This window comes from Charadrius vociferus, unplaced genomic scaffold, assembly GCF_000708025.1.
Source record: "Charadrius vociferus isolate BGI_N301 unplaced genomic scaffold, ASM70802v2 scaffold368, whole genome shotgun sequence".
Lineage (NCBI taxonomy): Eukaryota > Metazoa > Chordata > Aves > Charadriiformes > Charadriidae > Charadrius > Charadrius vociferus.
This window is the reverse complement of record NW_009649714.1, coordinates 1-53,476: the sequence shown is the minus strand read 5'-3', so window position 1 is coordinate 53,476 and position 53,476 is coordinate 1. Positions and strand designations below refer to the sequence as shown.

Genomic DNA, 53,476 nt, shown 5'->3' with positions numbered 1-53,476 from the left:
TCCCCCCGGCCCGGTCAGCGCGGCGGGAGAGCGGCCGGGTCCTGACTGAGAAGGGCGTTGGGCGAGTTAGTTTGGGCCCGGGCAAGTTTGGGCCTGGGCAACTTGAGGCTGAACGTGTCCCTGCGTTGCGGTCGCGTTTCAGTGGCCGCTGTGTGTGTGTGTGTGTGTACGGTGCGTTCCGGCATTTCTCCGTCTCTGTGTGGCCAAGCGTTAAAAAACAATGGCTCTGAGCAGGTGCTAAACGTTTGTATAGAGAATAGCTTAACGCTGACACCTAATTTTGCCGTTATGTAGGGGAAGGAAATCGGAATTGGAATTCTTTCTGTCAGCTGTGGAAGGCTGTGACACGTTCCGGTGAATGAGTTGGGGTTTTTTTTTTTTGTTACAACTAACGACCTGAGTACATATCTCAAATTGAAGGAATCCAGCTTTCGGTAATTCACATGTATTTTTCAAAGTGAGGGAAGGAAGTGTATTTCCAAGATTGAGTGAATTAACTTTATGAAAACTCTCAGGTAGCTATTGTTTCTGTTCGATAATAACCTTTCTTCTTCCCCCTGCCCGGAGTACTGCTGTTTATGAGTAGCTTTTCATTATCACCTGCCTTGATTAGTTTTCCCTGACAGGCAGAATTCTGTCATGGGCTACAGCCAAGATCATAGTACTTAGTAGGTGATATCAGCAGGACTGAAATAGTAAATTTTGGGGGGTTTTACTTTGGAAACTTGTGCAAGACAAGAAGCTCAGAGTTGAAGCTGATGAAGGCCAAATATTTTTCCTGTGTATTTGGGTGCGTTAAAATATATCTGGGTACTCGGTATTGTCTGGTGTTCCTGAAAACTGATTTCAAATGTTAGTGAATAAACAACAATGTTAGCATGGTGATGTATAGAGGTATTAATTGTTATCCTGTTTTCCTTTTGAATGTTTTCATTTTCCTGTGAGAAATGCCCATCCTTACTGATAAGTTTTAATTGCTACATGTTGCTAAAGGTTGATTTGCAGTAGATTTTCTGAACTGAAAAGCTAACGCTGTGTCTGTAGTACGTATAGGTGTTCATCTCTTTGGCTTTTTAGTTTCTGGGCATTGCTGTGTTAGAAAGTGGTCAATTACGCTTTTCTTTTTTTACAGTCTGGTGATTAATTTTTACTTCATTTCTGCATCAAGCTCTATTGGGATAAAAATTAGAATTCATTAAATGCACGAGCAGGATCTTAAATGAAAACAAATTTAAATAAATGAAAATAAAACTCAAATTTAGTGTTCTGGAGGGTTTGGTTATAATGTCCTTCAAAATTTTGGGACTAGTTGATGTGATTATTTTTTTTAACGTTTAATTCAGTGTGCTGACAGAGGAAGATGCGCTGTACTGTGCTTTCAGTTGTTTTTTTTTCTTCTCATTTTTCAGCTAGTTCAAGAAATGTGCTTGCGCCAACAGAAGTGACTGTCAGAAGTTGGCTAAGCACTTCAGCAGGTTGTATTTCAGAGTGATTAGCCATTTATTTTTATAAATTAGGTAATTCGCCGTTTAAAAAATCTTCTGGGAGCAAGTATGTGCATCCTATTTTAGTTTCAGTTATTTAATTATTTTGCTATGTTTATGCATTAATGAGGACTGTAAAAATTTTAAACGAGCTTATTCTGAAACTTTTTTTATATATTAAAGAATTGAAGAAATACACTTGGTTTTGCATTTAAAACAACTTAAGCTTGTTTGCCGTGGTCTTAAGCTGCATGCTTCATGGTCATCTGGGAATAAGGTTTAATGAAAGTAGTGTTTTATAGTGTGTGTTCTTGTGAAAGCCTCCAGGCTGCTGTGTGATGGTACATCTTAGTATATATACTGTAGCGTGTGGGAAAGCTCTTATATTACCTTCATTGTTATATTCTAGGTATCAAATATGGGTTAGATTTTGCACTAGCTTGTTGAATATAGCCGGGGCAGCAGACGTGAAATAAATGCCCGTGATCCAGCCTCTTCGTCTCACACAGGATGGTGGACTGGCAGGACCCAACCACTTGTGAAATCCTGGTAGTTGGCTTTAATGGCATGTCTTCCCCAAAGCCTTCCTAAACAGTAAGGGCCTTCCCGAGAGCGTGCACCTAATGTGACACGGTGCGAATGTGAATTCTCACTGCTGTAGTAAAATCAACTGTATGACCACATTTCTGCTTTTATTGTGTCAGTCAAGAGTTGTGCCTTTCACAGCTCAGACTGGTAAAAAGAATAGGCGTAGCTTAACTTGTGAGAAAAAAATGTGATTGAAGGAAGGAAAAAGCTCTGGTGAAACATGACTGTAAAAGCAAAGCTGCTAACCATTCGTTTTGAAAAAGGTGATTTCAAACACTCGCTCATCATCCTTCTCCTCTACTGTGCATCCGTGCAGTACTTGATCCCCCTGTCTTCATCGTGTCATATCGGTGGTAAGCATTTTTTAAGCTTACAATTAATTGTAAGCTTAATCGTATTATAATAAAATATGTTCATTTTCTGTGGCACTTAGTACGATGAGATTCCAATATAGTAGAGTAGTTTGGGTGCTGTTGCGTTACAGATCCATGTCTGTCTTCCCTCACGCATTTTTCAGTAGTTTTTATTAGAGTCTTGCTTTTCTGAGTAATAAGGCATGTAACATTTGTATCCTGGAGAGGAAAATAGCTAAATTTATGGAGGGGAAAAACAGGTGTCATGAATATTGTGGAACTGTGATCAGACACCTTTTCTTGATATCTGTTTGTATTTCCATAAATGTAGCTCCTTTGGTTCAGCCTCCTGTGGCTGGAGTAGGCAGGGTTCATCTTGTCAGAACTCATGTTTTCAATTTAGGAGTAGTAACAGGCAGAATGGACGTGTTGGATGTGGCCTCCTTGGTAAACTTTTCAAAGTAACCGAATAAAGGCTGTATTTTATTTTTTTTTTCTAGGAAGCTGAGGGTTGTTTTTTTTTTTTAGAACAGTTTGCCCGCATGCAAAATAAAAGCAATGACGAATTCTATTTCATCTAAAACTTAAATGGAAAGAAAATAGCATTTGACTGAAAAGGTCCAACAGCCTTTAACTAAGGATAATTATTTTACTAGGAATCTGTGCAAGTCAAGAAATACACTGAGGGCTTTCTTTAAGAGAGGACTTTGGCGGTCGTAGAAAGCAGGGCTTTGTAAATTATTGTATGTATAACAGTAAAAAATAGAAGAGACTTTTTTTTCCCCTCTTGCATTATCTTGCCTTTCCAGCCGCCACATGACATGTGATAAACAGCATGTTCTTCTGCATAATTTAATAATATCCCTTGCTCTGGAAATGGTTGTAAGAGAAGTTTCATGTGTTTTTCAGGTATTTTCTTTTTTTTTTTTTAACCTGAAGCCTGTTCCGTTCTGTAAAATTATACTGATGTTTATTGTCCAGACATCATTTCACATGTCCGTGTGCATTGCTGAATTCTCCTCTAGACTTCGATGCTGTAGTTGAACAGCTTGATGCATGGGAACTATTAATCAGCAGTCTCTGTTAGTCAACGGTCTTTACTGACAGATATATGCTTTGTAATGGAGTATTTGAAATTCCTTGAATTTTCAAAATCACTTTATAGAGGAAGTATTGCTGCTGAACGGATTAGCAATCCCATATGTCTGTCTATGAAAATGGGCTTCTAATAATACTGAAAATTGTTGCGAGGAAGGATATATAATGAAGTAGAACAGATGGAAATATGGGAACTTGATCAGAAAGTCATTTGGGGAGTACGAGGGGGGCACAGGGTAAGCAACACTCCTGTAGCAGGGGGTGCTGCGGTGTACATTGGCATGCCTGCTGTTGATGCTGTGTGGGCTTTCTGTTCTGCTGTTGAGATGTGTTTTACCAAAACAAGCCGAATGTGAGGGTGTATTAGTAAGATGTTATGGGGGAAACTTAAGGTATCTTTTTGCTAACCTTCTTGGTTTCATTTGCTCTGGGAATGTGTAAAGAGCAATTGCATGTTGGCCACTGTTAAAGTAACTCCAGTTAAATTTATGTTGTTCACATTAGTATTTAGTCTATGTTTATGCCAGAAGATTTTCACCTTTTCTCTCATCTTCCTTTACTCTTTCCTTTTCATATTTTCTTTTCTTGCTTTGCAAACTCAGCAAAATTAACAGTGGGACTTGAATACTGCACAGGTACTTGCTTCCTACCTTCAGTTATCTTTTCTGTTACAGTTAGTTTAAAAAAACCATCCCCGTTAGATTAGTGCAGTGCGTCTGGAACAGTACGTAGCATACTCCAGAGAGAAGCTTCTAACTGTGGATTTGACCTTCTGCAAATGTGTTTAATCCCTGTTGTTTGTTTGCATTTATAGTATTCAAACTATTACCAATAGTCATGACACTTCAGCAATATGACTTTTATGTGCAATCAGTACTAGACATCTGTTTCATCCTTTACAGTATATAGAATCATATCCAAAAATGCATTAAAAGAACATGATGGTGCGGAGTCAGGCATTCGAAAGTTAGGAAATGCCAGAATTAAAGTTCCCTGCGCAATTTCTTAAATTCAGAAATAAGCAGGACTTTCTCCTGCTCCTTTAAAGCAATAACCTGCTACTTTGATCTATTGCAATAAGGTTCAAGTATGCCTTTCCTTTGCGGTCTTAAATCTATTGCGAAAGAGTTGTAGTGAGGGAAAGCGGAGTCCTAAATCTGCCTGCAGGATGTACAGAGTGACAGGGTAAGCTTCTGTCCCACTCGTTTGCGCAGTTTGGCTAATAATGCTGTGATGGCCGGAGGACTTATCAGGTACATTGTTCACCTTGTTTAATTCTTTATTTCTTTGCTGAGACTTGGTTTTTAGCAGGAGCTTGGGAGAGGATTGAAAGCTCCAGTCTTCCAGTCTCAAGGCTGAAAATAAGAACTTAAGTTTTCCTGTGTACACTGCGCAAATCTATTCTTTTTTTTTGCTGTATATATCTCTTAATCCAGTGACAGTTTATAACTTCAGTCAAGTAAGTAGGCTATCTAATGCAGTAATTGAGACCAGATCTTTTCTTGCAAGGCCAAGCAGGGGAGAATGGTACTGCTCAGGAGAGGTTCCAGCTGTGTTGTCTTAAGAGAAGCCGAAGTGTAGTTGTGAGCAGTGGTTCATCAGCCCCTAAACTTCTTTGGCACGATGTCTTAACAGGCTTTTGTCAGCATCATGTGTTTAAAGAAGTATAAATGCTGGCATAAAGATGCTGAGGCTTTCAATATGCTGACTGCACTCTAGGCTGTAGGACACAGGAGCTCGGTCTCAGTGGTGTGAATGTAGGACTCGATGGTATTAAGCCTCTCACCCTGGATCATGTCTCTGCTATGAATTCTAAATTGTCATAGTTTAATCCATGCTTCTGAACGGCCTCTGACTGGTGAAGCGGGTGGAGTTGTATTGATGTAACTGCCTTTGCTGAATTAGGGAACACTGCTTTTGTATTGGTTGTACACTTAATTTGGTGTTCGATTCTAGGTACTTCCAGATAGTGGTTACTGCTAGGAGTGCTTACTCCTCCTCTTGCATGTTGGTGGGAATTTTTATCCAAAATAACCATGCCTTTGTAATGATTACGTTAATTTGCAGTAACTTGAGTTGTGCTGAGGCATCTTGAAGTCCTCTCTTTTTCAATTATATTTTCTGTTTATGACACTGCCACTGTTCATATTGAGAGCATATTAGTTTAGATGGAATCCTTTGTGCTGACATGAAACTGTAAAGTTACGAGTGTATCTGCAATGAAGTGCTTTATAAATGCAGCTCCTTCATTTAACCCAGGTCTTGGGAACATCAGGACAGATCACCCAGGCCAGTTAGCTCTAAGTGCAAAATATACAATTGTAATATTTAATCTTTCTCTGTACGTAATGTCATATAATGGAAATGTTTGAAATAAGCAGGTCCCATGTAGTGACTTGTGGGGGAATGATCTTCATTTTCTTAAAAATGACTGACTAAACGATAACTTATGGGATGTGTCTTAGGACAAGAGCAAAGGAATGTTTAGGGCAAGGTATAAAATATGTAACGGTGCTGCTGTTTGTCAAGGTTAAAAATATCCTTTTTTATGATCAAGTTGGTTGTTTTTTTTGCTTTTTGACATTTGTCCTTTGCCTTGGGCTGATAAGCTGTTCTTTCACTATTTTGCTCTGTGGTAGTGATTTTTATACAGTGTGAGGTGTATAGTTAATATTGCAACAGAGCAGTAAAAGATTTAATAGTGAATGTGTCAAAGATGATGTGGCACCATCGTTGCTAACCAAAAGAGAGCTCCCTGTTTTGCCACTGGGGAAGCACTGCCAGCTGGTCCATCTAGGGAAAATAAACGGTCCTTTGAAACTCTTATGGAAAATGAATTGCTTTCAGTGTAAGACATAAAACATGCTACAGTTGGTGCCTAGCAGTGTCTCTATTAAAGATGCATTGACAGTATGTGAATATTGGGTATCTTGTGTCCTGCCTACCTAAAACTTGTAGTCAGCCATGCTCTAATTTCCAATAGTCCCAGTGCTTCCCATTCAAGAGCTGTAGCTTTGATTAGCCTTGAGGTCTAGGAGACAAGCATGGCATGAGCTGAGCTAAGAGGAATTGGAAACAGCAGAACCTATAAGCATAAGAATAACAATTCATAATGAAAAACAGAACAAAAGAATATTTGAAAAGTCAGAAGACAACCTGGGAGAAAATTAAAGTGAGAGGAAAGGGAAAATTTTGGGCTTTCATGGTACAAAAGAAACGAAGTCTGATGGGAATGGGGATTCAGGGAAGGGAAAGGTTCATTGTCACTCAGCATTTGTAAGGGTTGAATGTAATTTATTTTACTGCTCCCCACCAGTTTACTTTTTCTGTGGTCAGTTGTTAAAAAACAAAGCTATCTGCCTTGTTTGCATGTTGTGCTTGTTTGCATAAACTAGATGAATGTTCTCTGAAGGTGAAGTTCACGTTCTGCATGACTGTTTTCACTTCTCCCCCTCCCTTTCTATTCTGTAGATTCTACCAGTCTGCAAGCAAAGATCATGGCACATTCTGGGGGGAGATTATTCAAGGCCTTTATTAGAGACTTCAGAGGTAGGTATAAACTGTTTTTCTTCCTACTTGCAGGTCAGAGGGAACTGAAGCCCTTGGAGCATCTTTCAGTTTAGTCTGCTGGGTTTATTAATTTCACTATTTACAGTTTTGAACTGCAGCAAGTTAAATAGCAAGTTATGTTTCTGCCTTTAGAAAATGAGATAACTTTGCTTAGAAGCTTCAGAGTGCTGCACTCTCCTCAAGAAGTCTTTTTGAATCTCTAGAAACTAATGATAATACAGTAAGTTACAAAGAAGAGCTCTTAAAAATGTAGGTTTTGTGTGTTGATACTTAGATTCATATTGTCAGGCATAGAAAATACCAATGCATAGAAAGCTGTGAGTTTTCCTTGACTATGTAGGGCTTTATTACTTCAAAATTCTGCTTAGGTTGTGGAATATCAAGAAACCGTGGAAATTTATTCTCATCATTCTGAGTGCCAGGATGTCAGGCTCTTATTCCTACGAGGTCTGCTTGCCTTAACACTAATGAAAACATAAGGAAGATGCAATTTTTACTGGTCATGGAATAATTATGACACTTTTCTAGGTAACACGCTTTGCTTGAATGAAGCTAGGAAATTTATTTGTCTTATTTTTGTGGGTTTTTTTTATTATAAAGAAATAACTGCTTATAGAACTGACGAGCAGCTAAAATCTTTTGAGGGTCATTGGGACTTCAAAGCATGGAATCTACTTAGATTTTTTTTTAATATAATATTTTTCTTTAAAGTATGAAAAGTGAAATTCTGATTTGGGAAACCCTTAGGTCTACTATCAAGCCATATACATAAAATGAGATTCCTAAAGAGCTTTTATGTAATTTGAACCTGTAAATTGTCAACATGTAGCAAATATTTTAAACAAAATGCAAGCTCTTTTTGAAAAGCTCTAACACATCCATTGTTCATGTCAGGCACTTTGAAATTGAACTTGCAGAAATGCCTAGGGGTAGTGAACTATTATTTTTTAGTACATCTCCATGTGTTAATAAATTCAGAAATTTTCTCTATTTATTTAGCAGGGAGTCTTGGCCATATGCTAAGATAAGTGAGCATTTGTTTTTAAAAAGCAGGTTCTTTTCCTAACTGCACCTGTATATGCTGTACATGAATTGCAGCAGGGGCTCTGAACCAGATTAACTTGTACCTGTCATGGCACCAGTATGCTGTTTTCATCCTGATGGGAAAGAGAACTGTGAAGCGGATTTATCTATTTATTTTGCCCCCAAGTAAAGTTACTCTTTACATACGTGGAAAGAGTATTATCGCTTAAGTGTGTTCCACTTTCTATATTAATGTTCCTGAGTACGGTTATCCTCTAAAACCTCGATTTCTTTCTTATGTTCTTTAGTCCACATTTTGGTTTTGAGGTGTACTTTTAACTGAAATATTTAAGGCTCTGTTATTTTTACCTCCTGGCTGCTTGGAACGTGATTTTTACTATACTGCTAGATTTATAGTCCCTTTCTTACTACTGTTTCCTTAAGGAAAGCAAGGTTTATAGAGAGAGGTAATATCTTTTATTAAAGCAAGAGGATACAGTCAGAGGATGAGGGAGGGAAAACAGACCAGTAGTTCTTTCTCTGGCTTTTACATGCATGTTTCCTGAGGTTTTTGCAAATTGACTTTTCATTTTCACACAGATCCTCCCGAGGTGGCAGCTGATGGAAAAGAGAATGTGTTGGCATGGTCATGCAGGTGGAGGGCTTCACACAGATCCAAAGGAAGGGGTAAAAAAATTGCTTAATTAGTATTGCTTTTTAAATGAAAACTGTGATCAGCTTCCCCCTCCCCTCCCAAAAAGGAAAACGCTGAAGACCCCAAGCAACAATTTGTGAAAAACTGTATTCGTAGATATGTGAATGCTATAGTGGAGTAGATACTGTTTAATTGTTGATGTAGGCTTATTAACCCTTAAATCCCCAGATGTTTGTCGTAACTATGTTGAAATGCTTCAGTTATTTTATAAAAAATACAATCTTAGTGTCAGACACTCCTTTGAAATTGGCCTGCGCTATGTTAGGCTTTTTTCAGGGAAAATATGTTCCATTGTAATTTATTGTGGTTTGTTAGTCTTGTTTGTGACTGATATTTCCCTGTGACTTGACATTCAGGATAGTAGAAATCAGCTTGTGGATACAAATTAGTACATCAGTTGGTAAAATTGCACTTGAAGCCGGGGGTGGTGTGTGGAGAGAAGTAATTAAACTGCATGTATTTTTACTTGGATTTAATGTTAATGCAACTGATATATTTTGACTGTATTTATATGCAGGAAGCGCATGTTAAAATAATTATGATAGGTATGTAAGGAGAAGCAGTATCTTTTATTAGACCAAATGATTACAATTAGAAAATGAGGTAAACTTTTGGTTAAAACAACACAATATAAACTTCGCATGCTTAAAATTGCAAAATCAAAGCTCTTGAGTTTATGTAACTTTCATTTTCTCACTTCCTGTGCAAACTTACTTCTGATGCTCTGTGTATTTGCAGAATGATTCTGTGTGATGATTATAGCTTGCTCAAACTTGGGGGGGATCTTTCTAAAACTAGTGAAGACCATGTTGATGACAAACTGAAATTTCAGTGCAGAATCCAAGTCTTTCAGGGCTGGTTTGCTCATACTTAACTGTTTTGACGATGTCTTTCCTACAGCCTTACTTGTAAAGAATCTGAAGAGTTAAATCTAGGATTTCCTCTTAAATTTTGACCTGAGAGTTGTCCCTTCATTGAATCCAAACCTGTTTGTGCTACAGAGTCAGGAGAGGTATTACCAAAATTTATGCTTTGGTGGTAAGAGGGAATTTCATAACCTAAAGTGTAGCCAGCTTGTTTTAGCAAACATCTGTGATCTTTTCTGCATAAGGCACAGGGGAAACAGAATAACATGACCTTTTTAGGCAGTAGTACTGACTGGGTCTGCACGTAACATTAACTTTAGACTAATTTTAAGATCCTTCTTCCAACACATATAGGCTCTATCAAAGATTTCCTAGGCAAAACAGACTTTCAAGCTAGCAGACTATCCTTTTCCATGTTTTCCATCATTATATATGTTATGGAATATAATTGTTATGGATTGTATTTCTCCTGTAAATGGGAGAATAATATTATCCCCTGTGTTGTCACTGTGGTGGTCACGCATCTGTTGGGCTTAATAATTTGTTCTTGGGGATTTTTTTTTCCTGCTAGAATTTCTGTTTGCCTGGATATGTTGGTCAGCTGAATGTTTCCTGTTCGCTGTCATAACTTCATTTTTCACTATTCCATGGAAAAGATTTTTTTGTATGTACATAGAATGAATTCACCCTTATGTGATTCAGTTGCAAATCCATTTCACAGACTTGGCTTCATAACTGACCTATCTTCAAAAATACCACAAGTGGCTGTTTATTCTTTCTTTAAAAAGCTATTTCCTGAAATGCAGACATTTTTAACTGAATCTCTTCGTGTGTGATGGGCAACTTGCAGGACAAATCTATTTAGTTGTTGTAGGTATTAAATGTTTAATCATCGTGCATTTTCTTTAGAGTTACTATTTTCAAAGGTCTACAGTTTGGCATCATTCAGAAACTCAAATTTCAGGATTTTCTCTGGTCAGAAAGGAAAAGGAAGGTTGTGTTTACCAAACCACTAGTAATGTGATGGAATGGTGGATGTTTCTTAAATTTAAAGCTCACCAGAAATATGTCAGCCAAAAATTTTGATGCCAGCTAGTATTTTTTGGGTCTGCTAGGTGGTGTAAATATTCCAGTGGCCCACTCCCATTTCTTGCAGTTATTTCTGTATAAACCAGTCCCCTGACTTTTTTATTCCAATAAATGCAGCTTTAATATAGTTAATATAGGATGTTGTCAGTTACTACTGTTGTCTAACTAAACAAATGTCAGCTGCTAAGGATTGTCCAGGAGAAAGCAGTGAGAAATAGCTGTAGATGAGGTGAAATGTGTGAAGAGTGGAAAAAACAAAGAGAAACCTTGGGTGCAAAAGCTAAGAGATTCTCAGCAAAAAGGAAGGGAAGGAAATCTGATGTTACAAGTGCAGTTCTTGCACTTGTGTGTAGACACACTTGTATTCAGTGCATAAAAGTACTAGCACCCAATTTACCACATGGGATTTTTTTTTTCCCGTAGGATTATGCATTCAGCAAAACTGCGGGTGACATACGTCAGCTATATTACACCTTTCTTTCTTCCGAAATTTTTTTGACAAACCAGGCCGTTCATTCTGGAAACAGACTTTGGGACTGACGTTTTAAATTGCCCCTTTTATAGCAGCTTCAGGGGGTACAGAAATGAATGCTAAGGATAAACACAGAGTATGAAGGGTGTGTTACCTTCATCTGACACGTAACTAGGAGAGAAGCTTATACATCTGTTCTGTTACAAAATAAATTTTACTTGCAGCAGTGGCTGATGTGCTGAATACTGAAACTGAAATCAGTTTTTCTTTAACACCTTTGGGGTTTTTTTTTTGTGTTAAGTCTTTTGTACACAGAATAGACAGGAATAAAACCTGTGGTGCCTGACTCGTTGCTAAGCAGACATATATTACTTTCTAATGGAAGGACTGATAGTCACAACGGAGCCCTGATAATTAACCATGTCACTCATTACTGTTTAATTTGCTAGTCATTGCTTACCTTCTGGGGAGGGATGGATAGTACGAAGGCAGAAGACTTAGGTACTTTTCCCAAAGTTCGGAAGGAAAATTGAGGCCCTAGTTGGCATTTACTTAAGCTGATAAATGAAAAAAAGAATCCTGCTTCCTTCCTCACCTTGGTGTTTTGCTACATAAGATTAGAAATGAGGATTTAGATGAGATATTAGGAAGAAATTCTCTCCTGTGCGGGTGGTGATCCCCTGGGGCAGGTTGCCCCGAGAAGCTGTGGCTGCCCCATCCCTGGAGGTGTTCAAGGCCAGGTTGGACGTGGCGTGGAGCAACCTGGGCTGGGGGGAGGTGGCCCTGCCCAGGGCCGGGGGGGTGGAACGAGATAATCTTCAAGGTCCCTTCCAACCCAAACCGTTTTACGATTCTAAGTCACTGTGTGGTCAGATAGTGAGTTAGTGTGAAGTGATGAAGGTGAAAAATGGTGTTTCTGAATGGTGGGAACACCCCTTCCCTTCCCAAACAACCACTGCTGCTTCACTCACAACAAGCAGCATATCATGGCCTGAAACAATCTAAATGCTTACTGCTGTGAAAAAAAAAAAAAAAAAGTGAGTTCTGTTCTCGGCCATGCTTTTGCTGCTGAATTTGTAGGTTTATCTGACTGTCTTTACTGAGACAAAACCCTGCAATAAGCACTGAAGAGTTTTCTGCCAGTTTCATAGACTGAAGCAGTTCATCAAGGTGTTTCATGAGCTCCAGAGGTGGTGTGAGAAATGGGCCAGGACTGTAAAAGTGGGTGCTGCAAAGAGAGGAGAGAGCAGGGCAGGAAGCAAGCTGTTAGTGGTTTGGAGAATAACCTCGTGCGGATGTAAGGTGTCTTGTGCTAGTACAAGAACGAGGATAATACGGCTCAAATGCAAGTCAAAGTACCATTTTCTTCCGTCATGCTTCTGATGGCTCCTCATCCTGGCATAGGCTTTGTCCATAAAGTCGCGGGGTCAGCCCAGTGAAGGTTTTGCAATACTCAGTAATCTTGGAGACTGTGAAGAGGAATGATGACTTTCTTTTCCCCCCCCTTTAGGTATTTTAAAAGGTCTGGACCTGGATGGGATGGGGAGGGCGGGACAGGAAGATGGTCAATGCTCATTCCTTTGCAAATAGTCTTCAGTATACTGTGTTTTAAAAAATGTGCTGCATTCAAAAAGAAGAAAAGGCTTTTTCTTCTTTGCTCCCTGCTATACTAGATTTATAATACCATTCCTTCCATTCCTTCCATTTCTGTAGAAATAAGCCTTGGAAGAAAATATAAAGCATTACTGCCACTTAAAAGGAAGTAAAATAAATGCATCTCTTAACCTTTTTATATGCCACAGAGAATCAAAAAAGGGCCTGAGTCCATTAAACAGATTGCTCATTTTAATTCTTAATGTTGCCACTTGCATACTTAAACCATTTTCAGCTCGTGTTTCTGTACAACAGTAACATTTATTTCATGGTAAACTTTGATGTAATGTGTGTGCATTTTGCGTCTCCTTTGATATTTCTTCTTGTTCCTTTGCAAGGCCTTTGGCAAATGACTGGCTGCCTTCTGACTTTTTTTCTGAACAGGTTTACTTCTGTCGCTGTTCAGAGTCATGAAGAAACAGAAATAGGTTCCTTGTTTGCAGCCAATGTATTTCATTCTCTTTAATAGCTTTTCTGTGCAAAGTCTGACTAGCCAATAGCAACATATAATTAGAACTGCTCTGGTTGCACTAGTATCTTTTGTGTTAATGTGATACCAGTTTTTTTAAACTTCCTTTTAACCTGTAAGTGGTGATCAAAGATATTTTCCAAGTGTTTGAACTGCTATTTATGCATATCCTTGGCTCAAATGGGAAGATTCATGTGTATTCTGCAGCAGGTATCTCCATCTCCTGAACGGGTCGGACACAACAGAGACAGTTTTGCATCCTCTCTTCACTTACAAATCTTCCATATATCAGTTTTTTAAAAATCGTTTGAAATGTGCTTATACTGTGTAATGCTCCAGTACATTTGCAATTGTTGACAAAATGCAGTATCTCTTACCCTTTCGTTTTCTTTGAAGCTATGACTAGAAACACCCGAGATGAATTTTCTGGTGCTTTTAAAAGCTTACATTTATAGGATTGGCTTCCCTGGTTGCCTCAGTGATCTTACCTTTTAACAGAGCTCTCCTTTCTTTCTCATTCACGCTGGACCTTAACAGAGAATTTCTATTCTAATTTGTTTTATCCTCAAAGTTGAGGAGGGAGCATTTAAAGTACACAATCTAGTGAGGGAAACATTAAAATATCATGTAAAACTCCCCCTTTCTACTGACTTCTGTAATGAAAAGTCATCTTTAGAAGGTGTGGACTAATTTTTTTTATTCCCCGTCCTCCTGCCCAACTAGAAAATATTGCCTGAAATGGAGAGATTAGCTGCTACTTGCTGCCCTCCCTTCAGATTTAGATAAAACTCCGTGTCTCTCAATTTAACCCCAGGGTAGCCAACACAGAAAAACAAGTTGTTGATACTTGTGCTGTGTGTTACTGCATGTGCTGTTATTCTCGACTGGGTAGCATGCTTTAGGCTTCAGATAATATATTTAGCTTGGGAGTTTAGTGGAATACATCTCAAGTGTAAGTGATACAGACGTCTATTCATCTGTAAAATAACCTCTATTTCTGTAAAAAATACAACAGCCAAAACCACCACCAACAAAAATCCCAAAACAAAATTCCCCCCCAAAAAAACCCAAACCAAAACCCCCAGTATTTCTGAAGAAGACTTGTTAACTGAATTATGGTCTTGTTTAGAGAAAAATCTGAGATTTGGAGAAGAACCTATTTGAAGAATTCATTAGAAATTGGCATAATCAGTTAAGCTAACATGGCCGTGTACATCTTCTGCCTGATTACTCAACTTCAGGGGCCATTCTGTTCAATGACGTGGTGACATCGGAAGCTGGGTTAAAGCCACTAGAACAGTTTTCTTGCTGGTAGCCATAACTTCACTGGGCACCCATTGAAGGACGACCCTGTGGGTTCCTGAAAACACGCCCTAAAAGACATGGGCAGAATAGGAGTATTTCTCACTTCTCTGCAAAGGTTAGAAGATTACCAAAAAGCCGTGAAAGTGATTGTTGGAAATACTTAAATTTGTAGTAATGCAACCAAATCATGTGAGCTGAAATTGATATTCAGTTCAACTTATATATCAGCATAAATATTTAGTTTCAGAGAGCAGAGTTGCTGTGATACTTGTGATTTTTTTTAATACTGTATTCTATCATGACTCACTGAATGTTCTCCAAACTGCTTATGTTTATTGTAGACCTTTCAGACTTCCCTCTTGACTTTGTGTTTTGTTACTTCCTTAATTTTTTTTTTTTTTACATTTTCCCTCCTGTTGTTTCTATGCTATGTTAAAACAGCTTCCAAAGAAGAAATACCAAGCCCTTGCATTTTGTACAGAAATTCTGAGAAGATAAAAAAAGAAGGGTCAGTTTGTTCTGTGAAGTATTTCAACTGTAGTGAATTGTGACTCCCCTCTCTGTATTCCGTTTACAGCTAGCTAAACTTGCACTCTTGAGGACAAGTGAATTAAGAACAATTCATCTGTTTAACAGCGTGTCATGGATATAAACCTAAAAACTTACAACTTGAAATTTCAAGATGTAGTCCTAGTCTCAAACATTGGGAAGTGTCTGTTGCCTATCAAATAAAACACGAGTGTTCCAAATGTATAAAATTCATTCTTATTTATACTGTTATTTTGCTTCCTGGGGTCTCTTTATATTGCAGTGCCTTTGTTTGTTCTTTCCAACAGCTGAAAGAGATCGATGCCAAAAAGATTATCAGAGCAATGTTGTCTTATGTGTGGCCCAAAGACAGACCAGACCTGCGAGCCAGAGTAGCCATATCTCTGGGGTTTTTAGCAAGTGCAAAGGTAAGAGCAGGTAATTCATTGTACTGTGATAGTTGCTATTCATCAGTTGCTATTCGTATGAGGAATGATTTTTATTATTTAAGGGCTTTTACAATCTTAAGATGTCTGTTTCCTGTATGAGGAGAATATAGTATTAGAAATAATAGCTTGGTTTTTTTTAATGGGGTGTTGTATGCGTGTGATACACATGTGTATGGTTGGGGAGATGATGACCAGAATTTTTATTTCCATTGCTCACATTAGTTTAGTCCAGGATTTTCAATTGCTAATTATTCATTTACATCATAAGTTATGGGAAATGTGAGTTAAAGGTCAAACAGGATTTCTTCAAGGCTCTGCACCCATTCTCAACTCTGAACTCGAGCAATGTGGTGGCATCTACTCACAGCTCTTGCTGTGCTATGGAAAAGAGGATTTGAGCTCCAGTCTTTTCTTGATACTTCTCTGGGAGATGACAGTGGAATTTCTGTTGTTTCAGGGACTCCCCCGGAGTCCTAATGTGAAAGAAGCTGTATTTTTGATATTGAACCATGCTTTCATTCAAATGATTTTTCTTGTAGTCTTTCAATTATGAAATTGAGAGTTGCTCTTAGCTTTACTTTATTGTGTGAAAGGATCTCATACTCTTGCCTGCAACAAAATTAGTGTGTATTTGTTCTTAGAAAGAGATAGTCATGCAAAAGCTTTCCGCAGGTGAATGGAGGATATAACTAAAATTTTGTGCAAATCTTGTAGAAATAGTTCAGAAGAGCAAATGTTAACTTTGTGCAAAAGATCTTTGCTTTTGGGAAAAAAAAAAAAGAAAAAGATGGCAAAATATTGGGAGTGAATTTTTGTAAGTTTCATTGAGACGTAGGGGTCAACTGAGTTGCTTCTGAGTGTGGCAATTTTAAGCAAACGTAAAGCTAATGCTAGTGTCTTGCTGGGGTAAGCTAAAGTTGTATTACTTAGCAATGAGTTTTAGCACTTAAGCTAGTTGCGCTAGCAATTTGTTAGCATTCAGCAGCATTGCCACGTTATGAAAAGAGAGAAGAAACAAATTTCAGCTATGTAGGTGATAAAAGAAGAGGACTTAGAAGCAAAATGTGCTCGTTTATTTGAGCTGAAGAGGAAAGGCCAATCTTTTGGTCTACAGCTCTTTCTCATGAGCAATCTATCAGGTACTGGCTGGTACTGTCTATGGTAGATATTTTGGGTTGTGCTGCTGTTCCGGACGTTGCTGATAATGACAACATGTAGAATATGACATGTCTGTACAAGTCAACTTCCACCGTTTTTGTATGCCTGTGCAAAATGTGCAGCAATGCTTTTGATTACACTTAAACTATCTGGGAAACTATCTGCTCAAAATGCAGAAGCTAGAGGCATTGTTGCCTTGGATATTGTGCAGTTGCCCTCACGGTAGTATTTAAATGATTATGTGCTTGGTTTGTTCAGGTTTTGTCATGTATATTTAAGAACACCCCATTTACCCGATGGATATGAAAATTCTTCTAACTCACTTTCTTTTTAAAGCCTCTTACTAGTAATGTGGATAATAATCTGAAGGCAAGTTCAAACTCAATTTGAAGTATTTTTTTCTTTTCTGCTTTTCCCCCGACTTTCCTATTTGTAGCATTATATGAGTATGATGGAGAATGTGAATCCAGAATCTAATCCTGCATATGGCAGCACTGTACCGTGCTTTTGGGTAACCTGTTAAAGTTTCAAGCAGCTTTCTGGGGTGTAATGAAAACAAAATTGATGGCCAGGATGCCCGACTCTTGCAAATAGCTCTGAATTTGGTATAATACACAGCTATTGTATTTCTAGTGGGAGAGAGAGATGTTTCCCCCTGTCAGAAAATCAGACACTTCATTGCGGGATGTTGGATTTCTCTTAAGTGTTCTCTTAAATTTCCTACTTCAGATTCTGTACCAGGCAGTCTGGAAGCCCTGACGTCCAGAGCAGATTCCCAGAAGCAGAGCAGAAAATTGAGCTTTGCCCAGGTTTTAGGAGATGCCTGTTAAAGCAGAAGCGTTTTGTGAGAATGTTTGGTTTGGCAAACAAGGATTTCATTGGGACACCACACAGCAAGCTCTCTACAGAATATATATTACAACTGGCTGGGATGAAAAATTTCTCAGATGTCTTCTAGCTATCTTTTGCTAATGTTCTTTGTTTTGTTCTGTTTCTGTCTTAACAAAGCTGTGTTTGAACTCAAACGTTTTTGAATAACTGCAATTTAACAAGCTATCCCCCATCACCTCAGCTATGCCCACTCTTCCTTTGTGGGGTCAGTTTTCTTAAGTTGCTTCATGCTTTACACGTGCTAAGCATGCATGGAGTTATTGTGGCATAACTGACGTGGTAGTTTGTTACAGAGCTGTAGTAAGTCCGTCATATCTTTGAGCCCTGAACATCTGCTTTTCTTCCAGAGCAAACTAAAGGTCACCTTGTCCTAGAGAAAATTGAACACAAATTGGTTTACCTGTAGCTTGCCTGGACCATGTATAATCCTGTGCAGTTTCCTTATTATCCCATTTGGGAGCCCTTTGTTCTGATTGCTTGTGAGGTTAATTACGACCTACTTGATAGACCACACAAGCAGTTTGTTAAAGTTTCTCTGCTATATAGTTGTGTCAGCACAAGAATGCCAGCGTATCTTTCTCCTCACTACAGTTCTGGCCCGATTTCTTTGTTCTCTGTGAACTTGTCTGCGTCTGAAGGATTTACATCCGTATTACGGATTTTGTCTAAAGGCTGTTCATTCTTAGGGGTTTTGCATAGAGAACTGTGTCATGATGCCTGGTCCTAGTACCTTCCCCAATAAGAAATACATATGTCTTTTGGCCAATTTCTTGAGTTTAACAGGGTGGCTTCAGTTTTGTTCTAAGAAAACTCCAGAGGAATCACAGAGGAGAGGTGGGTTATGAAATCCTCAGCCACAGGAAAAAAATTAGGGGTTCACACCCAATTCAATTTGGCTTACGTACCCACAAGATACAAAAAAGCTGGAGATCATACCTCCTTGTCCTGCTGCTCGAGAAATAATTTGTCTCTTTAAATCTTCCGGTTCAGTAAAATTCAATTTCAAAACAAAAGCCAGTTTGTGTGCAGCTACTGAAGAGCCTGCAGTTACAATCTGTCTTGACTCCTTTTGTGGGGCCCAGTTGCCTGTCATTGAACAAATTATTGTGATTTTTTTGTTCCTTTTTGTCTACACATAACCGCTGGTAGTATTGTTAGCCTTCAAAGTGAGCTGTTTGTATGGCTTTTTATGACTGGGAGCTGACAGGATGGAGTCTGCTCTGGGGCTAGTAAGGTCTTTTTTTTCCTTGGAAGATTTGTTGTATTATGACACACTTTAAATTTTTATCTTAAATATTTATAGCCTATCTAGACGTGTGCGATCTGAAAGAGGCAACAGGAAGACAGGTGAGAGGAGTACATGATGCATTATCTATGTTTTCAGACACACAGATCAGCCTGCTCTGGTTGTACATACCTGGTCTTTCTTTTTCCAAGTTCCCTCTCCCATTTTTTGTCTTTTCTACTGGGGTATGTATAGCACATGCTTCTTTACTTTTCTGTTTCTTCCCTTTTTCTTCTGTGGCGCAAGAAGAAAAAGTGCTCGGGCTTCTGAGAAGCTGGATTAAACACATAAATATGACGAAGTCGCTTGTCACCTCTGTCAGCTTCTAATGGTTTTTGGCCTCTTGGTCACAGACCAAGCATGTGTTATTCATGAGCCAGAGAAATCTTGCAGACTCTCTGCGTTTCTACTGACTGCTAATTTTGTAAGTTTCGGGAGAAGAAATTGTTTGCCTAAGGAGGCAGGAGGCAAGTGTTGTATTGTAAATTTTGTCTGTGTGTGAAGATAACAATATCTCTCTGATCGGTTAAGTATATACATATGATCTTGGTGTTTTAGCCCTTTTTGTGAGCTCAGATGGAGTTAGGTAATTGCAATAAACCTTTAGAAACTGTTAGCTTTTTGAGAAGTTTCAGGTGAAAAGTATTTTTAATTTTTTTTCTCTCACTGGAAAAGGTGTGTTTCAGGTCATCATTAAATTCAAAGCAGGCATGAAGCCAGATGCTTCTTCCCTCTTTTGGACCACATTTTGTAGCTTCGTTAGCAGCCTTACCTCTGCAAGGAATGGAGTTTTCTGTTTATATTTCCCCAAATGGAGCTGGGATGTGTACATTTATATTGGTCCAGAGATAAAGACAAACATACTACTTTATTGGTCATCTTCATGTCACGGTTTCTCATTGGATTATTGGCAAAAGAAGAGTTCGCTCCAGACCAGTTTTATCTTGTTGGGGCTCAGTCTGTCACTAATTCATCATCTTTATTAAACAAGAAATACTGGGAAGAGCAAAGTGAAAGATAAGACTGTTTGCCTTGAAAGTAGTATAGTCCCACAAGGGAATAGAGATGATGATGCATTGTCAGCTTAAAACAGTGCAGTCATTTAAAAAAATGTTTAAACTCATTAAAGCATGATGCATTACAGTGTAACGTGCTGTTAAATGTGGGCAATTGAGTTGGGATGACTTTATGGATGCTGTATTTGGTTTCCAATAAATTCAGGCAAGGATAGGCTATTAATTCAAAATTATAAATAGAAAATGTACAAATATATATTAAGAGAGTCGTTTTAGTGGAATTGTTATTAGGCTTTCAGGCATTAGGAAGGGGAGGGAAACCTATATAGATATGTTGCTTAAGACAATTGTTTTGCATGGTACTTTTTCATGGTGTACCTGGGTGTGCTTAAAGCTTTTTGTTCTGTGCCAGCAAATCCAGGCTACTAAACAGGCAGCTGTGAGTTTATGTAGAAGGCTGAAATTTTGTTTCCATTAATGTGAACATGATTCCATTGACTTAAGAAATTGAGTAGGAAAAGCCCGTTTCTAATAACGGCCTCTCATCTCTCTTGCTATAAACTTTGTAAGATTAACTTTTTTTCTTTTTTTTTATTAAATTACTGGAAAGCAGACTGCCTTGATTGCTAATGAAATGCAATACCATGCTGCCTTGTTCTTATTCAAGCTTTACCCTCCAGGAGTCAGAACAACTATAACCCAAGACCAGGCTTTAAATTTCATTTAAAACTCTATTGGGTAGAATTATATTGATGTAAAAGAAGACATTTCTGCAAAATTGTAGGCTGTTACCGGTTAAATTAATTGCTAGTGGAGAACTGCACTTTAAAGAATACATCTCTTTTCTTTAAATGGACTTTAAAATATATCTGTAGTTCTATTTCTAAACTACCTGTAGTGTAGCATAGTCTACTGAAGAGTAAAATCCCTGCAGAGGGATTTGTGAGAATCTGCAGCAAATCAAGACAATCTGCATTACAATACTCTTATTTTCTACTGAGTAGTCTCTCCCAGGAAAACCTGCACTTTGTCATGTTGGTCACCAGCGTAACATACATGGTAGTGTATTTGTCTTTATTAAGAACAAAATACCGCCCAAAAATTGAGTTTCGGTAACTCTGAAGGGAATGTAGGGTTTTTTCATTATACTGGGAAAGGGAGGCGGGGATTTGAATTTCAGTATTGTAAAGATTCAAAATCTCTGTTAATGCATCCTCAGTTCTTTGTGGGGCTTTATGCTCAAGGTTTAAGCGTGTAATGGCAGTCACCTGTTCGTCTGCTGTGTATAATTGAAGTTATCAGGCATTACTGTATACTGCTGCTTGGAGGGTCTTTGTTGGCTTTCTGCAGATAATGCTAACCTCGGGTCTTTTTTTTTTTTTTTTAATGGAGATTTCCACCATTCCCATCTATTAAAAGGGGAGCTGTTGCTGAACGCTTCTCAGGCTTGCGCTGGATAAATTTCAAGAGAGTGTATTTCGAGTAGGACATGATCTTTCAGCCATTTTCTTTTTTTCAGTCACAAACTAGCCAGTAATAATCTCACCTAGGTGCTCTCAGATCTCTTCTGTCTGCTTCCAGGAGTTGTCTAGATTATGCTGTATTGAAAATTCGGTAGTCTCCTCCCCCGGCCTTTTTTTTTTTCCCCTGCTTAGTGTATTTCATAGGGAAACACAGGAGGGAAGAGGAGAAAATGGATTCCTTCCTTATCTGCATTTAAAACTTTTGCCTAAAACAGTGTTTTAAAAAACACAGAATAGAACAATAATAAAAAAAAAACCTTAAAAATTTTCCTTTAATCCTGTAGTTAAAGGAAGTATTTTCAGAACTCCAGTTTCCCCTCTTGGTGAAGTACGTGTCTTCCACTACTTACAGTAATTTGTAACACTGGGAATATTTGATAGCGGGATAGTTGTTATAATTACTAAAAGCCTGTCTTCCAGCTTGAATTTGGACTGAAGTTATGAAAGACTTTACCACTCTTTTCACTTGAAACCTAGTTTTATCCAGTTAATTTACAGTTTTTTCCCGCGGCTTTCAGCTCCGACAGACGTCCCTAAATACAGTTGAGATCTAAGTGGGTATACAAAACATTTGGTGGAGAGAGCTGAAATAGCTTTGTCAATCTGTTTTGGTTTTTTTGTTTCCTCTTGTGCAAAATAATTTGTCATCTACCCACAATTTTTTTCCAAATATTGAAAGAAAAACCCCAACTTTAAGCAAAGACAGGTCACTGTAAAATATTTTAACATGACTATAAGATTGTAGGTCTTAATGTACTTGTTCAATTGCGAAAAAAGTTGTATACCTTATTTTTAAATCTTCACAGTTAGAACCAGTTTGAATTAATGAATTCTATTAATTATATGACGTTTGACTAATATTTTTTTCTTGTTGGTACAAATGAGTGATGTAACATAAAATTCTTAAGTCTTGTTGATGCTCCATTGTTTTCTTTAACGTTTTCAGTATTTTCTTGTGCTACAATTGTGCAAATAAAAAATCCTAAAGTTGGTCTATTGACATTCCTAGCTGTCTTGCTTTTCGCATGTAGAGGAGACACCACTGTTGGAGGAGATGCATTTGGGTTTTGGTGCTCTTACAAAAATATCCAGTGCCATACTAGATGTTAGGTTGTGGGTATGGCTTCGGTATTTTGTTTGACAGCTCATGTTAAAGTAATTTGTAGTGTCTTGTAGACTGTATAGAAAGCCTTTTGTGCTGCTGTGCCGAGCACTAGGGTTAATGTAGATACTAAGTTAATGTTCATAGTAATGTTGCAAATGGAAAGCATTATTTAAATATTAAGGTAATGTTAACAGTCAGAAGAGACAAAGGATAGGTTAACTTCTTTGACTTCACTTGAGCTTCAGTTTAATGCATCTCGATTGAAACGGTGTTAGCAATATGTGGATGAGTTGTTTCTTTTGTGGTAGTAGTTCTTCATACTGCATATTGTGAATATCACAAAGAGCAAACGACCCGTAATGGCGACATAATTTCGTAGCATTGTGAGTATGCGTCATGCAACGTCTGCTGCTTGATTCATTTCCTGGGCTTGCCATTGCTATATTGGGTGCTCAGCCTCAGTTTAAGTGCCTTTGCAGTGTACGATTTGTTTAGGATAGAAATTGGTATTTAGAAGGAGCTGGTGAGAGAGACAAACTAATCCTGCAGTCCCAGGAGTAAAGACTTAATAGTACGGAGAATATTGTGCTTGAAATCAAGAGAGCCATCTCATCCGCACTAGGTACTTAAGAACTAAATATAACAGTAGAGCGATTTCAGATGAAATAGTCACGCTACCTAGATACATGTTTAATGCATATGGACTAATTGGTGTTCTTATGCTTTTAGGCCATGAATATATTGGTTCCCTTCATGTTTAAATACGCAGTAGACAACCTCAACCAGGTATCTGGAAACATCCTCAACCTCGAGGCTGCACCAAATACGGTGGCAACTGTGGCGACCGCTGTCCTCATTGGCTGTAAGTGGTGCTCCCAAACCTGTTGGCGAGTGTTAATGTTCTTCAGCGAGGGAGCGGGATAGCAGAGCTGCTGACCTTTGCGCTGCTGAGCATCCGGGATGGTTATTTCATAGTTACTTCTGTGCTGATGTCCGTTTCCAGTGTTCTGTGACCTTGCTTCTGGTATTCCAATTAAAAAATGAAATAATTCTTATAGAAACAATTCTTGATTATAAATCGTACCCTTTCTTATAACCAGCTGCAAAAGAAACTGATTTAAAATGTGTGCACACTGGTTTATAAATGAAAAATAGCATAAAGTTTTGGGCCAATTAAGTATAAATTACATTTGAACTAAAAATGTTGAAAATATATAAAGAATGAGTCTAATGTAATTTCATGCATGAAGGGCAGATGGAAATATAATTATTTTCATTTTGTAAACTTTTTCATCTTTCTTTAGATGGTATCTCAAGAGCTGGGGCAGCGTTATTTAATGAAGCTAGGAATGCAGTATTTGGGAAAGTAGCCCAAAATTCAATCAGAAGGATAGCGAAGAATGTTTTCCTCCATCTTCATAACCTGGATTTGGCGTTCCATCTAAGTAGGCAAACCGGAGCTCTGTCAAAAACCATCGACAGAGGAACAAGAGGCATCAGTTTTGTTCTTAGTGCTTTAGTATTTAATCTGGGACCTACCATGTTTGAAGTGGCACTAGTCAGTGGAATTCTGGTACGTGTTGTTTATTCATGAGGTGGAATCATCTCATTTAGGAATAATACATTGATTTTCTTTTACCAAAGTCTGATGAGTATTAATAATAATTCAATTTACAAGGTGGTTGTGACAGCAACTACTGTAAAGGACCACAATCTATGATTTTCAAATATTAGTTACTTTAAATCAGCTTATTTGAAATTATTTACATATTTAGCACCTGTCTTCAGCCAGTGATATTTATGTGGATAGTTTTTAATGTTCTTCTTCAGAGTTGTTGAAAAAATGAAATCAGGAAAGTAAACTGTGCACACAAGTGCCAAATATATCTAGGTAAATACTGAGGAAGCAGAATATAAATATTGTGTCTTTAGTGTGTTGAGGATAGAGGAGGGAGTGATTATTGGCTCTCTTCTGAACACTGGTCTTTTCTTACCCAGAACTTAGAAGTGAAAATTATCTTTTAGAAAATAAGCCTCTCCTTCTTACAAGTTTTAACCTTAATCAGCTCAATTTTAAACTTTTTTTTTATAAATCACACTTACTGTCTTTGAAATCAGGTTCTTTGGATATGTATATGCTAAAATCTAAATCTTAATGATGTAGCTTAGACTAAATTAAAAGCAAAACCCTTGTTTTGTTTATTACCCTTCTTTTTAGAAGGACTTAATCAAATTTGAGTGTAATAATATGTAACAATACTTCCCTTTTGAGTTAATACCTGTATTTAGTCAGCTGTTCAGAGGAGAGAATGTGGTGGGAGGGACCTTCAGAGTTGTTCTCTCGGGCTAAGCTATCAATTTTGAGACAACAGTGAAGTTTTGAAAATTATTATGACCTTTTTTTCTTTTATTTTAAATATTCCAGTATTACAAATGCGGTGCAGAGTTTGCTTTAGTAACTCTGGGGACACTGGGAGCCTATGCAGCGTTCACGATAGGAATTACGCAGTGGAGGTAAGGCATGCCCTTGGGTTCATCAGGGTACTTAGTGTCGCCTCAGCCTGGACTCTTGACTGTATTAACCCTTCATTTTGCAGGACTAAGTTTCGAATAGAAATGAACAAAGCAGATAATGACGCAGGTAATGCTGCAATTGACTCGCTACTAAATTATGAGACTGTGAAGGTAAGACCAATCGTTAGTACTAAGCTCTTTGTCTTCTGTCAGCCTAAGGAAAGTCAGTCACGAGTCATCTTTTACAGGGCTACATATCTGGAGCAACAGCATATTTTTAAAACATTATTCATTTGAAAGAATACTACATGGTGGTGACAGAGTAGCATTACAGTTGTTAGTGGCGTTCAAAAAACCTATTTGCTAATAGAGTGAGAAGTTTCTTTCATGACTGAATCACCTTCACCATCAGTTTCTGCAAAATGTAACCTTAGAGTCTTGAAGAAGCTTCTCTTCACTTATTTGCAGAATTGTCTTCTGAATGTCAGCTTGCAACATACTCTCTTCTCAGATGACCGCGTGTACTGTTTTCATTTTGTAGCACTCCATTGCAATGGTTGCATGAAAGAACAGGTTTCTATTGGTTCTTCTACTATTAAAAAATCCTGTGGACAGCTTTGAAATTGTCCAGGCTCGTGCTTATTTTATGCTGCTTTCAATTGGAGAGCTAGAACTGGAAAGATAAGCAGTGGAGTTATCTGTGAAGAAGGACCCAGAAGTAGACATTGCGTGAGAAGTACTGCTCTAGAGAATTTGCCAACATCACAGTAACAAGGATGTTCTAGTACATAGTGGACAGTAATTTTTCTTCTTTTTAGTATCTAGTGGCAGCTGATGTTTGGTTTTGACGTTAATTGGGTAGAAGTTCTGCAAGACAGACACCCAGTCTTACTGGGGTATGAGTATGGTAGGGATCTGCATGATGTCATTTTTCCCTGTGCAGAACATGCTGGGGTTTGCCCGTGGTTTTTATCTTCACACGCTGATCTCTTATCTTCTTTTCTCTTTAGTTGTTAGAAGTGTTACGGAGGGGTTGTGTGTGTATCTGTGCATGTAGTATGTTTATACTGAATTTTATAACTAGTTAAATATACAGTCTAGTATGTTTGAGAATATGAAATTTATTATCTTTGTGTATATCATAGTATTTCAATAATGAAAAATACGAAGCCCAACGGTATGACGAATTCTTGAAGACATACGAAAATGCCTCCCTGAAGACTACCTCTACTTTAGCTCTCCTGAACTTTGGACAGAGTGCTATATTTAGTGTTGGCTTAACGGCCATCATGGTGCTTGCTAGCCAGGGCATTGTTGCAGGTAATGCATCTCTCTCTAAGCTACTTTACCCTAATTTATCCGTAATAGAGGTGTTAATTTTACTTATCTTATGGTTAATGTAGTAGTTCATTTTGAGAGTTTTTGCTTGGCAGCTTGGGGCATTTCTGCTTCTTGGAGTATTATTAATTCCATTTTACATATATATATAGATATATCTATATCTCAATTGCTAGTATGATTTTATTAGGGACATGTTAAAAGTTTAGCAGTTAGAGAAAGATCCTAAAAAAATGTAACATAGGGAAGTTTCTGTTAAAGGATTGTGAAAGACACATATAAATACAAATACTTCTGTGGACCTCCTACAAAGATCCTTTGTTTTTACCCTCCTTCCTTCCCATGTTGGCAAGACTCAGAGCTTTTCCCCAGTGTGTATATACCTATGTGCTTTGTCTCCAGTAGTTTTACTGCCAGTTTTCTTCACTTCCCTTACATTAATAAGGGCACATTAATAAAAGAATTGTTTCCATATGTTAGAGTTTTTCAGCTATATTTGTCTAATTTACTACATAAACTGAAGCCTGCTTGTTTAGGAAGACATGGTACAAGCTTCAAATACAGTATGTGAATGCAGTATCAGGATAAGGCTCAGCTAAAGTAAGGTGGTTTTAGAGTAAAAATAATGGTGCTTTAGACACTGTTGATGGCCAGATGTGTTTGAAGGGTAGACCTTTATACCATGTTGTCTTTCTTGCATCTCCTTTGCTCTTTTTAAGAGATGCCAGGAGAGGTAAGAGTTACACCATGAATGGATAAGTCAGTAGGTGCAGTTTATGGCTGTCCTTAAGAAAATTTAGAATAGCCTTTTAGCAGGATGGTAGAAATAATGGCTTTAAATCATCTTTCTGGAGTTGATTCAGCTGAACTGACCCAGTGCCTAGCTTTACCTAGTGTGTCATCCTGAGTTTTCCCTTGATCAGCGTATTTGATACTAAGCTGCCCAGAGGTTCTCGCTATATGTTTTAGCAGTTCTGCTGTGTATACTGTGAAAGTCCTCTCTCTTGATCGTGACAATTTCTAACATTTGGATTTGTCTATAATTGTACTTAAGATTGTCTTTCCTGATTCTTGCTTTCATATGTTGGTTCCTCCCCTTCTAACTCATTTAAGCTCCTTTGTGTTTCTTTCTGTGGAATTTACAACTTTGCAGTCTGATGTTTTTCATTAATTTCCTGATATGCTGTTTGTCTTACTTTCCAGGTGCTGTTATAGTCTTTTTTTTTTTTTTTTCTTCAGTGAAATCCATACAAACAGTGCTATTTGTTTCAGGCACCTTCCTATATGAAATCTGATCTTCTGGGAATGCATTTCATTTACTATTTAAACATCTGGGTTTAAAAATGGGATAAAAGAAGCTAGACTATTGACTTTGATTTTTTTTTTTTTTTTTAATCTTTTGGTGCTTCCTAACAAGACAACCCTTCAAGTCTCCTTATTCTCTCACATCCATTTTGTCTTAAGGCAGCCTTTCCGTTGGAGATCTAGTAATGGTGAATGGATTGCTGTTCCAGCTTTCTCTGCCCCTAAACTTCCTGGGAACAGTATACAGAGAGACAAGACAAGCGCTTATAGATATGAATACCTTGTTTACGCTTCTCAGTGTAGATACCAAAATTAAAGTAAGTAGTAGCTTATTTTCCTAAAGTATCTATTAATAGGGCTGTCTTCTGGCAATGTTGTCATTTCACCCTGTTTGTTAACCTTCCAGGTTTAATTTCTCTTCAAGAAGGGGATGTTGTGTAAGGATGCTGTTCTGCCTCCTCTTTAAGTGCAGTTAGTGCAATAGCAGCTGCTTTTTTTCTTGCAGAACCTTTCGGTGACAGCAAAAGTTGCTTCACGGAAGCTGTGTTTTTACTGAGATTTTTTTATTTAAGTATTCATGCCTTGTGCTTGAATTTTTATTTGTAATTAATGATGCAGAATTTATTACTGCAAAAGACGTTGTGAAACAGTGTTTACAGCAGAAATTTTTACCTTCTTTGGGGAAAAGGAGGAACAAACCAATTTCACTTGTGTGACAGATTATAGCTATTTTCAACAGCCAAGCTGGAGTGTCTATTTGCTTTTTTCTGAGCTAGGAAATGGACTGTTCAGCTTGTTGAACTGCTTGAGATACTTTCTGGGCAGCATATAAAGTGGCACTCTTCTTTTAATAGGACAAAGAGCTGGCTCCGCCCCTGCAGATCACACCACAGACTGCTGCCATCGCCTTTGATAATGTGCATTTTGAATACCTTGAGGGGCAGAAAGTCCTTGCTGGAGTGTCTTTTGAAGTCCCTGCAGGAAAGAAAGTGGCCATTGTAGGAGGTAGTGGGTCAGGGTGGGTAAATGGACTAAATACACCAATCAATGATGCAGAATTTTATTTCGTAAATACGTTTGGTTTTGGTTTTTGCGTTTTATAATTTTTGTTAGTGACATCATTTTTTTTTTCAATTCTTCTCAATTTCAGGAAAAGCACAATTGTGAGATTATTATTTCGTTTCTATGAACCTCAGAAAGGAAATATTTATGTTGCTGGACAGAACATACAAGATGTCAGTTTGGAAAGTCTGAGAAAGGCAATAGGAGTTGTACCTCAGGTATACCGTGTTTCGTTGTCCCCAAATAGTTCATCGTAATAGTGTTTCTCAGCATTCTGACACTGTGGTTCAGTGACGGCCAATCCTAATTAAGTGGTATTGTCTAGTTCCTCTGAAAGTCACAGTGCTTCTTCCCCCCCCTCAGGAAATATATTTTTATGTGCATCCTCATATAGATCCGATTTCTGAAATGTTAAAGCCTCTTCATGAGAAACTGTCTCCAGCTTTAAGTGATTTAGCTTTATAGTTGATTACTACCCATAATGAGTTAGCAAAGTGGTAAAAGTACGCATGACGTGTATTTAGGACACAAAATGTGTTAATCCCATTTTTGGGAAAAGAAATTGCCCCAAACACTTTTACCTTCAGGCTTTGTAGAAAAATATAACCTATTCTGTATTGATTTCTTTCATGGGTTTGGGACAGTTTTTAAACTATTGTTCATGGTTTCTTGTTTAAAATGTTCTTTCGATAAATGTAGGATGCTGTTCTCTTCCATAATACTATCTATTACAATCTGCTCTACGGCAATATCGGTGCAACACCAGAAGAGGTGTACGCAGTAGCAAAGTTGGCAGGAATCCATGACGCCATTCTTCGAATGCCGAATGGTTACAACACTCAGGTTGGTGAACGAGGACTCAAGCTCTCAGGTGGGTTCTTAAGGGCACAAGTTCTTTGTTATCCCTTTTGCTGCCTCAAAGTTCAATGCGTAATTTATTCCTCAATCAGACTTGCTTTTAGCTTATTTATGTTATAACCTAATCGTAAGGCTAAATATTAATAGAAAGATCTGTAGTTCAAGGCAACTGTATTCTACAAGATATTTAAAGACTGTATTTTCAGGGGGTGTCATCAAATGAGTTCATACATTAGCACGTAGATGCATCTAAGTAAAAATGATCTTTCTCATAATTTATTTGGGTAGTGGAACGTGTGTGAATAGAATTGGGAACTTTAGTCTGTGTGCCTTGCCTGTGGGATGTGATAGGCTTACATATACGCATAGACCTTCTACATTTGTGTTCTTAAGTCTAGACTTGTAACAGCTGGAAGTTAGGTGGTGTTTTGGTTTTGCTCTTGGTAGTAAGGCAGGCCATGGGGTACGTTGTTGCAGCGAGGTCATTTTCCACCCTGTCCATAATGAAAGGGCCTTCACGTCTTAGGTGTTTCTTGCCCATGAGTTGTGTAAGAAACAACGTGAAAATGGTGTCTGTGTGTCTGCAAGCTGTGGATTTATGTTACACAACCTTGGTACTGAAACAAAAAAAAGCGTGAGTTTATATTCTCAAAGTCCTTTTGTATTTGGGTATGCATTCTATAAAACAGCATAACTGAGACTAGAAAGATCATACGATGGCATTAGCCAGGCTTTGCTAGGCATGCTAGCCTTTCAGGGCCACGCTAACAAAAAAATCACTTTACTCCTTCCTCTCTACAGCTGTCTAATATTAAAATTGCATAGACTTGTTCACAGGGAAGACGACGCTTGAAAGCAAACATTCTTCCTGTGGCAGAGTTATAATGTAAGATGAAGGTTCACATGGAAACTGGGAAATGTCTAAATCATTTCCTATGACCTTTTTCTGTTTTTTATTGAGGGAACATAGGATTTTAATATTACGGAGTTTAGGTATAACTTTTTGGGTAGTAGCTAGATTCCACTGGAATACTTTCAGTCTCGTATCTCTTAGGTTGAAGTTGCATTTAGACAAAGCTAATAATGATGTCAATCACATAAATGTAATGCTTACTGAATGTGCATTGAATGAAACAAAAATGAAATTACTGTTTTGGTTGAAGGATATATTATTATCAGGTTATTTTATTATATTTTAAATAAGTCGTCTTTATCTTCTTATAGCTCTTACAGTTTTTTAATACATATTTGATGCAAGATAAAATGGGATACTCATTTACTGAGGTTTCCTCATTTAATTCACTGATCGGTTTGGTTCCTCTCCTTGGTGGATCTTGGGAGAAGTAGAAGGTGTATTTGCAAAGTTCATTTAAACCATTTCCTGTTGTCTTGTTTTGAAAAAGCAACACACGCTATACTTTTGCTTAAAATTGCAAGCCAGTACAAGCAGTGGTGGGGCGCAGATTTTCATATTGGTTTGGTATCTTTTTCTAACACGATCTTAAAGGTGTTTAGATAAGTGCAAGGTCATGGAAAATATTTGGAAGGATTTTGACAAGGTGGGTAGCATAATGCTGAATTGTGTGCGGAGAGCGAGTAGTAGTGGAGAAACTGCAGTACATACACGCCGTAGCAACTGCTGTGCCTGAGGAGAGGCCGCATCACTGTGGTAACACGTAGGACATGTCTTTCTGAACAACTTCTCCTGGATACAAAGCCTTACCGTTTGGCAAACTCTAGACGTGTGTGGCAGAGCTTAATTGTCTTCCACTCTGACTCCATGTGCAAGACACCATTTATTGGTAGACCAAAGAACAGGTCGGCTGTTTTTATTCGCGGGTAGGATGGAGCGATGTGGCTCACAGTGCTCCACTCTGTTGGGAATGAGGTATGACCCTACCGGAGAGATCAACTTATCTCTGTGAGTTTGGAAACTTTTTCTTGAGAATGGTACTGAGGTGTATGGATCTTCAGGGGCGGGTGGGAGTGCAGAGGCAGGAGCGCAGGCACGCAGAGTTCAGGCAGAGCTGCTGCCTGTTGCGAGGACAGCAAGCTGTATGCGGTGTTTCGTACTGTGTGGCTGCTGCAGTCAGGAGTCCCGGTCTCTTTGATACAGAGGATCGGAAGTTACACTCTGCATCCAGAATGTATGTGCAGGAGGAAGCACGCACATTTGCAAAAGGCGAATACAGAGAAGGTTAGAAGGGAAACAAAATACGTGAAGCACAAATCTGCATGAGTGAGTAGAAGGTACAGAATTAGGTACTAACAGGACTGTAGACAACCGAGGTAGTGATGAAAGATTTCTCTTGTGCTGCCTGTCTCCCCGACCTAGTAATTTCTAGAAAGAGGGTTTGACTAACAATAGGTTTGAAATGTCTTAGTGTTTATAGAAGCATAGAATGGTTTGGGTTGGAAGGGACCTTCTAAAGATCATCTAGACCAACCCTCCTGCATCTTTCACTAGATCGGGTTGCTCAAAGCATTAGCCTAATGTTGAGGTTTAGGTTGGATATTAGGAAGAATTTCTTCACTGAAAGGGTGAACATTGGAACAGGCTGCCCAGGGAAGTGGTTGAGTCACCATCCCTGGAGGTGTTTAAAAGACCTAGATGTGGTGCCGAGTGACATGGTTTAGTGGTGGACTTAGCAGTGCTAGGTTAATAATTGGACTCCATGATCTTAAGGGTATTTTCCAACCTAAATGATTGTGTGTCCGATTCAAAATCTGGAGAAGTGTGTGCGGGCATGTTGGATTTTCTTTCTGACCTTGAGACTCCTTTAACGGAGCCTTTCTGAAAATGGGATATGCCTTTACTCCATCCTTCACTTTGTGCTACCGCTATGATGGTCATAATCATGCATCTAAGAGTGCTTCAATAAAAGTGGTGTTTAGAAAGTGAAGGAAAGTGTGTTCTTTTCCTGTTTTGCTTGTATTTAAAGTAAAAAAGAGTGTGGAAAATACTTCTCAGGAGAAAGACACTGGATTTCTGAGGTGATAGAAAAAGCGCTTAGTGGGGATCTGCCATTGAAGTAGCAGCTTCAGTTTCTTGTTTTCAACAAATTAGAGGAGTATTGGCAAACAATAGTGATAAACAAGCTCCAGTAGTGTTTACAGTCAGGGTACCGGAGCGTTACGCTGATGCTCTCAGGAGCGGCCGCTCACCTTGCCCTGCCTCACATTGCGCATTGGATTGATCTCAAACGCAGTTGTGTGCTCAGCTCTTGGAGAATTTGATTCTGTGTGCTTTTGCTTGCAGGTGCCAGTTTGCAGTTTTAGGTTGGAATGTGGAGCTAACTGTCTGCTGTGTCCCATGTTAGGTCAATATTTTCATTGATAATGCGAGTTGTAATGGCCAGACATGGTGTAGTTGTTTAATGGGTTGGAGTTGTCAAATGTGTATCTTTGAGTTCCTTCAGTAGCTCTGTAAAAATATTGCATCTGTTATTTTGAATCTCTGTAATTTTCAGAATAGTAGGATGCCTCCCTATGTTGTTATAAAGCTATATGTTAGATTCATTTCTGAATCTGTTTAATTATTATTTTTTAAAGTTGGTTGAGGCTTCTTACACTTCCAGTCTAAGAAAATAGCACTTGGGTTTTTTTTAAATAATATTTTGTGGGAGAAATAGGGGGAGTGAGAGCTCTGTGAATGTAAGTGGTCCTCTTTGAAATCCAGGCATTTTATATAGGTGATGGAAAAAAGGAGATTTTTGGGATCACTGACACAGCGGGTGTCTCGGTGAAAGGCACAATGGCAATGAATGTGGGTCCACAGTGTGTGAATGGTGGTAGTGACATGGGGGGCCAGCGAAGGCTGTCATCTTAACTTGGGGCCCTGGTTCTGTGAATAGTTAAATCTGTTGAGAGCAACAAATGATTAGTTTAAAAAAATAATAAGTAAATTGGATTCTCCCTGTATGCAAAAATTTGGTGTACTGTGGATTCCTTCCAGTACGTGAACAGCTCACTTTGAGGACTGACATTGGAAAACTATATGGTGGAAGTGCTGTCTTGATACTTTTAAACTGGTGGATTTTTTTTGTAATTGGCAAGAACCTTAATCCAAAAAAACCCCTCCCTGACGGCAGTACAGTAGCATGGGTAACAAGCCTCAGTGTCTGAGTTTCCCCCAGCGTGGTTTTCCTTGCATGTGTGGTACGAAAATAGGCGTAAGCAAGTCTTAATTGCAATGAGAACTTTATCAATTTAAATGGTGAAGTAAGCATTTAGTGCAGTTCTGACTGGTTTCAATGATTGATTCATGAAGAGTAAATAATGAGAGCCAAGCTGTTTTGGCTTTTTCAAGTAGAATCCATTTCAGTGTTTTCTAATAGATGTGTAATAGACAGAGCTTTCGTGAACGAAATGATTAACATACTGCTGTCCTGAATATGAATGAACATGAAACAAGTCGCTATGTTACAAATGTAAGGAAAGACCTTGGATTTTGTTATTGTAGTGTCTTTCAAACATGGATATTGTGAAGCTGTGAGTTTTGAACATGCTTTAAAGGAGAGAGAGTATATTAAAATAGACTGAGTAAATTGTACAATTCTAATTGCTACCGAGTTCTGCCAAGACAGTTTAAAATTTGAACTGCAGCATTATTATCAGCCTTTTAAATGGTTTATTAAAGCATGTTCTCTCCTGATAGCAATGGAACATTAACAAGAATATAATGGTATTAAATGGAGTGTTTTGAAGTCTTGAATAAAACAAAGGAGGACATGCACAAATGTGAAATGTTTCAATTGCATGCCAAATGTATAGCAGATTTGAAGTTCTTGAATGCACCTGTTTGCCTGTCTGTAAAAGTTGTCCTAAGTTATTCTTGAGTAGATGTTGGCTGTAAGAATTGTGAAGGAAGGAAACTAGCCTGAAACTTGGTTACATCAGAAACCAACAGATTGCATAGTAAGGGTGGTTCTCAGTACCATATTAATTGTGTTCTTTCATGAAATGTGCTGCTTAAAGCTGTTAGGTGTGGACACTAAGCCTGGGCTGTTACGGAGTGCAAAGTTAGCGGAATTTCAAGGAGAGACCTGAAAGAAAAATGTGTGTGCAAGATGCATGAAATCAAATACAGCAGGCATGGACAGAGCGTTGTTTATTTGCGAGAGCAAACAGCATGTATGTATGTGAAGTTGCTGTAGGGGGCACAGCTTAGACCAGATCAACGAGCTCGTATTCCCTGGTGCGTAGGGTGAGGTGCTGCACGTTGTCCTCAGTTACCTGCTCTTGCCTTGTAGCATATACAAAATAGTTCTCTGTCCTTTTCTGAAAGGGTAAGCAATCTTGCATCACTTGGATTCATCAGGGAGCAGGAACTTGTGTGATATCTTATATGACATGTACAGACCTTTATCAGCAGCAACTATGACGTATATTTAAAAAAAGAAGAAAAGAAAAAAAAGAACCAACTCCCAAAACAGTCATGTCTGCTGTTGAATTGAGAATATCACGATTGTAACTTCATCTTTTTCTTTTTTTTTTCTACCCCACCCCTTCAGGAGGAGAAAAGCAAAGAGTTGCAATTGCTAGAGCAATGCTAAAGGAGCCACCTATTTTTCTCTATGATGAAGCCACATCATCTTTAGATTCAATTACGGAAGAGGTAAACTGGGATTAAAAAACATAAAACTTACATAGTGGGATGACGTCTGATTCTGATGCTTTTTCCTTGTTCTTTTCCTCTCAGAAAGAATTCTGTCCTTTTTGCCAGATGGCTGTCATGTGTTTTCCTGGTATTATTATTAAGAGATCCTATGTCTAAGCCCTTTTCCTAAAGACCAGAGCAGAGATACTGAGTCTCTGTCTACCTTGAGACATAGTGAAGAATATCATCTCTATCTCTGCGTATATTTTCTGTTTTACACTCTTGAGGTCCCATTCACCTTTAAACGTTCATCTCTTGAGGCTGTTGCGAATAACTCCTGTGGCCATGAAGTGTGAAGCTTTCCAGTCCGCTTCAAAAGGTGTTTAGCTGCCATCTAGCACTCATTAAAAATGTCTTACAAATAATTGTGATGTAACGCAGAACGGAAAACCTCTTGTTTGTTGTGCAGCATCTTTCTGAGATGCAAATCAAGTAGGTGTAACCTGCAGTGCTGGTATTAATTTGTATTCATTTCACAGGAGGGGCTGTGAAACATTGGAGCGTTGTGACATAGATGTCATGACACTACCAGAGTAGCTGCATCAGCCTTCGTAACTACAGCTTTGCTTAAACAGAAAACTCTCAGCACAAGCAGTAATTTCACAAACTAATGTCATCAAAAGCTAGAGCTAGAGCTATGTTTGTGTTCACTTATGCAGATTATTGAGTGAATTTATTGACCTGTAATCACCAAATTACTTTCACTTCTCAGATACAAAGAAATCCGAGTACAAACTGTACATTTAGATAGTACAGCATTCAAATATAGTTACGGCTTCCTCATCGGACCAGAAATGTTCCTAGCACTCAAGATTCTACTATTTGGATTCTTTCTCTCTTTTGTTTTGCCATATTTATTGCAAGAATCATAGGCAAAGCTGAAAGTTTCACAGCAAAACTGCACTTTAAAGACAGCAAATGAAAATGAGTCCTTTCCACAAAAGTGATCAAAATGGTTTCTGACCAAGGCAAGCGTTTTTCAGGGAAATAAAGTGGACGCTTCACTTACTGTAGTGAGGGCACAAATTCCCAATTAGTGCTGCTTGCATCTGAACGCAGGTTGGGAAAGTGGAAGACTGCTCACAAAGGAAGTGGCAGATAGATAGATAATTCCCAGGGTTGCTTGAACTTTGTTCCACATTGGCATGATACTGAGAGGGATTTTTTTTTTCTTTAACTTTCATTGATTGGAAAGTATTATTATGATTTATTATTTTGACGTGCCTTTACTGCTGTTTATGTTGCTTTTGTAGAGTGGCTGCACAGGGGAGTTCTTCCTGAAATCAAGTTACACTTCTCTTCTTTTGTCCCTTGGGATATCTGCATTATTCTATGAGTGAAGGGGTTTTTGCAGTTTGAGGACTTTGCCAGAGCCACAGATATTTCATGCTTGGGATTCTCCTGTTTCTTCTGTAGCTACTTGTAGCTGTTTCTTATTGTGAAACTATTGCGGTACAGGAGATGTTTTTCAAAACTTATTTACAGTAATTTGCATATTTCTAGGCAGCATTTTATTTCTCTTCGTACCACCTAGGAGTGCGTAAGAGGTTTTTTTGTTTCTATTTTAATCTTGCAGAATATTCTCAATGCCATGAGGGACATGGTGAAACACCGAACGTCGGTTTTCATTGCGCACAGGTTGTCAACAGTAGTTGATGCAGATGAAATCATTGTGCTGGATCAGGTGAGATGATCACCCTGTGATGTGTAATTTTCACATAATGTCAGAGTCTGCGTGTTCATTTTGAAATATTATACTACCACCAAGATACTGAAAGTGCGTTCTTTGGAAATGAACCGTGTTAGAAAATTCTAGCCCAAGCATTGCTTTGTATATATTTCTCTTCTTTGCAACTAACAGTTTATCAGTTGTAGAAACTTGCATGCGTGACTCTTTTATGTTGTATTTTTACTTCATTTGCATAGTTCATTTAATTACATGTTCTTTATATGGATTATGACAAATTTCATTTGATGCTTTGGGACTGGTTTAATGTTGCATGGTTTTAATCTGATTTATTACATGCTTCTGTCAGATTTGGTTTCCTAATGTGTTCCCCCAATTTATGCTTCATTCTCATTACTCAGTGAGTGTCTATTTTTCACATACATACATTGGTCTTTTTTCTTTCAGTGGAAAGAGAGGACAGCATGTTCTGTTTCCATACAGATAAAACTGTTGTAGGATTGTTCAGTCTAATTATGTTATAAATCTGAACACCATTCTGTATTGTACCTGTGGAAAAGTGTGACTATTCCCTTTCTGCATGCTTCTCTTATATGAAAAAAGAAAAAAAAGAAATGAAAAGTTCCAGTGTTTGATTTACTAATATCACTCTTCAGCTGTTATGTCATATTCAGTCTGTCCTAAGTCCATTTTCTTCTCTATTACCCATATGTGGCTATAGATTCAAAATAAACGTCTGTACTATAGCTTTGTAGTACTCTTTTTAACTGATAATACTGAAAATATAGTGCTCTAATCTGCTGATAATAGATGTTAAATTTACCTCTACATTCGTTTTTTTCGGGTGCTGTTTATAGGCATGTGATTATAGGTGTATTTAGTGACTAAATATGCATATCTAAAAGAAAATAAATTATTCCTACAGTACGTTAAATAATTTCATGGGGACTTAGAACACAATCTTATGAAATGGTGACATTTGTGACTCTTTGGTACACAAATCTCAGCTTCGTATAAATCTCAAGAATGAAGTAGTGGAGTAAATCACTCCTACTGCTCTGTGGAGTTTTTATTTGGTTTTGATCTGCTTGTTTTTTGAGCTTTTGCTGAAAAATCACTTCCTAAGGTGTATCCTTTATGTAACTGCATGTTAAAACATCTTGCAAATGTTTTTTGACATGTTATAAGGCAATCTGCGACTTTTTGTTTTCGATGCAAGTTTTCACAGCTTACTAAGAGTGTGTTTTGTGTTACAGTGTAACTGTTAAATTAAAAATAAAAGCACAACCTAAAACTGTAAAACAGCTAGGGAGCTCACTTTCATGAATGATGTTAGCGTAACAAAGATTGTGAATGAGTAAGGCAGCGCGGTGCATCACTTCGGTGCCTGACTGCTTCATGAGGCGTCATTGACGTTTGCTCAGCAGAAAGTTGCCTCTCGTCATCCCAGCTTGATTGATGAGCGGAGTGTTAGCAAGCAGGTGAACAAGGCTCAGCAGCGGAGATGAAACAAGGTGATTGTGGCTGGTTTTGCTTAGCAATGGAAATATGGCATCGCGGTTTCAGCACTTTTGCCTAGGTGAAGTCAGAATAATTCTTGAGTGAGTAAACAAACACTGTATTAACGATACTGATCTTAATGCTGTGAAGCTGAACAGAGAAGTTATATTTTTGATGATTGTTCAAGAGTTATTAAAAAAAAAAAGGCCATAATTCAAAAGCCTACTCTCTACTACAACAAACTCTCTAAATTAACCACTTAAAGTTTTTAAATAAATTCTGCAGTTATGTTGGTCAAGTGTATATTTGTTCAGATTCCACCAGCACGAGTAGTAATAGAAGTGACAAGACCTAATTTTTTTCCCAGCATGTTCATCAGCAGCTGTCACAAGGAGGTAGATTTAATTGTAGATCAGAATTTGGAACTAATATAAAATCCATGTAGTTGTCCGTTTAATGCTGTCTTTTCCCAAAAGAAAGAATAGCTGGAGAACGAATACATTATTTTAATTTGAAGTCGGGGCATGTAAATGTGTATCTCAAAAAGATGAGTCTGTTCTTTGAAGAGTAGTAGTGTTCCGCTGTCTGTAGGATTTGAGTTCTCCTCTCCAACTCTTCCTTCCCGTTTCCACAATGATAGTCGATAAATCATCTTTGCTCTTGAGAATAGCACAGATGAACTGAACTGCTCACTCGATTTTCATGATGGCAATTGCAAAGACAGAAGTTACTGAGCACCCATCTAAAAGCACAATTTGCACTAATTGTTTTTAGGATTTGATTTTAAATGTTTTGCTTACTAGTACAAATCCCTCTCTGTATGCTCTTTTCTTTAGCTTCTTAGTGTAAGTGTGTTTGTTATCACGTAAAGACAAATACGTTTGTTTCATGTGACTCTTGCACTAGTAGTTTAACACCATGCTCCTCACGTAGAAGTCTACGTTTACTTTAAATAGCTCTTCCAGTTAAGATAGTAAAATTTTCCATGTTGGTGGGTTTTAAATTTTGTGCACATGGACAAAAGACACCTACGTTTCCATTTACGTAAGTTTGAGAAGAACACAGCTCCTTGTTTTCAGCTTGTGGCGTCCTTCTCATTAATAATTGCTGTAATCTATACTCTAAAACTGTGGTCCATGTGTTGGCAGCATTTATATTCCTAAAGATCTGGTAATATTGATTACTGACTTACTCCCCTTCTTTTACAGGGTAAAGTTGCGGAACGTGGTAGACATGCAGACCTCCTTGCAAGTCCTAACAATCTCTATTATGAAATGTGGCATACGCAGAGCAGCAAAGTACTGAATAGTCATAACAATCCAAATTGGGAAGAGAGAAATAATCGGATGTCCAAAGAGGAGGAAAGGAAGAAACTGGAAGAAGAAGTTATGAATAGCGTGAAAGGCTGTGGAAACTGTTCATGCTAAGTATGATCCTGGATTAATCTTCTATAACAGGTTAAAAATGCACAAGATCACAATGAAGTGCAGCTCTTGTTTCTAAGTTCAAAAACTTCCTGGGTTTTGCAGTTTTGGGGTTTTACAGTTTCTCAGAGGGACATAATTTCAACCAAAGGAGTTCTATTTTTACATCTTTAGAAATCTCTAATATTCAATGGCATCTGCAAGAGCTGAGCTTTTTCAAAAACTTTAAACTTCTCAACTAAGAGTGTAATTTATGGCAATTTTTAGGCATTGGTAAGTTCTCCTGGTAGTCGCTTGAGGTGGATTATTAAATTGTAAACAGATTTGTCCTTGATTTACATTATTTCTCATCATTAATGATTGATAAATACGTCATGTTTTAATTGTAATTGGGCTCATTTGAACTCATTTGCTAGTGAGGAAGATGCAATTTAAATTCTTCAGTGCTGTTCTGGTTTAAAATGTTCTTCCTTGTAAAGAATGAGAAAAGCCTCAACAAAATATCGGAGGCTTCTAGTAGCTAACCAAATATCGGAATTATCCATCTCACCCTTCAAAAACACCTTTCATACTGGACTATCAGGAAATGTATTGATATTATTCTAAAAGAAAACTAACAGTATTTTTAAGAGCTTGCAAAAATCTGGAATTGACGAAATATTGTGTGACTTCACAGAAAAAATACAAAATGTTGTATGCAAATATGAAGAATTGGAAGTTACCCTGAAATGAAAAAATCCAAGTTCAGGATTCTGTATCCTCAACATCTGCTGTAGTAGTCAAAGCAGAATCCAGTCACTTTTTCTATTTCGGTCATGGTCTTAGGGAGCAATTAAGATTCAATAAAGACTTCCATAAATTTCTATTATGTCATTAATGTATGAGAAAATGACCCTGGATAATGTTGAGAGTGTTGCTATAATAATCTCCTCATTTCAATAGTCAAAACTTCTTCAGTGTCAAGAAACCGCAGTCTTTGTGATTTGCGGGACATTACAGGTATATTGGGTTTGCACGGCAAGGTTTCGGTAGCCGGGCGTCTACAGGAGTGGCTTCTGTGAGAAGATGCCAGAAGCATCCCCCATGTCTGATAGAGCCAGTGCCAGCCGGCTCCAAGAGGGACCCACCGCTGGCCAAGGCTGAGCCCATCAGCGATGGTGGTAGTGCCTCTGGGATAACATAGTTCAGAAGGGGGGAAAAAATGGCCGGGCCACTGAGGAGTGAGAGTATGTGAGAGGAACAGCTCTGCAGACCCCAAGGGCAGTGGAGAAGGAGGGGGAGGAGGTGCTCCAGACACCAGAGCAGAGATTCCCTTGCAGCCCATGGAGGTCCACGGTGGAGCAGATCCCCCCCTGCAGCCCCTGGAGGACCCCACGCTGGAGCGGGTGGGTGTACCTGAAGGAGGCTGTGACTCCGTGGAGAACCTGTGCTGGCGCAGCCCATGGAGGTCCACGGTGGAGCAGATCCCCCCCTGCAGCCCCTGGAGGACCCCACGCTGGAGCGGGTGGGTGCACCTGAAGGAGGCTGTGACTCCGTGGAGAACCTGTGCTGGAGCAGGGTCCTGGCAGGACCTGTGAACCTGTGGAGAGAGGAGCTCACGCTGGAGCAGGTTTTCCGGCCGGACTTGTGACCCCGCTGCACCCCGTGGAAAGGACCCATGCTGGAGCAGTTCATGAAGAGCTGCACCCCATGGAAAGGACCCATGCTGGAGCAGGGGAAGAGTATGAGGAGTCCTCCCCGTGAGGAGGAAGGAGCAGCAGAGGCAATGTGTGATGGACTGACCACAACCCCCATTCCCCGTCCCCCCGCACCGCTCGGCAGGAGGAGGTGGAGAAATTGGGAGTGAAGTTGAGCCCGGAAAGAAGGGAGGGGCAGGGGGAAGGTGGTTTAAGGTTTAGGTTTTAATTTCTTATTACCCTGCTGTAACTTTTGATTGGCAATAAATTAAATTAATGTCCCCAAGTCAAGTCTGTTTTGCCCATGAGGGTAATTGCCGAGTGGTCCCCCTGTCCTTATCTGGACGCAGGAGCCTTTCGTTGTGTTTTCTCTGCCCTGTCCAGCTGAGGAGGGGAGCGATGGAGCGGCTCGGTGGGTACCTGCTGTCCAGCCAGGGTCATCCCACCACAACAATAATTGTATTTTTAGCCCTTCTCTCTACAGGGGAGATTTCCTATGTCTATTTATCGCTTGTTATTCTGGCATAATTCTTCCTGTTGAACTTAAAAATAAAAATCTTTCTCTTGGATGTTGAAAAACAACTTCTTTTTTTTTTTTCTGGGGAATTATACCAGTATAATTACACTGATATAATTATGTTTGTAAATTAGATGCAAGATTTCTCAGTGTGGGCACTAGCAAAGCACTGGATTTGGTGCTTCTGGAAATTTAGTTGCAAATAGTGTTTATTTTTTGATGTTATACCCTGCCCTGCAACTAAATATAGGAACAGTTACTTAAGGGGAGTGTGAAACCTTTGCTGTCTTTTCTGCTAGTCACTCATTTTCTCTCTATTAAAATGATGGGTGAAAAAAAACCAGCTTGGCATCAATCTCCAGTTAAAAACGATTTTAAAAGTATATGGAATGCGAGGACTTTTATTTTCATCCTTGGAGTGCAGAAGCAAAGTGAAGCCTTGTTAATGTAGTGGCAGTTCAGAATTCTTCTAGCTTACAATCTTCCTTTTATTTTCGCTAATTGTCTCCTTTTTTAGTTTCTGACAGCAGTGAGGTTGACTAGAAAGGTGCAGTTATCGCTGAACTGCCAGAAACAGTTAGCAAAGGTTTATTAGGAAGTCTTTTTATGAGGTATCTCCCTTTCCTGTATCGTGGCTAATGAAAAACCCAAACAATGTGTTGGTCCTCCCCAGTCCCTCCCCACCCCGCAAGAGGTAGTTTTTGGAATGAAATAATTTGTCTGCTGTTGCATGCAGCAGATAATGTGCAAAGGCTGTAAATAGTAATGTTTCAATCCTGAAGATTTTTTTTCCCTTTGGCATGTGTATTAGAAGTGTCACTGGTCTGAAAGATGGAGGAAAAATGGTTTTCTCGATCAACAGTTTTTGGTATTGCAGGGCTTAGACACCCTCGTAGTTGTCTGCAGAGAGCTCAGGGGCTAGCGTTATCTTCCAGATAGCCTGAAACCAAACGCCGTTTTAATGCCAGATTTGATTGTGTTGGTGAAAGGAAGTTTTCAGGGGAAGAAGTGACTGTGGGAAGCTGACGCCTGTACCCCTGGGGCTGGACTCGGCAAGTGCTGAGAGCCTGGGGCATTGCAGGTTTGGAACCAGCACTGTTTTCACATGGTAGATACCAGATATGATCAACATTTGTTTAAATCTGTATTGCCTGTCTCTGCCGTCGTTTTCATGCCCAGCACAGTGCTGCAGCTTCGTCCAACTTTAAGCAAACTGAATTGATGGGAGGGAACTCTTAACAAAGGTAGTTCCTAACAAAGGAGGCGAGTCCTACAGTAGAATATTTGTTTTAAAGAATTGGGGTGAGTTTCTGGAGGTGACTGAAAACTTCCTGTGTCATGGAGTTGCTAGATAAACATTCCTGGCTTGACTGGGGCTTTATTTGGGTGAATGCTCTCTACGCTTGCCTCTCTGCTCCTTAGACACAGCTTACAAAAATATACTATACCACTGTAAATTTAGCAGCTACACACAAGAAATGGAGGAAAGGGGGGGGGGGGGGGGGGGGGGGGGGGAGGGGGGAAGAGGCGTCTGTACCAATGAGAACAAAGAGGTTTTTCTCCCCACACTGCTTTCCCAAGTTCAATGGGAAAAACTTCTGATAAAAGCAGAAAAAGCCTTGCGGAGGCAAAGAGGTGTAAATGAGGAGGATCCCCTCGCGCCATTCTGTCAAACAGACGCAAGAACAAAATGTTGAGTGTTGGGATGTGCTCGTGAGCAGGAGCCTCGGGGCAGCAGTCGCAGTACTTGGTGATGCTCTTGTCTGCTAGAAGGTAAAACTTGTGGTCTCTCCTTTTTTTTATTTTTATTGTTTTAATTTTTAGTCCTATACTATGACTCCAAAGTGTCACCATTTGAAGCAGATGTTTAAAGCACTGAATGGGAGAGTCACAGCTTTGGTGAGACTCTCACTGTAGTGCGCTGACTCTTAAGACAGTGTAGATGGCATCTCTTTAAAAAGCCTTACCATTTCTTACATACAGAAAATGGATTTGTTTTGGAGCTCTTTCACAGCCTCTGTGGATCTCTGCGGCAATTCTGCTCTTCAGTAATCTGGAACATCGCTTTTCTAAACAGCAGCTTTTCATATTCTGGACTTTTAGCTGGTTGTTTTTCAAAATTCAAGTCATCTACTACCATTATAAAATCTTTGTCTGCAATTTCAGAGTGGAAAATGCTACTTAATCCCCCTCCTCCCTTCATTCTCTGTTTTTAAAGGAAAAGTGTTTGTGAAAAATGGACGTTAAAAAGGGGCCGCTTCTTGCAGCGTATAGTCATCTATTAACTGTGAACTTACAGAATTTGAATTCCCATGTAAAAGCTTATTAGGCACAAGATAGGAAGACACGACACAAAATTTTGGTAATTCCAACCCTGGAGTGAGAAAACGTAGTGGTTGGTGGGGAGGTTGTGTTGCTTTTTACAAATGGAAATTCATAATTTGTTCCTTGCAGATGATCCCTGGGTTTGCTCTCAGCAGTTCTGGAATATGGATTAGTAGTTACCTACATCTCTCAATGCTGAGATTTTAAATTGTGTTCAAGTTTCTTTTCAGAATGGAAATGTAAAATTTACATTGTACAGTAAGATGATAGATGCTGAAGAACAACAAAAAAAGCTAGTTTCAGATCATATTGTGTAAACGCTCTGCTGAAGACTTCTTTCCCTGGCTCCTGTTGTTCATCTGTGTATAGAAAATTATTACTAAATAAAGGATTTATCTTTGCGAATAGAAATGGGTGTCCTGTCAAAATGGCTCTTCCAGCTTTTCCCAGCAATTCCCAGAGGAAACGGCAGTGATTTTAATAACAGCAATGGGAGTGTGGCTCTTCCACTCAGAAAGGGAAGCTTAGAATTGGTCTTTTTGGTAAAGGCAGTTGTTTGCAGGGCCTGGTAACGACAGTGAAGGTGGGAACAAATTACGGGGGTGTGGGTTAGCATACGGCAGCCAAATTCCCGATGATCGACCGGAAAGGTAAGTTCATATGGTGCACCCTAATTCTGTTCCCACTCGGCTTTTATATCTCCTTAACTTGCGGTGTATGGAGCTGGAAAACCGGGTGAAGAGCACTTGGGTTGATGAGAGTGAAAATTCTTGTTGAAAGCTGGACTGCTTCTTACTTTAAAATACTGTGTTTTTATAAATGTGAACTCTTAATGTGTGAAGCACAGAAGTAGATCTGTTTAAAGAATTTGCCTGAGCCCTTGAGATGACATTGTCTGTAATTACTGACTGGATTTCCTTTGCTGCAGCTGTAACTTAGTTTCTCATTATCAAACGAGAAAGCAGGAAATGTGTTGGGGTTTTGGTTTATTTACATGTAATTTTGATAGTTCTTCTAATGCACTTGCGCCACGTTGATCTGAGCTGCGGCAGCCACTGGTCCGGCTCCTGTCCAGAGCAATGGTCACCGCTCTGTGCGTGGTCTCCCACGCTGCGTGGCGAGTGGGAGTGTGGGAGCCTGGAGCAGACTGGGTGTCTCCAGGCTGAACTTCCACCTGTTCTTTCGAAAGGTTTGTTTGCTATATCTTTAAATCTTGTAATGATACCGTGCAGGAGTACTCCATAACTGTTTACTGACAAAAAAGTCATTAATTTTTGAGGGGAAAGAGCTATAATGGGAGTATGTTTGTTTGGGGTTTTTTTTCATGTATACATATAACTTCTATTAGTGCTAATTTGAGTTGCATGTGTGCATCAAGGAAAACAGTAATTACAAATCCAGCATTTTATAATCTTCACATAAATTAGGAATCATTTTGAGGTTACCGTGCTCATTTAACATCCCATCTGTGTTCAAACAATGGTTGCAGAAGTGATCATTTAGTATTCTATCGATTATCTGCTGCTTCCCAGGGAAATACTGCCAATTATGTTTATTTTGGTTAGTTGAGCATCTAAACACTTCCCTACCTTTAGTCCTGGTGCCTGCTGGAAATTTACGGTCTCAGCCTGGGCACAGGAGAGGAGATGTGATGGCAGCTGGATGCTTTAACTGCTTGCTGAAGAGTTTGTCTTCTTTCTTGGAAGGAGCCAAGGTATTTTTTCAAAAATAACAATTATATTTTTAAAAATAAGGGTTGTGAAGTGATGTGGCAGCAGTGTGGTGTATAATTACCTTATTAATGAAATTGTGATGTCATTGAAATGGTGAGGGAGGTAAATTGTAGATACCTGAGCATCCTGTAACACAGATGTTCTAGAACTCAGCTACTCCTTGACTTTATAAATCTGATATCTTTTGACGAAAATCCTTAAATGGTTAGTCTCTGAAAAATATCTTTTTAAACTCTTGGTGTGTGACTTCTGATCGGTTTCTGCAGATGTTGTGACTAAACTCAGGGAAAAGATACCAGCTTTATGCAGCCTGGAAAAACAACAGAAACCTTGCGAGATCAATCCTACAGAGGCAGAGGTTGCGCCAGTCCACAGCTCCCTCCTGTCTCCCACCAGGACGCTGCCGGAGCCTCTCAGTGGCACCTGAAGTAAGAAATATTCTTCTAGAAACGCTCTTGTATGGCCAGGCTTCGGCGGGCTCTGTAAAGCACTGGCCCGAGGCCCAGAAGTATTGCTGTGTGTTGCTGTATGTACGAGGGAAAATATTGCTGTGTATTGGCCTGTGGATGCTTAAGAAAGAGCCTAAAAATGGTATCCACCACAAAGCGCTCGTCTGGATGGACGCTTGGTCAGCCCCGTTATGATCCTCTCTAGAATCACAGAATGGTTTGGGTTGGAAAGGACCTTGAAGATCATCTCGTTCCAACCCCCCTGCCCTGGGCAGGGACACCTCCCCCCAGCCCAGGTTGCTCCAAGCCCCGTCCAACCTGGCCTTGAACACCTCCAGGGATGGGGCGTCCGCATGAAGGGGCATTTACATGCAGTGTGGGCAGTTACACTGGCAAGCTGCACACAAGGCTAAAGGTAGCTGCCTAAATCAACTTTCAGGCATGGCCCGTGAGAGTAAGTTATGATTAACTTTCTTTTGAGTCACTGGGCACTTGTGAAAGCAGGGCTGATGGAATGGGGGATGTGTGTGATGTAATTAAATCTATGAATTCACAGAGCTGCTGTGAAGTTTCCTACCGCTGCGGTGTAGTCGTGAGCGTAGTTGCCGTGGTGTCTCAGTGCAGCATCTCTCTCAGGTGAGGAGTGTCAGTTGTACTAAGTTGCATAGTGGATGTATTAATTTGAAAAAAAAAAAGAGGAAAAATGCATTTTTACTAGTGTCTTAGGGCAGAATTTAAAATAGCATCGCCAAAGTTGAAAGACTAATGTGACATCTCAGCTCCCCCACATTTCATTTCCAGTTTTCAGTGCTTTGTAGCCCTTTATAAAATTCTCAAGTAAAGCACTTATGTCACACCAACTTAAAATGTGTCTCATAAAGCTATCGACCTTATCCTGGAGAGGAGAGAGGGAAAAGGAGAGAAGTTTTTCCCTCCATTATGGAGAGGAAGGAAACGAGCTGAAACACAGTGGATCAGCTTGTGCTGTGTCCTTTGAAGGCATTGTAAAGTGCTCTGCAAGCGTCCTCTGAAGATTTTACTGGCCTTGTGCATACACTAACAAATATTTAGAAAAGTGAAGGTTGGAAAGATGAAACGTTTCAGTCTTATGCTGGTTAGAGAAAATGGAATGTGAAGGCCAGTCTGTAATTGGGAGTGAACATGTCGAGTATAGCTGATGTTTGACTCACGAAATGAGCTGCGCAGCTTTTCAAAATGGAAATGTGTGTTCATGTATTTTCACACAGGGGTGTAAAAATCTTTGTTTCTTCGGTGATTTGAAAGCCTTCCTGGCTTTTGAAGAACATAGATAAAAGATTGAGCTTATTTTATGTCTAAAACCAGGGACTGTTTGGTTTGCTGGGAAAAGCAGTGTTTGCAGTATTTGCAAAAGGTAATGAGTGACATGGCTTGGTGATACTGTTGCTTGTGATGTGATTCAGGTAATCTGGGATATTCGGCAGGAATCAAGGGAGGGGGAAGAGCAAATGGCAAAAGTATTTTGGGCTGGAGTTGTTACATCTGCAAGTAGTAATATACTGCCACTGACATGGGGATGCTGGGGTCTGAAGTAGATGAACATCCAGTGCATTTGACCAGGTCTCCCAGGGGCTCTGTAGCCGGCATCGCAAACACCTGTAGCATTAACGAGAGAGATTTTTGGCAGACTTTGGGCTTTTTAATGATTGAGTCCAGACCTCTATGCATGTATAAAGTGCATGCAAATATCTGAGAATTGTTTAAAGTGGAGACCGGGAGGAATTTGAGAAGATTAGTAACCTGAAAAATTGTATCGTGGAACACCTGCAGTTTATCTTTGAGGGTGTGGAGGGAATCGGTTACTGTTTAGTGGTGTGTGATGTGTGTAGACCATAGAGTGACTTTAATGGATGCTACCGAAAATGTCATTTGCCTGAGCAAACAGTGTTTCCTAAGTTTCTAGGGTAAAAATAAATTAATGACCTTAAGCTGTACAATGCAGTGACTTTTTTTTTTTTTACAATTATTTTACAGTATTTGAATATAAATGTCAGAGGAAGAGAAATTCAGAGTGGTGAACTTAGTGGGGGAAGGAAGATTTTCTAAATTCAATCCCTTGACTGCAAACTTTGCATGCTAATCTTGGCCTCGCGTAACAGCGCGGTTTTCCTTGCAGCTTTGCATGAGAGTTGATCACTTTGCCTTAAACATTGCTTTACTTTGTTGCCTCTTCTCCCTCCCCTCTCCCCTGTAATTCTCCCTAAAATATTTCCTGTCTGTAAACGCGAGGAAACATTAGCAGCCTCTGTCTTAGGGCTGGGCTTTTTTCCCTTGCATGCTGTGGATGGTTGCTGCCTCTCAAAGGCCCTTAGCGGGTGGCTTGGGTGGGGTGGGATGCCGCACAGCGAAGGCCCTTGTGCCACCTCTGGACCTCTCGGGTAGCAAGCAGCATGGGGAGCTCTGCCACAGCATCTGCTTTTTCCAGTTTGGGCAGGCAAGTAGCCTGAAATATGAGGAAGCCGCTAACAACAGCCTGCTCAGTGTTGTCTTTCGTCCGCGGTGGCGTAGGTATTCTTCAGGTTGTACAGGCATCTAATTTTCAGTAGCGTCTCCATGTGTCTTCATGTTACATAGCAGGGCAAACGGCCAGAGATGGCTTTGCAGAGAGTGGTAGGTGCACACAATTCTCGCAGTGTGGAAAGAATGATTTTGAATGTCACATCCCCCTAACAGTAGTGTTTATGAGAACCCTGTATTTCTGCTTAGTGCTGCTGCAAAGAGCACAGCTCTCTGTTGAAATGTCTGTTTGGGTGCTGTGTCAATGTAATATGTGGAGGCAATTGAATTCAGTCCCCATTAGTCTGATGCTTTCTTATCAGTCCTCTGCAATTTTTGATGTTAGAAACCTCCAGCTGACCACAGAAAACTTCCTTCACCAAACGTGGGACTCTCCTTCACCAAACGTGGGACTCTCCTTCACCAAACGTGGGACTCTCCTTCACCAAACGTGGGACTCTCCTTCACCAAACGTGGGACTCCACGGCTAAAATTTTACCTCCTGAATCTCGCCGTGGGCAAGATTTAGCTGTCTGTAAACGAGGTTTCCTGTATGCGCTAGCAGCACGCAGGACATTAGGATGAGTTTTTTTTTAAAAGCGGTTGCTGTTGCCTGAGCCATGCTCCCAGCAAAACTGGTGGCTGGAATTTCTGTCAGGTATTACATTCTCATGTCACAAAATATTTTGTACCAAAAAGTGGCTGTAAGTTGCTTAAAGATGTCTAAGACCTCCTCTGTGTGTTTTGTGTCATAGTTTTATACGTTAGTTACCATTATTCTGCCAGGCTTAGCTGGATATTTCCATGATGCAATGGCTCTCAGCCATGTTCTGGGAAGTATTTGTCCACGCAACAGCCTGTAATGCATGCCCTGTGGCCAATACACACCCGAGCGGCACGTTTAAAACACTTCGTATCTTGTAGGGGATGTGTATGCGATTCACAAGTGAGTAGCGCTCTCAACTCCTAATTCATACAGATAAAGCCATCATGCCACACCATCAAGCCCTGAGTGCATATATATGTACTAAATCTAAACACAGAGACCACAGTTAACAAAAGGAGGAACAGGAAACCACTGAAGGTGGACTGCAATATGGAAAAGATTACTTAATATAAACAGCATGGGAGTAATTGACAGCAACTGAAATGCAAATCACACTTGTGAAAACAAAAGGGAAATACAGAGAACTACTTTTCAATGTATGACCAACTTCAGAAGCTGACAAAAAGTGTTTTCTGTTCATTATTTTGTGGGGTTTGCTTTATTTTAATTTGAGGCCCAAAACTTTCTAGCTGTTATTTAGTCTACTGGAAAGCAGTCAAGTTCTAGCAAATAAATGCCCAAGTGATTCTGGTAGGTGTCTAGAAAAGTAGACCCTACAAATGACTGGTTTTAGACTCAGATATTAAAGTCTCTGTGGAAATTCACTCAGTGGGAATATAAGCTCATGTCTAATGGCAGTCTCTGATTTAGACCAAAGCTGCTTTACTGACATTTGAGCTCTGCTGTGGAGATCCTGTTCTAACAGAAAACTGTACAGACTTTCACAGCCCGTAAATTCCACTGAATACATCTCTTAAAGACTTTGCTCAAAGGAATGTTAAGCTCTTTTACTAAATCTGCAAATGATAGCTATTTGACAACTTTGAGTTTACAGTCTGACAGCTCACGTCATCAGTCGGAACGTGAAGAGCAGCGGAAGAGGCTGCGTTGCTTGCTGGTGGCTTACAGGAATCTTGTAATAACAATCAACTAGAAAACGTTGGAAAGCTGTGACAATCTGGAAACTGTGACATCTGTTAAACACACTTGGTTTTATTCCTATTGACTGTAGTGAAATGCAAGTGGTATTTCATGGAAAAGGAGTGGTGGTGTTGCAAAGTGGAAACCAAAAGTCTTCCTCAAGCACCCATGTTGTCATTCAGGTGAATTTCTGTATAAATGACCATGACACGTTCTTAATGCTTGAGCCAGATTAAAAAGAAGTTACTCAACAGATTATTTGTCTCTGCAGGAGATAATGAAGTGAAAATAGTGAGCCTGTGAACTTTGTGGGGAACAGAAGAGTAGGTGAGAGGAACCTCATGACGCCCTTGCTGTTGAGTGCTTTGGCGTGACCAGTGCTGTCTACATGGGAAGTGAACACAGACTAATGGCTTTATGGTTCAAGGCGACTCCGTGACAATTTAAAATGAAACAGGCAGTGTTAGAAGATCACTCGACTGGGAATATATATCTGTCCTATAAGGAAGATCTCTAAAACCTTCCGAATGTCTAGGCTTCAGTCTAGATTAATGTCTCTGGATCTCAAAATCTTGGGACTGTCATCACAAAAGGCACTATAAAAAGGTTGGAAATTGAGACCTTGCTGTAAGTCCCATAAATAATTGCCTGGCTCCCTTGTGCCATATGAGGTAAGGTTACTTCAGCCAGGCAGTGCAATTACCTACTATACAAATGGAAAATGAAATTGCAACTTTATGTGCGATTGTCAAGAAGACACCCAAACTACAGGCTATCTAGCAGAACTGCTGGCCTCTTCTCTGGAAGAAAAGCTTGCGTTATTCTCCCTGGAAACAATAGATTTGAAGACGATAATCTTTTTAAATGTGGCCTTTCAAGGTGTCCTGTGAAAGATGATGATCTACGAAGTGTTTACACTGGTTTCTGCAGCTTTCAGTGTAACAGAGAGAGGAAAGACAGCGTGACCTCGCCAGGCTGGAGAGTTGGGCAGAAAGAAACCTTATGAAGTTCAATAAGGGTAAGTGTAGGGTACTGCACCTGGGGAGGAATAACCCCATGCACCAGTACAGGTTGGGGGCTGACCTCCTGGAGAGCAGCTCTGTGGGAAATCTCATCACCTGAGACCTCCTCGGCTTCAGCATGAAGCTGAAATTCAAACTGAGTTTCAACAGAAGCCGAGCTGACAGCAGACACAGGGCTTGAATACAGGTTGGAGAGTGAATTGAGTGGTCCTATGCTGTTAGGATGGACTAATAACTGAATAAGTGTTTTTCCCCTTTTTGACTATTCATATTCAAATTAAGGGCAAGAAGGAAAAAAAGTAAGCGTACCAGCGCTATGTTCCCTGGAGGCGGAGTGTATAGGAGTCAGTGGAGACAGAGGAGGACATCCTTTCCTGTGGCAGTCTGAGGCAGACTAACAGCGCATCTCTTAGTATGTCTTCTGGAAGGTAAAAAAATAAATAAAATTCACTGAGAGATTATGAATTACAAACGTAAAACAACAACAAAAAAAAACGCTTTGGTTGTAGTCACTCATGATAAAAATGTCCTCTAATTTTAACTTTAGTCTTAATTTTAGGGAAGATGATGAGGGATGCAGGAAATCCATTTAGTCTGTACTTACTGTCGTGTTTCTTTGTGGTTTTGAAAGTAAGCATTTTGCCTTAAGAAAGAAGCTAAATTGGTTTGCACAGGTGTAAAGCTTTCTTTTTATTAATATTTAAATAAATGGGGGACTGTCACTGAACTGCAATTTAGTATTCTTTTAATCAGTCTTTGTTGGATTGGAAAACATTTATTCTGTGAGGAGGCTCTAAAAAAAAAGGTTTATCCTTAAAATAAATTAATAAAAATCTCTTGTGAAAATGCTGAAACTAAGTGGAATGTTTCCAGAGAAATCAAGCATTATTATGTTTTTTTTAAAGTGTGTGTAAAATAATCCTGTCTTCCAAAAAGATGCTTGAAGTTGTTTGGATAGAGTTGGCATCTGCCAGAGTAGAGTCACACATAAGATAACATGATTGACCATTTTTGGCATAGGATGGTCTAAATTGGCTCATCTGTTGGCTGTCAGTCTCTTCTGAATTAGATCCAACTCTTTGTAGGCACGTTTCCATCTGGTTAAGTTTAGGACTCAAGCTGTTTATATATTAAAAAAAAAAAAAAAGTATTTTGTACCAATAACAATTTCTGAAAAAAGGATTTTGCTTGTGTTCCCATGCATTTCAAAACTATTCGGTTTTCTCTACTGGTCAAAATAACCTTCTAAAGAGTGAAAGATGATGTGCCCATGTATTACGTTAAGACCCTAGAAACTTGCAATTCGAATGGAAAGAATTTAAATTTTTTATACATACATATTTAAATAAATGTATATATGCATACATATAATTCTATAATGTGCTATTCTTGTAAATTGGAAAACCAGATTTTAAGTCTGCTAATATTTTAACTGTGTGCATTAGGAAAGTGGGATGGATACATGCTGTTACATTCGCGTTGAGT

The 53,476-nt window shown here is 39.2% G+C and overlaps 1 protein-coding gene across 1 annotated transcript; it reads left to right on the top strand.

The window, feature by feature from the left end:
* Positions 1-7,006: 7,006 nt before the first annotated feature.
* ABCB7 (ATP-binding cassette, sub-family B (MDR/TAP), member 7) lies at positions 7,007-40,315 on the top strand. Its single transcript, XM_009890712.1, has 15 exons — positions 7,007-7,072; positions 8,717-8,803; positions 15,522-15,641; positions 23,370-23,502; positions 23,945-24,213; positions 25,066-25,154; positions 25,238-25,325; positions 26,300-26,474; positions 27,957-28,114; positions 28,652-28,815; positions 28,948-29,077; positions 29,559-29,730; positions 35,231-35,334; positions 36,953-37,060; positions 39,772-40,315. The coding sequence occupies exons 2-15, from the start codon at positions 8,738-8,740 to the stop codon at positions 39,988-39,990; spliced, it is 1,995 nt and encodes a 664-aa protein (XP_009889014.1). The 5' UTR covers positions 7,007-7,072; positions 8,717-8,737; the 3' UTR covers positions 39,991-40,315.
* Positions 40,316-53,476: the final 13,161 nt, after the last annotated feature.

Excerpts from the sequence above, each read along its gene's own strand:
- ABCB7 (XM_009890712.1), top strand. The coding sequence starts at position 8,738 with ATGGAAAAGAGAATGTGTTGGCATGGTCATGCAGGTGGAGGGCTTCAC. Across the intron at positions 29,731-35,230 it reads ACGAGGACTCAAGCTCTCAG|GAGGAGAAAAGCAAAGAGTT; the intron begins GTGGGTTCTTAA and ends CCACCCCTTCAG. Across the intron at positions 37,061-39,771 it reads AAATCATTGTGCTGGATCAG|GGTAAAGTTGCGGAACGTGG; the intron begins GTGAGATGATCA and ends CTTCTTTTACAG.